The sequence below is a fragment of the Pinus tabuliformis genome, chromosome 4_2 (assembly GCF_031772625.1).
Source record: "Pinus tabuliformis cultivar Carrire ecotype Pingquan chromosome 4_2, CPIR1, whole genome shotgun sequence".
Classification (NCBI taxonomy): Eukaryota; Viridiplantae; Streptophyta; class Pinopsida; order Pinales; family Pinaceae; genus Pinus; species Pinus tabuliformis.
Window position 1 is genome coordinate 1146033943 of NC_142304.1, and position 72089 is coordinate 1146106031.

A 72089-nucleotide genomic window follows, 5' to 3' on the forward strand; every position below is an offset into this window, starting at 1 on the left:
CCCGGAGAAAATGGTACTTGATTGGTATGTGCTTGGTTTTTGAATGCATAACCGGATTCTTTGAGATGCTGATTGCACTTGTGTTGTCACATAAGATAGGAATAGGAGGTGTACAAGTGATTTGATAATCCTGCAAAGTCTGCATCATCCAAAGAAGTTGGGTGCAACAAGATGCAGCCGCAACATATTCCGCTTCAGCTGTAGACAAGGCAATTGAACTCTGTTTCTTGCTGAACCAAGATACCAGTCTAGAACCCATAAAGAAAGCACCACCACTTGTGCTTTTCCTGTCATCCACGCTTCCGGCCCAATCTGCATCTGTATAAGCATGAAGAGTGAGATCTGTATCTCTAGGATACCATAGGCCATAATTTTGAGTCCCTTGAAGATATTTGAAGATTCTCTTTACTGCTTGAAGATGAGTCTCCTTTGGATTTGCCTGAAACCTTCCAACTATTCCAACTGCATGCATGATGTCTGGTCGGGTACCTGTCAAATATAGTAGACTTCCAATCATAGATCTGTAGGTTGGTTGATGAACTGCTGCAGATTCGTCATTTGCACTGAGACTACATCCTGTAACCATGGGTGTACATACTGGTTTTGCATCTTCCATGCCATATTTCTTCAAAATCTGCTTGAGATACTTGGTTTGAGATAAAAGGATTCCTCCTTTCTTTTGTTGGATTTGCAAACCAAGAAAGTATGTCAGTTCTCCTAGCAAGGACATCTCAAATTCTTTCTGCATGACTGAGGCAAAGCTTTGACTCATAGCTTCTTCATTACTGCCAAAAATAATGTCATCTACATACACAACAAGTATTAGTAATTTGTCATTTTCAACTTTTATATAAAGATTGCTATCTGCTGAACCTTTTGAGAAACCTTGTTGATGAAGATATTTGTCCAACCGGTAGTACCAAGCCCTTGGAGCTTGTTTGAGACCATAGAGAGCCTTTTTTAATCGGCATACAAGATTTGGATCGTTTCCAAGAATGAAACCATCTGGCTGTTCAATGTACACTTCTTCATCCAAGTCTCCATTCAGAAAGGCTGATTTCACATCCATTTGAAATACTTTGAAGTTCTGACAACTTGAGAGAGCAAGAAACATTCGGATGGCCTCAAGTCTTGCAACAGGAGCAAAAGTTTCTTCAAAGTCTATTCCTTCTTGCTGTGCATACCCTTTACAAACAAGTCTGGCTTTGTTTCTAATTACTTCTCCATTTTCATTCAATTTATTTTTGAAAACCCATTTTGTTCCGATAACATTCTTATCCTTTGGTCTAGGAACCAGCTCCCAAGTATTGTTCTTTTCGATTTGCTCAAGTTCTTCATCCATTGCTTTCACCCAACATTCATCTTTGCATGCTTCTTTCACATTTTGTGGTTCAGTAGAGGAGAGTAATGCCAAATAACTTGAAGCTTCTGCAACTGTTCTTCTAGTTTGTATACCTGCTTCCTTTTGTCCCATGATCTGAGATTCTGGATGGTTCTTTTGAACATATCTGGATGGAGTCTTTTCTTCTATTCTTGTTCTTTCTTCTGCTTCTTCGTGAGGTCCGTCTTGAAATTGTTCCTGCGGTTCTTCTTCTTCATCATTCTGTCTTTGAGGGTAGCTTTCATCTTCTTCAATGTCTTCACGATGTATTTGCCTAGGAATGTATCCTTTCTCATCAACCACTACATCAATGCTTTCAACAATTCTACCAAGTCTTTTATTGTAGCATTTGTATGCTTTGCTATGTGGAGAGTAGCCAAGAAGAATTCCTTCATCTGCTCTAGGATCAAGTTTGCCAAGCTGCTCCTCAGTATTTTTGATATAGCATTTGCTCCCAAAGATTTTGAAGTGCTTTACTGAAGGAGTTTTACCACTCCAGAGCTCATGAGGAGTTTGAGTGCTGTTCACTCGGACATTTGTCTTGTTGAGAATAATAACTGTCGCATGTGCAGCTTCACCCCAGAAGGTTGCAGGAGTTCCTGATTCATCAAGCATAGCACGAGCCATTTGCTGGACTGTTCTGTTCATTCTTTCCACTACTCCATTTTGCTGAGGAGTTCTAGCTGTAGAAAATTCTCTCCTTATTCCATGTTCATCACAGAAATCGAAAAATTCATTTGAAGTAAATTCTCCACCTCTGTCGGATCTGAGGCACTTAATCTTGTGACCTGATTCATTTTCAGCCAAGGCTTTGAAGGATTTGAATTTTTCGAAAGCTTCATCTTTGTGCTTCATAAGTCCCAACCAAACAAACCTGGAGAAATCGTCAATAAATAATATCAAGTATTCCTCTCCTCTAGGTGTTCTTTTTCTGAATGGTCCACATACATCTGTATGTACTAGCTCCAGAGGCATACTGGCTGATCCTTCTTTCTCTGGAAAGTTAGTTCTAGTCTGTTTTCCAAACTGACATGATCTGCACATGGTGTTGTCAGGAATTTTGATATCTGGAAGATCGCGAACTGCCTGATATTTGCAAGCTTTCCTTATTTGTGAGAAACTTAGATGTCCCAATCTTCGATGCCATAACCAGTGCTCTTCATCCTTGCTTAAATAGCATTGTTGTTGTTCTTCATCAAAAATGTATAGATTATTTGAAGTTCTTTTTCCTTTGAGAACTGTTTTACCTGTATCAAGATCACGAACAAGACATCCATTTGATCTGAATATAACCTCGGTTCTTTGATCACACATCTGGCTTACACTTAGAAGGTTATGCTTTAGTCCATCAACAAACAAAACATTTCCAGCCTTAACATCTTCTTTTAAAGGAGCAATACCTTTTCCTTTTATAGTTGCAGGAGTATCATTTCCAAAAGAGACTTTCTTTCCCTTTTCTAAATTAGAATAAGATTCAAGTTTTTCTTTATCACCTGTCATGTGCTTTGAACATCCACTGTCAATGTACCATAGATTTTCTTGTCCTTCTGCATAGAATGCTATCCCACATCTTTCTGTTTGAGGTTCCTTTATTTTCCATGTTTTGGTGCCTGAGGTTTGTTCCCTTTTTTGTTCTTGTACCTTTCTTTCCGGAAACCTGCTTCTGCATTCAAAATCTTCATGTCCAAAATTATTGCAAATAGAGCATTCAACTTCATTTTCAAGAGCTGAAAAATTGTTATAGGTCCTTTTTGTATTCCCTGTCATGCTTCTTTGTTTTTGAGCTTCCCTAGTCATGATTGTTTTATACGCAACACATTGGGCTGCTTTGTGACCAAAGTTATGGCAAGAAAAGCATTGTCCATTGAAGAAGTTTCTGCGATTATTGAATCTACCAGCCGACTGATTGTAATTTCTATTTTCATCTATTCTTGAACCAAATTGAGAAGGTTTTACGTGTGGCTGGTTGTGACTTTTGTTCACCCTTAAGCTGGATTGCCCCTGATAGTTTGAAGTTTGTCCCTGCTTTACCTGATGATCTTCCTTGTGTTCTTGCTCATTTCTTCTTGCGGCATCAAGATAACTTTTTGAAGTGGAAGCTTGAGAAGTTTCTCCATTGTAGCCCAGACCTGTCTTATTTAGAGGAGATCGCTGCACACTGATAATCTCATTCAACGTTTCAGATCCTTTGACAAACTTGAGATTAATAGTTTTTGTTTTCTCAATTTCTTTTCTAAGACCAACAATTTCACCTTCTAATTTTTCAAGATGTTTTTCCTTTTCATCAATCTGAAATTGTAGAGTATCAATAATCATGTTCTTTTCTTCTATACATCTCTTGAGTCTAGTAATTTCATCATAAAGGTTATCCACATCTATAGCATCTTCATAATTATCATCTTCAAATGCCATTAACAATCTATATTTGTTACCTTGTTCATCTTCATCACTGTTTGATAAGCCATCGCTATCTTCATGGGTGTAGTAGCTTTTCTTATTTGTACCCTGTTTCTTGTTCCATCTAACTGGTTCCTTTCCTTTATCCTTATAAGAGCATTTTGCAGCATAATGACCTACTCTTCCACAAGCAAAACATTTGAAAGGTAGCTTACCTCTGAACCTTCCAGAACCCCTTTGAAGATTTCTGACAAAGTTTGATTCTTCTTCCTCTTCTTCTGGAACATGACATGCTTCATAGTGATCTTCTTTGCCTGATGCTTTAAAAGCAGCTTCCCTTCTGTCTGATGGACCTCCCTTTCTCATTTCATAAGCAGTTAGAATTCCATGCAGCTGAGACATAGTGAGAACACGGAGATTTTCCTTTTCTTCTACTGCAGATACTTTAGATTCAAACTTGGGAGATAAAGATCTTAGAATCTTTTGAACTACTATAGTCTCTTTTATTTCTTCACCCAAATTTTTCATACAATTAACAATCTCATCTACTCGAAGAAAATAATTAGCCACACTTTCATCATTATACATCTTGAGAGTCTCATATTGAATCCTGAGAGTTTGAAGTTTAGCTTCTTTTACCTGTTCATCTCCTTCATAGCTAGTGATCATTTTGTCCCATATCTCTTTTGCTGATTTGAAGTGCATGACCTTCATGAACTCTGTTTGAGATATACTTCCTAATAGAGTACTGACTGCCTTTGCATTTGTTTCATACTGCTTTTTCTCAGCTGGATCTGTAGGAGTAACTGAAGGAAAGGCATAGCCTGATTCTACAATGTTCCAAACTTCTGTACCAAGAGATTGAAGATATGCAGTAACTCTTACCTTCCAATAATTGAAGTTTGTTCCATCGAAGACGGGTGGCCTGATTGATGCTTCTCTCTCGTAGTTGCTCATGATGAACGATCTACCTTCAAGCGATCAAGCTGTTCTGAAGGACCTGCTCTGATACCAATTGTTGGAAATAATACTGAGGGGGGGGGGAATCAGTATTATCTAGCAATTTACCAAATCTTCCTTATTTGATCTTTTGAAATATTCTTGCATATCAGTACCATAAAACAATGAGCATGAATAAAGAAAATAGACAGTCACACCAAAGAACACAAGATGTAAGGTGGAAACCCAATGCGGGAGAAAAACCACCTGCTGCAATAATGTCTCTATCTTCTTTCAAGAAATTCTTTTTACAATGATTTTGTACTGGTGCAGTCCTTTACCAGCACGCAGGCTGCAACCTGCAAAGAGCTACAACTCTTTCTCGTTTTCCAGACTTCTCCTGGAAGGGAGCTACAACCCCCTACTTCTTTTCAAAATGATCAACAAGTATACAACATATACAGTCTACTACAGTTATCAGATCAGTAATTACAGAAACAACCCAGAACACCTTATGAACAGAAATATACAGTTAACAGATCATCTTGAGACAGGGACGCATATTTTCTTTCTGTGGCCTGCGACTGGACGCAGTATACCTTATGCTGTTCTGCGTGCAGACGCACTGTTCCTTTTGCTTGTCTGCGACCGACGCACACAACAACACTATCGCGCCGCGTCTTTCGCTTCAGAGACGCACCCAATACCACAGTCGCGCCGCGTCCTTCACTTCAGAGACGCACCTGATCCTTTACTGTACTGCGTCCCGGCGCACTTTCCTTTCACTGAATCTGCGTCCCTTTAGATATAGAAGATAAGAGGACTTCAGAACCAACCCAAACACTCAGATCCACAGATCTGATCATGCGCCATATAGATCGTAGTCCATTAGAAGATTTACCCTTAAAGATATGGACTAGATCACACCAAGAGATGATCAACCAAGATGATGCTTAATCCAAATGAACTCCTTTGCTTTATATAGGCAAGCTTCTCCCCAAAGCGTGGAACAATACCACGAGCCGACACCATAGAAACACGCAACCGTCGGCTAGATACCACACAAGAAGCCCCCACGAGCTTTTCTCTACCTTGAAAAGTGTGCACTGGGCGGACGCACCTTCTGAACGGCTGGCCGGCGTCCCTGGACGCGGGTTCTGTATGGAATACCTGCGGGGACGCGCTTGCTGAACAAAATTTCCTGCGTCCTTCTTGATTTACCACCTGAAAGCGTTTGCCATCAAGTACAACACCTGAATCATAATGCCAACACACAATTGATGGGAAATTGAGGCCAAATGGCCTTTTTCTTATCTTTTAATTCTTTGGTTAAGCCGCCTTCAGAGCAGGTTTGATAAGCAATTTCTCGAGCCAAAAGCTTATCTGGGACATACAAGGGTAGGACATGTGGAGGTACAGTGCTTCCATAAACTCGAATGTAAGTAAACCATTCTTCCCTAAACCATCTTGCGATGGAGATGATGTCTGTCTCGGCTTCGGGAGAGCACCTTGGGGGGTCCTTATCATATATCATTCTATATATGGGCAATATAAGCCCATGGTAAATCTGGTAAAAATGAGGGGCAAACTGGGAATCCCACAAGACTTTGTGATAGACGTGAATAGGCAACGGGTCTTGGGTAGTCCATTTCCATCCCATAATGGGGAAATTAGATACAAGGCAAACAAAATCCATAACATAGGCAGCCAAATAGAAAGGAGGATAGACCCTTTGAGAAAAGGATCTTTTGGACCTGTAACTAACCACAGCCGTATATAGAGTATCGGAAGGAATTTTAGCCCAATCTACTATATCGGCATTTGTGGTAGCGTCAATTAATGGCAGCCACTCAGATGAAAACATGTTGATATCGGGCATACCAAACAACCTACATAGCATGGCTGCAGCAAAACAATATGGAGAAGTAAGGGAACTAGTGTTGTACATACCGTTCTTATCCTTCTTTAACGACTCATCTCTTCTAGACCATTCTTTAGTGGTGTCTGATAGATCTGGGTTCTCCATTGCGAACTTCCTAAGAAATTGTGCATTATAGGTCGCTTGCGGTTCGGGCAGATGGTACATTAGCTTCAGATCTTGGGCGGCGAAAGATCCCACGAGCCCATGTCCCTGAATCTTGAATTGTCTGTTGTTTAATTCTACATCATCCAGAATCCACTTGACCATATCTGTGTATGGTAGAATCTTAGGCCTTGCCGCTATTCTGTGAAGGAATGAACATGCTAGGTCTTCTAGGGTTGCTTCAGAGGAGCGTGGTGCACCTGCAACGGCAGTCACCTTCATTATTCTCGGCTTCTCCTCTTCTAATAGCCTGTACATGCCTTCCCATGTGGAGATTCCTGCATCTCTGTTGCAGGCTGTATCTGTGTATAGGGGCGCCATCTCCTTGGTCTTCTCTCTTGCTTCGGAGCTCTGAGCTTTGTTCTTCTTTCCCATTTTTACTTTGTGTTTCTTTCTGAGTCGTCTTTGCACTTTGTTCCTGCAGATTACAAGTGAAATGGAATGTCCGATCAGAAAGGTGATGGGAGAGTTTTAAATGCAAGAGATAAATCAATCACGCCACCTTACGTGAAGCAAATACCCAACAAGGTACGCGTCTTTAATCCTCTTAATGACTGACAACCAATTCATTTACTAACATTAAAAGCGCATGATTTCAGGTCATGTTATGGTAAGTGGCTTTTCCTTTGAAAGGCGCGCTCGAAGGATTCGTACTAAGCTGATTTTATGATTTGCTGACGTACCCTCGCATGTCGCACGATCGTAGTATCGCAGATCGCAAAACTTAGTGCTTGCCAAACCTCGTCTGGCTTGGTTCTGCGATATGCGATCTAGCGATCGCAATATCGCCGATCGGTGAATTTCTTGGTTTTTCGCTATGGACATTAGTATGGTGCGATGCGATGTCATTATTAATCATGAGGGTGGCGCGTATTTTGATTTTAGAAGAGTAACGGAGATGTTTCCTATCTTTTTGCATACGTGACTTTTAAAAGACCTATTGTCTACCATAGAAAAATATCTAAGATGCCTTTTCTAAATTATGATTTGTAACTTCAAAAAGAAAGTCTAGCTTTTCCCAAAAATTTTATCTAAGGGTCCCCATTCATTTGGAGTCATGATTTGATACTAAATGAATAAAAAAGGGGGGGGTTGTTGCTGGCCACAACAATTGGCGATTCACTTGGGAGAACCAGTTATCTCTGCATTTCTATTGACGCTTTTTTTAAAAACTTCTGAAAAATTTTAAAAATTTTGAGCTTTATTATAAAAAGATAAGACAACTGAGACTTCAAACTGCCTATGATGTTTCGTTTCAAACTCTTTCCGCTTTAATTATTTGTACACCCAGTTCGTCTTTGCATCTAAATCAGCTGTTACTTGGTCTTTGTGAAACATAAAATAAAGTCTTCTCTGTTTATCAGTCCTTTAGTATGCTCCTTAGTCGCAGGTAGAACCTCTGCTGCCAGTAGGCGTCCATAGCCTCGACAGGGTTACCTTTTAACCAGCAATGATCCTTTATCCTGCTTGAGGTTACTCGCAACATTCCAGAGAAAAATCCTTTTTGACACACTTTTCCTTTTTTAATTCTCTAAAGAACAATGTCTTGGTTTGGTGGCCAAATTATGACACAGTCATTCACTTGATTTACACTTTTGCTGAACAAGCCGGCTCGTGATGAGACCTCTTGTCTTTTGATTGCAACAATCTTAAGTCGTTGCCCTGTTTTGATAGACAGTATTGGCAAAGTCAGCAAGTTATAATATCTGTGATCATGATAAGCCGGCTCGTGATGAGACCTCTTATTCTTTGAGATATAGTGTTTTTCTTGGGTTGTTTCTCTGAATGTTGTAATTCTCTTTTAGCAGGGAGGAAGTCATTGTTTTTCCTTAAGAAAGTTCTGGACGACAATGATAGGGCAATAAAGGTTGCTTTGACAGAGAATACTTATCTTAAAATTGATACCTTTCATTGTGCTGACTTAAAACAAATCCTATATTGAGATAGCTTTCTTTAAAATTTTGGAGTTTGAAACTATCATCATATATGGGTTGAAGTTCTAATGATAATAAAGACCAAATTTTTAAAAGATTCGTTGTTGATAGTAATAGAAGTTCCAAATTTTCAACAGAGACAAGGTATCTTCAGTAAATGTCAAATGTCATTGAACCAGAACAAACATTATTATGGCGGAAATTAAAAAGGAATGATAGGCAAATATTTTTTGAGGTTATGAAGGGAATATGTATAGCTTTGCCTATCAGTTATTAAAAACAAAAACCTAACTAAATTACTCCTACTCCTACTCCTACTCTAACCATATACAGGAAATAACTATGTGAAATGATATTTCCATTGGAACCATCTATTCATTTTTATCCCTAGCCGAATGAATCTTCCAAGAATTAATAAAAAGAATCGAATTTTTCTTGGATCGTAATTGTTGGCTAAGAAATAAAAACACAGAACCTCAATTGGAATTCTGGTTGATTTTCTTTTCTTATTCAAAGTTGTTTCCAACTCGGTACCTATTGGATCATAAAAATCAGAATGAATTTCAGTTGTGAATTGATGATGTCGCAATAGTAAGGATAACAAGTCAAATGGTGACAAGATTTTTTTATTTCAATGACTTGTAACCTTTTATCTGTTAATTTTGAGTTTTTTGTGATTTTGTTCGAAAAGAAAATTCTCATATGTAAGTCGCTAAAACATAATCTATCAAAAGTTTGAAGATTTGAAAAGAAATCCGATTTTGTACATAATGAGTTTGAGTGAGAAAGGAATGATTGGGAATTTATACAAATAGTGTTACAACACGACTGGGTTTTACTTGTAACATCTTGTTTTTCACAAAACTTGGCCAGGTTTTGTGAATAGGGAACTAGGTCATGATTACAAACAAGGATGGGGCTTTCCTCATGATACGAATCATAGATCGGGGTGTTACCTGGGATATTAAAATCATTTAAGTGATCTTCTACTTCGAGATGAGGGTGGACTGACATGATTTCTGATTTAAGATGTCCTTTATCCTCTGACCCTAGTTGAGTTATCTGAGAAAACTCAACAACATCATCATTGTCAAAGTAACTATCACAAAAGACTCTACAGATTTCCCCAGGTTCCTCCTTTTCATTGTACGTTTTCTGACAAGGGAGATCAGGCAATTCCTTTTTATCATTGATCGAAAGCTGTGTTAATGCGATCTCTTTAACTTGAAAACCTAATGATGAGTCATTTAAATAACCCTCTGTAGTTTTTGAGATATCTTGAATATTAAGAGGGGAAAGATTGTCATCACTAAAGACATCAGGATAAAGAGAAAAATGTAAATCTAGAACAATGCATTTGAAAACGTCATAAAAGAAACTTTGTTCATCAGATCCATCAAAAATGTCGAGCTTTAGATCATACCTTTTTGTGTTGATACCTTTTGAAAAAGAAACAGTTGATTGATCTAACCTTGGCATGTGCATTCGTTGACTTGAAATGATATTGTCAGAGTCATCTTCTGTTTCCAAGGTAATTTTCTTTTTAGCATCCTCATCTCTCTTTTCTGGTAGTAGAGCATGCATGACTCCCAGGCTTTGTAGATTTTCTTCATTATGGATGCTTTGTGTATTTGACTTGGAATGCTCATTCATATTAGAAGAAAAGCTAGCAAAGGTAGAATTAATTTCTGATTGGTCAGACACAGGAGGTAGGAAATACTCATTGTAATCTGAAGATTCTTCGTCTGTGAGCTCATTTTCAAGATCATACTGTAGGCATTTAAGATGAAATCGCATATTGAAATCCCTTACGGGTTCATCTTGTTCTCTAAGATAATCAATTTCATCATATATCTGGTCGTAATCATAACAATCAAATTCCAAGATAAAAATCTTAACGAAATGGTCCCAGCTGTGAATTGATGCAACTGGGAGGGTTCTACACCATTTTGTAGCTTCTGCAGTGAAGGTAAGAGTAAAAATCCTGCACAAAACGCCTTCATCAATCTTCTGAGTATCAGAAGTTGAAACTTTTTGCATGAACTGAAGGGCGTGATTGAATGCGGAAGAGTTTTTCTTACCATTGAACTTTACCTGAGACAATAGCCTTACCACGTCCGGTGGAATGTTGGAAGAGGTATGAACATAGATGCAACTCCAAATAGGAACTTCATGAGTAGTCATCCTGTTTCAAGATTTATAATTCGAAAAACATTCCAACAGGTATTATGCTCAGGCCCTCCTTCTAGCGCCAAATATGTTGAGGGCCCTGAAATCGGGTCAACAACAAGGGGGATACCCACCCGGTCGGGAACCTGGTTGGCGGCTCCGTGCCTGTTTGGTGTAGCGGGTCCGACTGGGGATAACGGGACCAGCTTCCCGTTCTAAGGGGGTGTGTGTGTGCGTAGGGTTTGATTATGCTGTTTCTTGAGAAATTTTGAGAGCTAATTTAAATCTAACGATAAGCTACTGAAATCTAATGAAAACAACATATGCCATCTATGCTAACCCGGGGTATATCTTTTCCATCATGCGATCTAAAAAGATTTCATATAATAACTGGTAATGAAGATTATTCAGCTACTATAAGAATATAAACCATTTAAGATAAACCATTCTGCATAAGAAGTTAAACAGGACAGTTGTGGACTGCATATCGCATGATAAATCATTCATATGTCAAGCATGAACAAATGACTCCATCGTACAAAAGTGCCAAATGGTAACCACACATTTATACATTAACATATAAATAACATCAGCTGTATATCACTTTAAGCAAATAAGTAGAAATTCATCAAGAGATAAAAGTACCATTTATGACTGATTTTTACTCACAAACTTCAAGCAATAATGATTTACTTCTAACACCTACTAAGAGTACAGAAATGCAACATCAGTAGCAGACATTAAGATGCAAATATAAATAAATCCGATCCTTCCATTCATCAAAACCTCCTCTGAGGTGCAGAAATGCATGTTCTGAGGACAAGTTTTTGACAAATTTCTGGACCCTCCTCCAATGCAATGAGAAGGGTTAAAATACTATGTCCTAATTCTAATAATAGTATTATTACAAAATTAAGGATTCGGTTTTCAAACAACCGTCCTTTTTCTAATATAACTAAAAAACAAAAAGAAACAACATTATAAATAAAACTACTTGTGGACTTGGTCTTTGAAGTTGCATGTTTCTAACATAGGCTTGAGAAGAGTCAGCTGGTTAATTTCCGTTCTGAGCTGGGCTGTGAAAACAACATCTATAAGAGCTGGCGCTACCTTCTCGGCTGCGTTCATGATACACTTTACCGTCATCCATTGGCTATGTGGTTTAACCAGGTACATCCAGTAACTTTCCCAATTCAGTCTAGCCAGTGCTTGGATAGCTTTCCCTTTTGCCTGTGCCTTTTGCCTCCATTCTGTCTCCAGTTGCAACTTGTTTGGTAGGTATCCCAGGGTGGCCTCTGAAATCAAATTGGCCCTGTGTAAATTTTCATTTACACAGTCGATAAGAATACTTGCCTGTGTCGCTGCTGTCTCTGCTTCTTGCTCTGCCTGCGTGATCTGCTCGTCCCATTTACTAAAGAGCATTTCTTTATGATTTTCATTAATTCTAGGTGCTCCTGCTCTTTTTCCCTCCTCATCGTCTTGCCAAGTCAGATACTCTGTCACTCTCTTGTCGTTCTGATCATATTCGCTTCGCAACTCCACCACCTGACTGGTGATTTTGTCGCTTAGCTCACAAAAGTGCCTCCACTGTGATATTTTACACCCCAATTCTTCTTGTTGCTGCAGTAGTTGCTCGTTCAAGCTGATGGACTCTGAAATAAACTCTGCAAGCTTAGGTTCATCTTTGTGCGTTTCTTGCTCCGTCTGCAGTTGTTTTTCTTTTTCTTCAAGACTCTTTTGGTAGCCTATTTGCATCTGTTGGAAGTCTTCTTGGAGCTTTTCGAGCTGTCTGGAAGCTTCATTGTTTGCGTTGGCTTGCTGTAACTGTTGTTGTAGCAGTTGTATGTGGTTTTCTTGTTCCTTTAAGAGCTACTGAACTTCAGAGGCCTTGTCAATAGTTGCAGCAGCATACCTCCTGCAATTTGAGACAGCTTCGTAAGATTTCCTGTTGGATTATTGTTTGGGTCTTTCCACAAGACGTCTAAATGTTTAGCGTCTTGAGACAGTGCGTTTGCGAGCTTTCTTTTCTTTCTTTGTCTTCTCACAACTGCTTTGTGCTGGGGACTGTAGAACACATCTAGTGGGGGAATTTCTTCTACGTTAAGTAGAAGTTCTGAGGATGGAGTGATGGAGAGGTCTTCTGCTTCTGTGGTAACGCTGATTATGGTTGGAGCAACTTCTTGCACCTCCTGTGTATCGTTCACAGGCGTCTTTGGGACTTGCCCTTCGAGGTTGATTAATTCATTGAAGGACTCCCACTCTTTATCTAGCTCTGTCGTGACAAGAGGAGCTTCGATAACCGGAGGGGGAACATCTCTTGGTGGCGAGGTGATAACTTGTTGCTGAAACATTACACTTGACCGAGTTGTATCTTTGACTGCTTCTTCGTTAATTCTTTTGTCATGCACAGACTCTTCAGGATGTTCGGAACCTTCTCGCGCGGCGTTGGACTTAGATCTGGAAGTGCTGGAGTTCTCGATGAGGCTGATGCTCGGAGTTGGCTCTCTAGTAGGTATTCGCAGCCTTTCTAGTGGAATGCTGGCCAGCCTTCTATCTCTATATGATGTGAATTTCTGGAGTTCACCTGGAGATAACCTTGACTGAGCTTCTCGCAAAATCTCTTTGAGTGAGCTCTTACCCTGAAAGAGATCGTCAAACAAATCTTTGTGTCCGAAGAACACTCTTATCTTGACGTTCGTAGTAAACTCTTGGGCAACTTTATTTGGGTCGAATGGCCTCATCGGGAACTTATATAATTGAAGGCACGTCACATTTTCCACCTCACCAAAAGCGTGTCCTACATCGAATAAAGAGAAGGCCCCACAATTGACGGGAAATTGAGGCCAAATGGCCTTTTTCTTATCTTTTAATTCTTTGGTTAAGCCGCCTTCAGAGCAAATTTGATAAGCGATTTCTCGAGCCAAAAGCTTATCTGGAACATACAAGGGTAGGACATGTGGAGGTACAGTGCTTCCATAAACTCAAATGTAAGTAAACCATTCTTCCCTAAACCATCTTGCGATGGAGATGATGTTTGTCTCGGCTTTGGGAGAGCACCTTGGGGGGTCCTTATCATATATCATTCTATATATGGGCAATATAAGCCCATGGTAAATCTGGTAAAAATGAGGGGCAAACTGGGAATCCCACAAGACTTTGTGATAGACGTGAATAGGCAACGGGTCTTGGGTAGTCCATTTCCATCCCATAATGGGGAAATTAGATACAAGGCAAACAAAATCCATAACATAGGCAGCCAAATAGAAAGGAGGATAGACCCTTTGAGAAAAGGATCTTTTGGACCTGTAACTAACCACAGCCGTATATAGAGTATCGGAAAGAATTTTAGCCCAATCTACTATATCGGCATTTGTGGCAGCGTCAATTAATGGCAACCACTCAGATGAAAACTTGTTGATATCGGGCATACCAAACAACCTACATAGCATGGCTGCAGCAAAACAATATGGAGAAGTAAGGGAACCAGTGCTGTACATACCGTTCTTATCCTTCTTTAACGGCTCATCTCTTCTAGACCATTCTTTAGTGGTGTCCGATAGATCTAGGTTCTCCATTGCAAACTTCCTAAGAAATTGTGCATTATAGGTCGCTTGCGGTTCGGGCAGATGGTACATTAGCTTCAGATCTTGGGCGGCGAAAGATCCCACGAGCCCATGTCCCTGAATCTTGAATTGTCTGTTGTTTAATTCTGCATCATCCAGAATCCACTTGACCATATCTGTGTATGGTAGAATCTTAGGCCTTGCCGCTATTCTGTGAAGGAATGAACATGCTAGGTCTTCTAGGGTTGCTTCAGAGGAGCGTGGTGCACCTGCAACGGCAGTCACCTTCATTATTCTCGGCTTCTCCTCTTCTAATAGCCTGTACATGCCTTCCCATGTGGAGATTCCTGCATCTTTGTTGCAGGCTGTATCTGTGTATAGGGGCGCCATCTCCTTGGTCTTCTCTCTCGCTTCGGAGCTCTGAGCTTTGTTCTTCTTTCCCATTTTTACTTTGTGTTTCTTTCTGAGTCGTCTTTGCACTTTGTTCCTGCAGATTACAAGTGAAATGGAATGTCCGATCAGAAAGGTGATGGGAGAGTTTTAAATGCAAGAGATAAATCAATCACGCCACCTTACGTGAAGCAAATACCCAACAAGGCACGTGTCTTTAATCCTCTTAATGACTGACAACCAATTCATTTACTAACATTAAAAGCGCATGATTTCAGGTCATGTTATGGTAAGTGGCTTTTCCTTTGAAAGGCGCGCCCGAAGGATTCGTACTAAGGTGATTTTATGATTTGTTGACATACCCTCGCATGTCGCACGATCGCAGTATCGCAGATCGCAAAACTTAGTGCTTGCCAAACCTCATCTGGCTTGGTTCTGCGATATGCGATCTAGCGATCGCAATATCGCCGCTCAGTGAAATTCTTGGTTTTTCGCTATGGACATTAGTATGGTGCGATGCGATGTCGTTATTAATCATGAGGGTGGCGCGTATTTTGATTTTAGAAGAGTAACGGAGATGTTTCCTATCTTTTTGCATACGTGACTTTTAAAAGACCTATTGTCTACCATAGAAAAATATCTAAGATGCCTTTTCTAAATTATGATTTGTAACTTCAAAAAGAAAGTCTAGCTTTTCCCAAAAATTTTATCTAAGGGTCCCCATTCATTTGGAGTCATGATTTGATACTAAATGAATAAAAAAGGGGGGGGTTGTTGCTGGCCACAACAGGATGTCAAAAAGATTGTATCAATGCCATATACAATTTCAAATGGAGACATACCTGTAGACTTCTTTTGGCTCACTCTGTCTGCCCACAAAGCATTAACTAATTTCTTATGCCAGCCTTTCTTGTTTGTTTCCAGTAGCGTCTTTATGATATTCACCAATGATTTATTAGATGATTCAGCTAGACCATTACCTTGTGGGTAATATGCTGTGGAGTGGCCCAAGGTAATCTTATATTTTCTGCAAAAAAGATCATCTTCTTGGATTTGAATGCAACTACATTATCTGTTATGAATTTACTAGGACAACCAAAACGAGATAAAATATTTGATTCCAAAAATTGAATGATTACCATGTCCATTCCATGCCTAGTCGGGATTGCTTCAATCCACTTGGTAAAATAATTCGTTGCTGTTATGATCCACTTGTGCTGAGCTGAGTATGTTGGATGAATCTCACCGATAAAATCAAGTCCCCACTGCTGAAATGGTGCACTGACTTCAATCTGTTTCAAAGGAAGAGGCAGCAACTTTCCTTTCCCTTGAAATACCTAACACTCATGACAACTCATGACTGTTTTGTAGACATCTAAAAATAAGGTGGGCAAGTAATATCTCGCTCTCAAGATTTTGTTTTCTGTTGTCTTCTAAAACAAGTAACCGCCACAGTCACCCTTTTGAAAGTCACTCATTACCTACTGGGCTTCATCTTCAATTAAACATTTCAGCAAAACACGACCAGGATCCTTCCAATAAAGGGCAATATTCAAAATGCAGAATTTAGCAGCTTTTAGTTTAAGAGTTTTGCCTTTATTCTTTGACATTTCCGGAGGCAGGGAAAGGTGCTAAAGTAGAAAAGCAATATCTGAATACCATGGTGAATGAATGAAAATTTCAGACACTTGAATAAGGGAGTTGTCCTCTTCATCTTCGAACATGGCAGCAATAAGATTGATATCTAATGCATGCAAATTTGATTCTGCTATCAACCTTGTCAGGCCCTATCCTTTGATCAGCTTTGTAGACTTGATCTCCAAATCATATTCTAACATTGCGACAATCCATTTTCCTCGTCTTCCTTCTGGATCGTTTTGTACCAGCACATCCTTAATTGCTATGTTGGGAACATATCCTAGGATATAAGAGTGCAGAATGTACACTCGGAAGTCCTTCAAGGCTTTAACAAGAGCAAGAGCCTGCTCCTCAATTATGTTGTACTTCAAAGCTGCATCCCTAATAGTTATACTGAAAAATGCAATGGGCTTTTCTAGCTGATCTCTCTTTTGCATTAAAACTGCTGCCATGGTATGCTTAGATGAAAATGAGAATAAAATGAAATATTGTGTATAATCGGGACTAATCAAAACCAGAGTTGTAGATAAGGTATACTTTACCAAATTAAATGATTTCATATCTTCCTCCATCCATTTCACCACACTATCCTTCTTCAACATATTAGTGATTTCTCTCAAATGCTCAGCAAGATTAGGTACAAATATTCGTAAGAAATTCATCTTACCATTGAGTGCTTGTATCTCCTTCTTGTTCCGAGGAAAATCTATGTGCTGAATTGCTTCTACTCTTGATGGATCAATGTGAATGCCTTCCTTCGAGATGATATGGCTGAGCAGCTTCTCTTCATCCATAGCAAAGAGACTTTTCTTCAGATTGAGCGATATTCCAAATTTTCTACATCTTTGAAACACAATCGGCAAATGGTGAAGGTGCTCATCATCTGAATTTGAAAACACCGTCAAATCATCTAAATATAGAACCAAAAATACATCCTTTTCATTGGCAAAAGTGATGTCTATTGCACGCTGAAATGTGGCTCTGGAATTTTTCAAACCAAACGACATTTTAGCATAATGGAATCTTTCCCAAGGGGTGGTGAATGCAGTCTTATCACAGTCATCTTCATGCACCAAAATCTGATTATATCCGAAATATCCATCAAGCAAAGACATACGCGATGCTCCAACCACTCTCTGGAGGATGTGATCCATCTTTGGTAGCGGGTAATTGTCCTTCAGTGACACTTTATTTAAATTTCTAAAATTAATGCACAATCTAATCTCTCTGGTCTTCCTTCTCACAGGCATAAGGTTTGAAATCCAATCAGAAAATCTAATTGGGACAATTATACTAGCCATGTACAATTGGTTTACCTCTTTTTCAATTGAAGGCAACAACTTGGGATTAATCCTTCTTAGCTTCTGACGGAATGGCTTCTGAATTGTTTTGATGGGAATTGTGTGCTAAATTATGTCTTTGTTATACAACTTTAAATCTGAATAATCCCAAGCAAACACATCAGCAAATTCAGAAAATAGTTTTACATATTTAGACTTTACCTCTGGAGATAATGTCTTTGACAGCTTCACAAATTTGGGCTTCTCGACTATTCCAAGATTCACGTCCTCAACACCCTTGTCTGTTGGCACCAAGCTTGGCTTCCTAGCCACATCATCTTGATCGAAGAGTTCTTCTAAAGGAATAAGACCTTTAGGAATGACATTTTCCTTCAGTTGCAATACTTCCATCTGATTCACTTCTATTTCTCGTTCATCATCATCACGATCACAATCTATGGAAGCATCCTTGTAGTTGCCTTCATTTTGCAAGAAATTATTAATCTCCTTATCATCCCAAAACACCTGCCAATACCTTAGATTGTCAGGAACCGCTAGCTGGTGCTTGACATGGATCTCAAACTTGTTATTATAATTCATCGAGATCTTCAAATTACTAGCAGAAGTAGCTAGTGAATCTGCAATTACATTTTGTGCACGAGGTACACATGTCAAGGTATAATCTGGAAACATCCTCAGGATATCCAAAACTGCATCATGGTAGGCCCTCATCCGTGGATGTTTGACTTGATATTCACCCTTGACTTGCTTGATTATCAATTCTGAATCCCCATAGACTGATATCCTTTTTGCTTTTAGCTTTTTGAGAATTTTCAAACCTGCAATCAGCACTTCATATTTGGCTTCATTGTTAGAAAAATCAAAGGCCAATTTATACGAGCAAATTCTAACATTACTAGGGACTTTATTAGGCTAGAAAACAGGGCTGTGGATCCAAATCCCAATGACGGCACCATCCTTACCCACAGCTCCATCAAAATCCATGCTCCATAGACCTGCTTCGTCCTCTAAGTGCTGAAATTTTGTTTCATCTTCTTTCTTACCTCGACTGATCTCTTCAATTTTCTATTGCTCATTACCTTTTTGCTGTTGCTGGAATGAGGACTGCTCAAAGGTACTTGCAAGGTTTTGTCTTTCCTGATCAAGGATTGCTCTGAAATTTTCTGAAATCTCTAGCACATCTTCTACTTCAACTAATTACTATCAATATCATTCAAGCAACTATCTGAATATAATACAAACTATTCTAAATCTGTGTGTACAACATTAACTGGATGATTGAGTGGTTTCTCCTTGCTTGTGATCATGTACTTCATTTTCTTCTCCCTATATAATTTTCTCAATTGACCGAACACGGGAATGGTAGCATAGGAGAAATCTAGTTGTAAAGTCCCTTTAAGCTTTGTACCCCACGATCTGGACAAAAGCATACCAAACCATGGCAGAATGTCCGCAACAACCACATCCATGAGAACATTCTTGGTCGGGATTTGATCTAGAGACACCACCAAGTCTTTGATAAGACCAATACATCGGACCCTACTGAAATCAAAAGAATAGAGGTCATAACATAATTTGCGAGTAATGTCAAGGCCCAATTTCTCCATAATAGCTTTTGGCATCAGATTATGGCAGGCTCCGGAATCAAACATGGCATTATGGAGGACATACTCGTGCAATCTAAGGCTTATATAAAATAGAGGCACTTCACTATCCTCAGACTGACCTACTAAGGCAGGGCCAAAGATGAGCTCCAGGTGATCATCTTCTACATTGACCATATCAGATAAAGGATCTATGTTCAAAATTTTGGACACTTGGTTTTTATAAATGTTGTTCTTCATCAATTTAGTCAAAGGAATCGAAACCTTTAATTTAGCAATCTCATTTTCTAAACTAAAAGTTGAAACTTTATCTACCTCTTTAACTGAAGAGTCCTTCTTTTCTACTTTTTCCTTTGCTGCACTTTGCTGATTGGTCTTCTCATTTACAGATGGTCCTTTGCTGGAAGTTGGGTCAGCAGGCTCCTTCCCTTTCTTCTGAGTAGTTGAGGAATCATTCTTGGGCCACACCTCTTTTCCTTTTTGAACCAGACTGACTCGTACATCTATGCTTCTTAATGAGTATTGTTTCTATTGCAATGTTAATGCATTCATATATCCCCTTTGATAATCATCTAATTCATCCTCTAAAACCCCTTAATTTGCTAGTATGAAATCTTCATCTGTTTGAACATTTGAAACCTCTAAATATTCTTCATCTTCTGTGAGAAAAATGGGCAAACCATCAGCAGTAAAGAAATGACTTGCCTCTACCACCCGATCATCATCATCTTCACTTTCCATTCTGTGTACATAATTTTGCTGCAAAGGAGTTTTGACTTGCTGCTGATCTTGCGCCTTTTTCTCCCTTTGTTTAATCCGGAACTGAGGTTGCTGCTGTCCTCTAAAGTTTGGATTTCTGATTGTGCTTTCAGGCTTGTCTACAATTTTCATCCGATCAAACATCTTCTCGATTTTCCGGAGTATATGATCTTCTTTAACATCTGAAGAAGATTCTTCTTTCTTTATAGTCACCTTCTTTTTAGTGTTCATCCTTGCTCTCTTGGCCAGCAAGTTTGCCTCTACACTTACTGCATTCTTCTGCATGTCCTCAAGTGTGGTAGGATCTCTTTCTCTCAACTGATATGCCATATCAGCATTGAAGCCATCAGGAAATTTAATCAATGCTAACCCCATTGGTGGCTTAATGTCAGCTAGAATAGCATTATAAACTGTATTGAACCTTACACAGTAATCTTGGACACTTTCACCTACATTCCTTTTTATATTTTCATACTCAGAAAGAATTTGGAGTGGATTTTTCTTTACCTCCCATCAGTCTAGGAATTGTCTATGTAGAACCGGCAAAGTATTGATGGATCCCGCTAGTAATGCTCTAAACCACTTTCGAACCTCACCTCCAAAACTTTGCACAAATAATCACATGGTCACATTTTCTTCATCTACCTCATGGAGATCATAGAAGTCATTCATCCTATCAACATGTTGCTGTGTTGTAATACCTTGAGTAGCATCAAACAATGGTATCTTACTTTGGTAATCAATAGGCATAGCATCCAAATTTTGAGGTAGAACGAGAGGTGCATATCTGGCAGCCATGGCTCATGGCAGATTTGAAACTAATGTTGAAGTAACTAAGGGATTTGTGACAACAGGAGGAGTTGATGTCACGGAAGTGACGAGTGTTTGAGGAGTAATGATAGGCTGTTTAGGGATTGAAGGTATGAATGGAGGTGTCGAATGATTCTCTGAAATATAAGGAAATGATAATGAGGGAAACGATGTTGAAGCCGAATCAGAGAGTTTAGAAATTCGATCAGTGGTGATAGATGACTAAGGAGAGTTTTGAAGATTGCGGTTACTTATCAATTTGGCCTTTTCGATTTCAAGCTCTTTAATGAATTATGGGTCTACAAGTATGTCAAGCAATTCATTGTCCGATGTGGTTCTAAACAAGAATAGACCAAATTGTTCGTCAAAAGGAAGATCTTCGAGGAACAACCACTTCATAGGGCACGAATGAGATCTGAAAACCAATCTAGGACTTGATAAACTCTCTTGTCTAATGATCCTGGGAATAAGATTAGGATTTTCAAAGACGGGAGGAGGATCCGGATCAGGATTGGACCTGGTGTATATTCTTGAAGCCAGTGTGTTCAGAAATTCTCAAGATTATGATATTGCTTTACAACTTTGAAATTTTCAGCATACTGAATTCTCAACCTATCATCCAAAAGTTCAGAACTTCTCAATTGTACTGGGGTGATTTATCTTTCTTCCCCATTATGGTCGCCACTATGTTAGAGCCTAGATTGACCTCAGGCTGATAGCAGGAAATCCTAGGATAACCACAAACCACACTTAACCTGGTAGCTAGCCCTACCAGGTCGGGAGAGGGCTCTCTCCTTGTCAATCTTAGTTGAGATGAGTGAATTGAATATGGATTTTAGGCTAGTTATAGTAGCTCTAGGGTTTTTGGTTGATTTTGAAAGTTGCGTTGCTGGATCAAATGGAGCAGACAGCTTTGGGTGGGGGAAATCGACTCAGAATTACAGGATGTTCTATGGGGCGAGGTAGGTAAGTGTTTGGCACTTGTATTTGAGTGTGATGGTAAGTCTAAGTCTGGTGAGGGGCTGAGGAGGGCATGAAAAAGGTCATGAGTCCTCTTGAAACAACAGAAAACATTAAAAACTAAATGTGTTCCCAAGGCAGAGCACTGATATCAATGGATTCCACCTATCTATCTTGATTCATTTAGTTAAGAAGAAATAAATAGATGCTGGCACATATAACACCTAAGAGAAACTAATAACAAAAGGAGAAATACTGCCAAGACATATTACCACAAGAATCCCTCAAAAATAGCTACAAAACCTGGTTTATTTCCTTGCCAAACTGCTGTAGTGATGTACAATGAAGCTCAAAGCATCCACAAGAGTCCAACCTTTACAAATGACTAAGAAAGTACATAATATAGGCACCAAAACCATCTGAGCTATCCATCCGGGGTCGAATCCAAGAGTTATGGAGTTGTTTCAACTACATCTAAACTAGGAACAAGAAAATAGGCAGTGGAATAGCTTGCCTCTAAAACCAAGGAAACTAATGCATTTAGTTTTAAACAACTTTCATTGATGTATCTACCCCCTCAAGTCATTTTTCATCAAATTTACATCACATTACATCATTTACCATCACAAATTTACCAAGGAGAAGAGAAAAATTCAACTAGTAGTCGAACTGGGAGAAATTTTGAGTTTTGAGCAAAATTGACAAAAATAGCCCTATGCGCAGCACCATCAACCCAATCTGCAATGCCGCTTCAAGCATGCCTTTGGAAGCCTTCCACTCCACAAAATCAGGCCCAAGATAGCTTGTTGGAAATATTTGTCTGTCTGGTGTTTGAAACATCTTGAATTTCCTGATTTGGAGGTCATTCACCCCTTCAAAAATGAATTCTCCCAAGGCTGCTTCCTGTGGGTGAAAAAGTGGTAGAGAGGGCATTTTTTGAGTGTTTTTTGCCCTTTAGGTGGCCTATTTTTGCTCCAAATGAGATGAAACTTTCATGGATTAATGCCTCTTAATGCTAAATCCAAATCTATAAACCATTTCTCCCAAGGATGCAATAATCAAATGCGCAATGCCAATGGCACTGCACATCCACCAGAATTTCTTGTTTTGCAAAATTCAAAAAATTGAAATTGACAAAATTTCTTCAAAACTTGCATAGTTTTGGCTCAAAGGTTCTTCATTTGTTACTTTGTTGGGCTAGTTTAACATCAGCCAAGATATTAAGCTTATCCTCCCTCTTTTTGCTTTTTAAGGCCCTCCTTAATCTTGCCTTAAGTTGCTTAATCCTCATGTTGCATATCCTATTCCAGATCAAATACTGGTAAGCCATATGCCTAAGAATCTTTTTGTCTCTATTTGCTTTCTCCAGAAGCCCCTCAAGGTGAATATTGACCATCTCAAGCCATTTCTCTCGGTCCTTCTCAATCTCTTGCTCAATGGAGTTCATCTTGACCTTTGCCTTCCTTGCCTTTTGTTGGTTCTCTTTAATCATTTGCAACTCCATGAGGCCTTGTTTGTCGGTCAGCTATTTGTTTTCTTGCTCAAGATGTTTGATGACCCATTTAGCCCTCTCTAAATTAACCATCAAAGCTTGTATCTCATCCTCTTGCTCCTTGATGATCATGTCTTTGACAGTTCTTGGATCCTAAGCATCCAAGTCAATGACAACTACTCCTTGTGTCTCCTCATGGCCAACAAGATCAAAATATCTCTCTTTTCCATCACTCTCATGCATCTTTGCCTTACCTTTGCCCTTGTTGTCCTGCCCAACTTGTACTTGTTTATTTTATGATGAAGGCAAAGCCCCTTCCACTCCTTGTGGAGATAGCATTTACCTATGGTCTGTAGATGAAGGCTAGACCCTTTCCACTCATTGTGGAGATAGTACTCACTTGGCAGCTGCAAAGAGCATCCTAGTGCCTCTCTCGTAGGTCACAAACATAGGTACCCCCACAGTTTTAGTTTCTTGAACCTTTTGTTGTCCTGAAGGCTCGCCTTCCTCTTGGGGGACTGATAAAAATATTTGACCCTTGAACATATCATGAGAAATGAAGGTTTCCCATGGCATTCCCAACTTATTGAGCTGATTTAAAACAATAATTTTAATAACAGAGAAATGGTAAAGACTATTGAGTTGCTGTGGATATGGTTTCCTCTTTGCAATAACTATCATTTTCTCTATGTTTTTGCATATAAAATAAGGAATACTCATCACTTTCACCCTAGTGAAATGCATCAACAATCTGATATGGTAGGCATATAGTCTGGAGAACCTACCCTCATAAGTAAAATACTTAATGATGAGCTTCATGAGTGGAGCATATCGATCCTCCACAAATCTAAAGGAAACACTCTACTGATTCTGCCATGGTATTTAGCCTTGATGTAAGGCTCATAATACTCCCCGTTAATATGTTGACTCTTGTTCCATTTCTCCCCTACATCTGGAATTCATGTGGCCTTTGCAATGATGGTGGATGATAGATTAAATGTCACCCCGGCAAGACGTACCACATTGTTGTCCAAGTTTGTCACAAACAGTCTTGCTAATTCATGATGGAAATTAACCCTCTCTTCCATTTCACAAAAATCAAAACATGACTAATGTTTAAAGCATGAGATGGCGAGTGGACAAGCAAGTAGTTCCCTCATACTAATGGACTCCTCCCTGATCATCTTTCCCCCTTTGTGAGGTTTTCTTTGCTGCAAGATCCTTTCCCTACAGTTGTCACATAGGGTGTCCTCCTCAAAATCATATTCATTGTCCCTCTCCATGTTTAAGGTTGTCTCTCTTGTGATAATTGATGAGTGGTGGGTTAATGAGTGATGGAAAGATGAGTATGAAGAGATTTACAAAAAAAGACAAAACAGTGAGGGTGTGAGGTAAGGGAATGAGTAGGGTTTGTAATGTGAAGGTTAGGGTTTTATAAAGGTTTAGGGTTTTTTATGTAAGGGATTTAGGGTTTTAGGAGAATGGGGGAAGGGAATAGGACTTAGGGAAGATGGGATTAGAAGATAGGTTTAAAAGGACAATGATAAACCATTGTGGTCTGAAATGTATGTGGTAATTTAGAGACAAATTAGGGTTTAGTTTTAGAGAGGTATAAACTACCAAAATTCATGCAAACCATAGCTTCAACTGAAAAGAGGCTCTACTTACTTAATAGGAAGTGACATGAGGCAATTGCAGTGATTGAATATGATTTTAGGGGTTTTGGCAGCTCCACAGCCAATGCGCAGCGCCACCCAACAGATGCGCAGTGCTAGCCCAATGCGCAACGCCACCTAACAAGTGTACAGCGCCAACCCAATGCACAGTGGCAGTTCAAATTCTAAACGGAAAAACTCCTCTGATGCATAGCGCCACCCGATTTCTCACAAATTGGTAAATTTTTCTCTTTTGCTCAATGATTGCTCCAAATCATGTTTTTTCCTTATCCCTTCAAGTTTACTAAGTGAAATGACATAAACCATGAATGACCTTATATGCCTTTTCGCCTTTCATTTTTTATCATTTAAAAACCCATTTCATAAAGTTTGCATGACTTTTTCAAATGCTCTGTTTTTGTAGTTGAAATTTGACCCTTTTTCCCTGGAAATCTGATGAACTGATGTCTTGAATGTTTTGGCTTTTGCAGTGGTAGGAGTTGGCAAGGTAACCAAGAGCAGCGGATGAGTACTTATTACATATAGAAACCATAAAATTACATCAAATTTTGTTGGAAATAATACTGGGGGGGGGGGTGAATCAGTATTATCACATAAATAAAACTTTTTCATTTCCATATTCAGATTCATATATGCTACTTCCACAACTTCTTATGATTCAGTTAGTTGATCCTTAATGAGTGCATTAGAACATTATCAACCATATTAACAGTAAACAGGTGCAGTAAAATACAATAGATCATCACACATAAGCCACACACATGAACACCATGATATAAGGTGGAAACCCAATGTGGGAGAAAACCACCTGCTGCAAGTCATCTCAATCTTCTTCTTAATAAGAAAATCCTTTTACAATATTTCTGTACTGGTGTAGTCTTATACCAGTACGCAGGCTTCTACCTGCAGAGAGCTAGAACTCCCATAGATCTTGTACTAGCCGATCCATTTACTAGTACGCAGGCTGCTACCTACTACAATGCTCTTATACTAGCTAAGATACTAGTACGTAGGTGCCAGCCTACAATCTTCTTTCCTGCGGGTACCACGTTTCATACATTTTCAGACTGGATACACCTGAAGCACAATACATAATCTGAAAGGCCACGTTTCATTAATTTTCAGACTGGACCCATTAATATCATTGAAGCACATAATCAATCAATCTTTTGAATCACCAGATCAATACACTTTACAAGGATAGTTTGTATGTCAGCAATCAGATCTAGTCCATCAGATCATATAAGGATAAGCGATTATGAACATAACCAAATCAATCAATTCTTAGAATGCTACAAGTGTCTGCAGCTGCTCAAACTTCTTCTTGGAAAATCAAGTATAGAATTACCCAAGCATCAGATCAATATACATGACAGTTATCACCCGATCTAGTCAACTAAGGCTGATATCAAGACCCAAAAAAAGGATTTACTTACTGCTGCGCACAGAGAGGCTAAACATTATTACTACACAGGAAACACTTAATATTGCGCACCTAGAACCCTTTAGTAAACAACAGAGGCGGCTAGAGCATAGTTACGAAATGAATGCAGCGTTGTTAAATGAATGCAGCTTTGTTAAAGGAAACTTCTGTCTTATGCGTGTCTGCGGCTGCACAGTTTCCTTCTTGGAGAATATCTGCACTTACTGCTATGGGTTGCCCATTTCAAGCCTGTGATCCTTCGCTCTGATCTCTAATCTGCGCGCTTTCTCCTCGATTTAGATTCTGCAATTGCTCCACTCAAGAAATCCGATCTATATCTCCTTAAGATCTTCAATCCTTTTTCGATGCCTTGCCAAAGGATCTCTTTTCTTCTTATATAGTCACGCTTTTGATAAAACCATGAGTCGAAACCAGAGGATCTAAAATCCTGGGGCTCGCTTGCTTCGACCGATCTCTTAAGGAATGATTTAAGTGATAAAAATAGCGGGAAAACGATAAACAAGTCCAAACAACAAAAGGCAGACTTTAAACTTAATGCATCCATAACAATAATATATCGGGTCCGCTCCTTATCGCTGTATAACATCGTCTATTTGCCGATGGCCGATCCGATGGATCAGATGCGACATGCCCCATTAACCAGCCTATATATATATCGGGTCTGCTCCTCATCACTAACAATGCATGCCCGTATCATGGATTATTCCCAACTTCCGATCCGATGGATCGGATGCGACATGCCCATTAACCATGTTTTATATATATAGTGGGTCCGCTCCTTTTATCGCTATCGGCGATTAGATGTGGGAAGCCTTTATAAAATGGGTGATTACCGTGGATGCGATGTTAATATATGCTGCCTTTAATGCTTCCATCGGGTCTGCCACCTCTTATCGCAATCGGAGGATTGCGGTGGGCAACCCTTTATGCATTGCGATATACTATGGATGGGATATTATTATAAACCAAAAGCGATATGCCATCAGGTCCAATGCAGTCGGAGGTTTCAACGGTGTTACATACCCGAACCACTGAAGCGCATATATGCCGAAATACCTGTATTAACACATATAACTATGTTTATCCGCCGAAAGGGGGAAATGCATACATGCTATTGTTTATTATGTAATACATATATATATTGGTTTTAAGTGCTCAAACATCTCCCGATAGTATTAATGAATGCATATCTGGGATTTGATCGCCCGAACAACTCCCGATAGAGTTAAAGCATGCATATATGGCCTGATGACTCCCGATAATGATTAAGCATGCATCCAAGGGTTATATAAGCCTGATTCTTCCCGATAAGCTCTTTATATATGAGAATGTGCCTCTATTGCTCTGATAAGCTCCCAATGGCTCAATGGCTCCCGATAACTGCTTCTGTTCTCCCGATGGCTCTGTCTGCGCTCCCGATAATTCTGTCTGTTGCTCCCGATGGCTCCCGATGGCTCCCGATAAGCTCCCGATATGCTCTTCTGGCTTGGTAGTGTCTTCCAAAGACCTCCTTGCATATGAGAGTGCCTTTCTTACTCCGATAGGCTCCCGATAGTTGTGTATGCTCCTCTTATTTGGCATATATATGTGACATATACATATATATGGCTACTCTTGTCTCCTCTTGGCTCCTCTTGGATCCTCTTGCTCCATCTGCGCCTCTTTGCTTATGGCTTGGATTTCCTGATGAATCTGCTCTACATCCCATGTATTCTAAGGTAATGCCAACAATGCATTATTAGGAGTTAATCTGCTCCCCCTAAACCTGTGTCAGATGGTCTCTGTCAGACCCATATCAGACTCTTCTCATCCAGAGTCTAGCCCACTGATTTTATTCAAACCAACATATACGCGACTGTATCAGGAACTAGCGTATATACGCGGATACTCCTTGTGAAACTCACGTACAACCAATTTCAAATCAGCAACCTGTAAACGTCCTGTAAAGTATAAGTCATCAACCTATAACAAGGTATGTCTGCATCAATTCATCCCTTTGAACAGAATTCTGCATATGTCATACAGAGTCATTCCCATTATATCATTTGTGAAGCCACCATAGACATTTTATCAACATCAAGATCTACATGATCCTTGCATCATGATCTTTATGCATATGACGACAGCAGCATATGAGAGACTCATCATCAAGTAATGAAATTCTGTATTCAAGCTTTGTACTTCTCCTTATCCTGATGAAGATCATCATGGAAGCACCATATATGCATCATCAAGGAATCAACCATAAATATGATCTGAACATATACTATGTAACCCCAAGATTCATACGAGATGGAAAACTCATAGCAAGATATATATATATAAGCATCATCATCATCAAGTTAGGATCAAAACACCTCTAAACATCTTACAAGAATCAAAACTATTTCCACACATCCTCAGCAGACTGTAATTATTAATCCAATAGAGCAAATAATGGACTGAATCATATCAGATCCTTTTTCTAAGCCTGTCCCCACTGCTTTTCCTCAGACTGACATATACGCGACTTTGCAGTGTCTAATTCGCGTATATACGTGACTTCCCTTTAAGAAACTTACGTATGAGATTCAGTACACTGAAGTTTTACACTTTCAGCTCCCCCTGAGTCTGTTATGTCTATGCTATGATGTGTCTTAGTACATTGTGATGTGCCACATCTTTCTGACTGTACTTCCTTCTTCTTCCATATCTTCAAGTGTGATGATGTTTCTCCTTTTGGTGTGATGCCCGTCCTTTGTTCCTGCATTCCTTTGCTATATGTCCAAGCTTGTTACATGCATAACATCTTACATGTTTCATATTCCTCCTGTAGCAATCAGCAGCTTTGTGACCAAACATATTGCAGGAACAACAATATCCATTAAAGTACCTAGAATGTGATGATCTTTCTGTGTGATGATCTTGAACAATTATTCTTCTACATCTAGCTGCAACATGTCCAAGATTATGACATTCATAACATTCAATATTATTCATCTGAGTAAATGGCCGACTATTACTTCCATAATTATGAGTAAAATATTTTCTTTGAAGAATCTCTTTCCTTGATTGTTGATGGGGTTGACCTCTCATCTCTCTTATCTCCTTGTTGATCATTTTAGATGTCTCTTTAGAGTTCCTTGCCTCACCTTGTGAACTAGATTCACCTTCAACAGATTCATGAAAACCAAGACCAGTCTTGATAGCAGGAGACCTTTGACAACTAAGAATATCATCCAAGGCTTTAGTACTATCTGGAGTCGTAACAGTTTATCCTTTTCTTCTAATTTACCTTTCAAGATATTTACCTCAACTTGAAGTTGTTCTTCCTTTTCTAGACATTGCTTCTTCATGTCTTCTTCAGCTTTCCTTCCTTCTTCCAACTGATGCCTTAGTTTGAGAATCGCATTTTCTTGTTCTTCATTCAGATCCTGTTGCATTTGACGAATTCTAAAGGCACATTCCAGCTGAGATTTTAAGCTGATAACTTTGTTTACCTGTTTTTCAATAGCTTGGAGTAGATCTTTATTCTGCGTCTTTGATTCTTCAAGATATTCCTTTAGTGAGCGGATTGTGGCTTCAAGACTTTCATAGTAACTGGATCTATCTCTGAGTTTCTTGATGGTTGTGCTTCTTTCATTGACTTCATCTCTTAGAGATGTTACTTCATCCTGCAATTTTTGATATTTGTCCTTGAATAACTTCCTTACCTTGTTTCCTTCCTCTAGTTGGGCTTTTAGTTTGGTAGCTTCTTCTTTGAAGTCACATTCCCTTTTGTTCAATAGATCTTGTTGATCTCTGATTTTATCTGAAAGCCTTTTAAATTCTGCCTCTATTTGATATATTTCTTGTTCACCCATAAGAGCAAATTTAGTTGTTTCGCTATCACTTTCATCTTTTCCAAATGGATAGATAGTTGGAGCATCAGAGGATAGCAAATTCATACCTGATAGTTCATCTTCATTCTGAAATGATTCTGAATCTGATTCTGAATCTGAAGAGCTTCTTACACCTAATCGCCAATCGATTCTCCCACTATCATAGTTCTTCTGAGATGTCTTCTTCTTCTTAGGTGCTTTCTTCTTAAGCTTCTTTCCCATAGTTCCATGGATCTCCTTCAAGCGATCAAGCTTCTACCAAAGGACCTGCTCTGACACCAATTGTTGCAAATAATACTGAGAGGGGGGGTGAATCAGTATTATCACATCAATAAAACATTTTCATTTCCACATTCAGATTCATATATGCTACTTCCACAAATTCTTATGATTCAGTTAGTTGATCCTTAATGAGTCCATTAGAACATTATCAACCATATTAATAGTAAACAGGTGCAGTAAAATACAACAGATCATCACACATGAACACCATGATATAAGGTGGAAACCCTATGTGGGAGAAAACCACCTGTTGTAAGTCATCTCAATCTTCTTCTTAATAAGAAAATCCTTTTACAATATTTCTGTACTGGTGTAGTCTTATACCAGTACGCAGGCTTCTACCTGCAGAGAGCTAGAACTCCCATAGATCTTGTACTAGCCGATCCATTTACTAGTACGTAGGCTGCTACCTGCTACAATTCTCTTGTACTAGCTAAGATACTAGTACGTAGGCGCCAACCTACAATATTCTTTCCTCCGGGTACCACGTTTCATACATTTTCAGACTGGATACACCTGAAGCACAATACATAATCTGAAAGGCCACGTTTCATTAATTTTCAGACTGGACCCATTAATATCATTGAAGCACATAATCAATCAATCTTTTGAATCACCCAATCACCAGATCAATACACTTTACAAGGATAGTATGTATGTCAGCAATCAGATCTAGTCCATCAGATCATATAAGGATAAGCCATTATGAACATAACCAAATCAATCACTTCTTAGAATGTTGCAAGTGTCCGCAGTTGCTCAAACTTCTTCTTGGAAAATCAAGTATAGAATTACCCAAGCATCAGATCAATATACATGACAGTTATCACCCGATCTAGTCAACTGAGGCTGATATCAAGACCCAAACAGAGGATTTACTTACTGCTGCGCACACGGAGGCTAAACATTATTACTACACAGGAAACACTTAATATTGCGCACCCAAAACCCTTTAGTAAACAACAGAGGTGGCTAGAGCATAGTTACGAAATGAATGCAGCATTGTTAAATGAATGCAGCTTTGTTAAAGGAAACTTCTGCCTTATACGTGTCTGCGGCTGCACAGCTTCCTTCTTGGAGAATATCTGCACTTACTGCTACAGGTTGCCAATTTCAAGCCTACGATCCTTCGCTCTGATCTCTAATCTGCGCGCTTTCTCCTCGATTTAGATTCTGCAATTGCTCCACTCAAGAAATCCGATCTATACCTCCTTAAGATCTTCAATCCTTTTTCGATGCCTTGCCAAAGGATCTCTTTTCTTCTTATATAGTCACGCTTTTGATAAAACCATGAGTCAAAACCAGAGGATCCGAAATCCTGGGGCTCACTTGCTTTGACCAATCTCTTAAGGAATGATTTAAGTGATAAAAATAGTGGGAAAACGATAAACAAGTCCAAACAACAAAAGGCAGACTTTAAACTTAATGCATCCATAACAATAATATATCGGGTCTACTCCTTATCACTATATAACATCGTCTATTTGCCGATGGCCGATCCGATGGATCGGATGCAACATGCCCCATTAACCAGTCTATATATATATCGGGTCCGCTCCTCATCGCTAACAATGCATGCCCGTATCATGGCTTATTCCCAACTTCTGATCCAATGGATCGGATGCGACATGCCCATTAACCATGTTTTATATATATATCGGGTCCGCTCCTTTTATCGCTATCAGCGATTAGATGTGAGAAGCCTTTATAAAATGGGCGATTACCGCAGATGCGATGTTAATATATGCTACCTTTAATGCTTCCATCGGGTCCGCCACCTCTTATCGCAATCGGAGGATTGGGGTGGGCAACCCTTTATGCATTGCAATATACTGCAGATGCGATATTATTATAAACCAAAAGCGATATGCCGTCGGGTCCAATGCAGTCGAAGGTTTCAACGGTGTTACATACCCGAACCATTGATGCGCATATATGCCGAAATACATGTATTAACACATATAACTGTGTTTATCTGCCGAAAGGGGGAAATGCATACATGCTATTGTTTATTATGTAATACATACATACATATATATATCTATATATATATATATATATATATATATATATATATATATATATGTGTGTGTGTGTGTGTGTGTGTGTGTGTGTGTGTGTGTGTGTGTGTGTGTGTGTGTGTGTGTGTTTTTAAGCGCCCAAACACCTCCCGATAGTATTAATGAATGCATATATGGGATTTGATCGCGCGAACAACTCCCGATAGAGTTAAAGCATGCATATATGGCCTGATGACTCCCGATAATGATTAAGCATGCATCCAAGGGTTATATAAGCCCGATTCTTCCCGATAAGCTTTTTATATATGAGAATGTGCCTCTATTGCTCCGATAAGCTCCCAATGGCTCAATGGCTGACAATAACTTCTTCTGTTCTCCCGATGGCTCTGTCTGCGCTCCCAATAGTTCTGTCTGTTGCTCCCGATGGCTCCCGATAAGCTCCCGATATGCTCTTCTGGCTTGGTAGTGTCTTCCAAAGACCTCCTTGCATATGAGAGTGCCTTTCTTACTCCGATAGGCTCCCGATAGCTGTGTATGCTCCTCTTCTTTGGCATATATATATGTGACATATACATATATATAGCTCCTCTTGTCTCCTCTTGGCTCCTCTTGGCTCCTCTTGCTCCATCTGCGCCTCTTTTCTTATGGCTTGGATTCCCTGATGAATCTGCTCTACATCCCATGTATTATGGCCCATATGATATCTCTTATGTAGTTCTTCTATGGGTGGGTTGCCATCAAGTACAACACATGCATCATAATGCCAACAAATTTTACAAGAATGAAAATACCTATTTAATGAAATAAAATGAAAATGAGCTTGGGCTTGAACCATTGACTGAATTACACATGAAAATAGGTCAGCAGATATATGTCATGAGGGGCAAAAACTGGAATGAATCCTACCATAAGTTGATCCATGACCTAATGGAGTGCAACTCATCAAAATGGGACACCTAATATGAAATGAAAAAGAGAAATTTGATCACTGATGGCAGTGTGAAAGCACTAACACTAATAGAAACCAAATAGAGCAATAGGCGGAGGATGGATAAGGTGGACATTTTATTGGAAGTGGAAAATGCCCTTAGCTGAGAGGTTGGTAGCTATCTTTTTCCTGTTTTGATATTTCACTATCAGAGTGGATTTTTTATCAAGCATCTATCAGCATATAAGCATAGGAAAGTGCAAGGAGATCGCTGATATTTTTGTTTTCAGCGCTTTTTTTAGAAATCGTTGATATTTTCATTATCGACATATTTTGCATAAAAACATTGACATTGTCATTGTCAACGTATTTAATAAGAACAACTTGAAGGAAAATACTGACATGCAACTATCAGTGAAAAACATTAGTTTCGACGGTTAAATCTTGAAAATAACGTTATCAACGAATGGCAGCAGGAATGATCGAGAAGATGGGAACAAAACAGAAGCTCGTTGTTGAAGGATGACAAGGCCTAATCTAGAGTGAAGGAAGCACAACCATGATAAATTTTCTCAGCCCCATTTTCAGCATAATTGTTAGCAAGTTGTTTCGATTTTGAAAAGCTTGATATGTTTGAATATATTTTCATGTGCATATACGTAAGAGATTCATACTTCTATTATTGGATTACTGTAATTATTTTTGAGCTACAGGCATGTTTTAGTTATTTTATTATCTATATAAGAAAATATAGTAGAAGAAGTAAAGGCTGGATTTTATTTGAGATATACCATCACTTGTGTATTATTGAGCATATTTTAATGAAAACAGTCTTCATGAGATGTTTACAAAAATTCTCGTGTTATGATTCCCTATCAGTGTTTTCTTCATTTATATTTCCTAACGTCTAAAATATTGTGTCTGAAATTTAGATTCATATGTTTATACATCTTTTTCTTTATTCTCAATCATTTAATAAATGTTTTTCACTTAACCATTACACTATTTTCCTTCATTTCTTCCAAACTACTTAAATTGTCAAAGGAATTATCACTACCCTACTTTTGTGTTTTTCTCATTGAAACTGTAATTATATAAATCTTGATTGGATCAGATTCCATGCCCAATGGTAGTATCCTCACATAACCCAACCAAATTAAATAACTCTTAGATAAATATGGTCATAAAACTCAATTTCAAGCCTTATACTAGTGTCTTTGGGTAGCCGAGTTTAGGGAGAGATCCCTCTTTAGGTTGAAGGGCTAGCTTTCAACCTCAAAGAGGGTATGGTTAACTTAGATATTTTGGAACAAAAGGCATATTTTAACCAAATGATTTTATTGTTGAATATTAGATCTTTGAAGGAAAACAAAGATTTGCATATCATCTTGGCTGCAATGGGTTTTCTCTGGTGACACCACACTATAATCTAAAGTGTTCTTATTGATGAAGTTATGGTTCATAGAGGTCTCCATACTCGGAGGAACCCTGATCTGAATCCACCCCATATATTGTCAAGTCCAGAAAAATTGTTTAGGAAGAAAACACCAAAGGAATTAGGTACGATTTACTTAGAAAGGCCTTATTATCTACCTATAAAGGTTGAAGATCTTGAAGATTTTCTTTTAGATATTAAATTTGAAAGTAATTTACTCAAATCTAAGTCTGAAAGTAGTCTTTTAGACACTATCCTTGATCTAACAAATTTAAAAACCTTTACCCCTCGTTCTGTCATCCCAAAAATAGAAATATTACCATAAGATTTCGAGATTTGGTCTCATTTTCAGAAATAAGAAAATAAAGTCCAAGAACTCCAAGTAGTTGCAGCTATGTCTTCAACCTCTCCTCATTTTATTCCATATTTATTTGCTTCAACCACTCCTAAATATTTTTTGGGTGTCCATAATCCTGCTATCACACCAATGTTAATTCCTTTGACATCTGTTGTCCAAACTCCTATTGTCAGTGTAATTTCATCTCCCAACCCTATGGCTACTAGATATGCACCTTTAAACCTTCAAGGTCTGATACATGACCTCCCCTTGAATTATGGACAATGCTTGATTCAGTTTGATGGAACTGGACTTTACACAGCTAAACAACATGTAGACAAACTTAATGACTTTATTGATTAACAAGAGGTTGACCATGAGGATGTAAAATTGAGACTTTTTGCACAATGTATATCAAGAGAGGTAAAGATATGGTTTATATCCTTACCTGCAGCAAGTATCAATACTTTCCAACAGTTTGAACAGATATTTCTCACCAGGTGGGAGGTGAAGAAAAATCCCCTACAGATTTTAGCTGAATATGAAGGTTTAAAAGGAATCCAGGGGAGTCAGTTCAAGAATTCACAACCAGATTTAACAGAGTTTACAATTCAATTCCAGTTGAGATAAAACCTCCTCTTGGATTAGCCTTGTTGCATTATCCTGATGATTTTGATGTTGAAATGGCTTATCAACTCCGGGAGAGAAATCCTGTCACTTTAGAAGAAATGCAGAGTAATGCAATTGGAGTAGAAGCCAATTGTTGGGCAAGAAGGAAAAAATGAAAACTCATAATAGAGTGGTGTTAAAATAAGAATCATCTTCTTCACCCGATCTGAAATTTGATGTGATGTTGAAAACAATGGAAAAGTTGGTTGATAAGCTAACTCCTTCCAGGGATAAAAATCAACCTCGGGTGAGAAATTTGAACTTTAGGAGACCTCAAGGTGCTCAGAAATTCCCAAGAGAGAAGAAGGGTGTTGCATATTAGCAAACTATTGTTTAGCCTCCATTTCCACATGGGTTTGTTGATAAGGAGGTAATTGAGGAAGAAGATCATTAGATTGGATGTTTTGATGATAAAGAAACACAAGTGTTTCTAACAAGGAGGAGCATGATATTTCTACTAGGTGCTCAGGAGAAAAGGATAACATTCACATTTGTGATTAAGTAGTTTATCAATAGTGTTATAACAATGTAGTAGAATATTTTCAGAGGCAATACAATCTCATAGGTCGGAATGTTCCTATTAAGACTTTGTCACAAAAGACAATAGTTGAGCAGCACGTTCATTCAAGGAAGGAAATACTAAAGAGACCAGAGGAGCCTAAGAAGGACAATCCAAGAAAAGCAGAAGAAGCTAAGAAGGAGATTAAAGAATTGGAAAAAACACAGTCAGTTTTCAATCTGGAAAGTGAAATTAGTAAGTTGAAAGTATCCATTCCTTTTGCTGAACTTTTAAGAAATTAATAGTATAGAAAAATAATCTTTACAATGGTTAAGAGTTTAGAGAGTGATCACATTAACATAAACTCACTGGATTCCCTAAATTTGGATGACGATGCTCTTGAATTTATTCTTGATCTACATGTCACTAGTATAAATGATGATGTTCCCCCATTCTATGTAAGTCTGAACATACACGATATGATTCTTCATAATGCTATGTTAGACTCTAGAGCTTCGCATAACCTGATGCCTAAGTCATTCATGGACCATCTAGTACTTCGTATTAGCAGACCTTACAAGCACACACTCTCATTTGATTCTAGAAAAGTAAAATTTGTAGGGATGATAAAAGATCTTGTTGTAACTTTGTCACAAATACTTGCCAAAAGTGTAATGATGGACATACTGGTAGTAGATATTCTAGCTAGATTTTGAATGTTATTGTCTCAGTCTTGGGCAACAAAATTAGGAGGAACATTGCAAATGGACATGTCTTATACATCAATCCCATTGTTTGGTGATTTAAAAAGGTTATATAGGGAATTCCAAATGGCCCATATGGTAAGCATTAGAAATCAACCAAATAATCATCCCATTTATGCAGTAGATACAGAGGTAGGATCACAAATTTTCTTTAATGATTTTTGTATTGATGGAGAAGTATCATAACAGGTTGAGGTCTATGTTCAGAAAAAAGAAAAAAAGAAAAAAGGTTCAAATATTTACATATGAAGTTTGGAATTTGTATTTTGATGGCTCCACTTGTAAGTAGGGTTCTGGGGAAGGAATTTGGATTTTTTTTCCAAATTGTACCATTTAGTTACATTCATACAATTTGTATTTTGATTGTACAAACAACGTGGCATAATATGAAGCTCTGATTATTGGGATGAATTTGTTAAGAGAACAGAAAGTGAAGAAAAATCACATTTTTGGAGATTCGAAGCTAATTGTGAACCAAGTCAAAGGCACTTATCAAACTAGACACCCAAGGAGGAGAGCATACAAGAATGAGGTATGGGAGTTGTTTTCAAATTTTTCTCTGAGCTTGAAATCTCTCTCATCCCTAGAGAAGAAAATTGAATTACATACTCTTTAGCAACAACTGCTAGTGCATTTCGAATTCCTATTTATCCTAATGAAATATATGAGATCAATGTGATACATATGCCTTCTATCTGAAAAAATACTAGGCATTGGTGGGTTTTTGAATATGATCGAAAATTTAGAATATTTCTTGGGAGAACTGATGAATTTATTATCCCTCCAATTGACAAAGATGAAGATGAGGGCACATAGAAAGATATTTTACCAAAAATATTCTTGAATATTGTTACTGGACAGGATATAATTCAGTTAAGTAAGAATATAATCCCTAGAGGTTTAGTTCCTTTAGAAAGATTATTTGATTCAAATGACATTGCAGTTAAGCCTAGAATCCTACCAAGTGATGGGGAGATGGAAGATTATAATTTCGGAACTGAAGATAATCCAGAGATGGTCAAATTTTCTAACACGTTGAAACGAGAGAAGAAGCTAAAGCATGTAGAATCATTAAAGGAGTTTGTAGATGTATTTTCTTTGGGATATGAAGACTTAAAGTTCTCCGACAAAATTGTCATCCATCATATTATACCACTCAAGGAAAATGAGAATCCCTTTAAGCAGAAGTTAAGAAGGATCAATCCATAGTTGTTGCCTCTGATTGAAAAAAAGGTGAAGAGACTATTGGTTGTAAAAATCATCATCCCACTAATATTTTCAAATTGCATAGAAAAATTGGTACTAGTTAGGAAAAAGAGCCAGGAAATTCACTTGTGTATGGATTTCAGAAATTTTAATAAAGTCCCAATGAAGGATAATTATCCTTTATAAAAAATGGACCACATTTTATAAAAATTGGTTTGCTCGGAAAGGATTTTTATGTCGGATGGGTTTTTTGGATATAATCAGATACTGGTTAATCCAAAAGATTAGGACAAGTCTGCCTTAACCACCCAATGGGGCAAATTTATTTATTCAAAAATGCCATTTAGACTCATGAACGTCAAAGCCACCTTTTAGAGAGTGATGGACATCACTTTTGTTGATGAAATAGAGAAGTTTGTTGTAATTTATCTAGATGATATTACTATCTTTTCAAAATTTGAATATGCTCATTTAAAACATTTGAGGACAACCTTCACTAAGTGCAGGAAGTTCGAAGTTTCTTTAAATCCGAAAAAATCCCATTTCACTATGAAGGAGGGGAAGTTGTTGGGTCACATAGTATAAAAGGAGGGAATTAAGATAGATCCCAACCAAGTGACATCAATACAAAATATTGAACAACCAAGAAACAAGAAAGAAGTGCAGTCATTTCTAGGTAAGGTAAATTTTCTGCGAAGATTTATCCCAAATTTTGTAGAGATTTTGAAGGTGATGTCAAACATGCTTAAGAAAGGAAATGAGATTAAATGGACTAAACAATAAAATACATCCTTTAGTGATATCAAAAATTCTTTAGGTCAAGCTCCTTACTCACTAGTCCAGATTTCTCTAAAGATTTTGTAATTTTTTCATTTGCTTTTGAGCACACCATCTTTGGTGTTTTACTTCAAAAGAATGGGGAAGGTCAAGAACAACCCATTTCATTTTTTAGTAGGGAATTGAGAGATGTTGAACTGAAATACAACATAATTGATAAACATTCATATGCGTTGATTAAATCACTCAAAGATTTCAGGGTATTTATACTGTATTCTCACATGATTGCCTATGTACCAGTCACTGCAATAAAAATCATTCTGATCCAACCTGCTAGTGATGGTAGGAGGGGGAAGAGGATTTATAATATGTTAGAATTTGATTTGGAAATCGATCCTACCAAATTCATCAAAGGATGGGGTTTAACTATACTGATGACTAAAACAAATCTTGATATCTTTATTTGAATTCAATTACAGAATTATCATATTTTCCAGAGGATGAGTCAATGGTTAAAGTGGATGATCATTTTAGAGATTGCTCATGGTATACTGATTTCATTTACATATTGCGAAATCTACAAGTGCCATCGGGGACAAATAAAGCTCAAGCTCGATTTTTAAGGCTCAAATCTGTTAAATATTGTCTTCTAGATGGTTATTTATTTTGGAAAGACCCGTAAGGAATCTTATTGAATTGCCTATTAGAAGATGAAGCCAAAGAAATGATCAAATAATTTCATGAAGGAGCCTATGGAGGAAATCATTACTGGAAGGCTACTGTTGATAATATCTTGAGAGTAGTATTCTACTGGCCTACGTTTTTTTTATGATTTCAAAAAGGAAGTTGCAGTCTACCACAAATGTCAATTGTTTGAAGGCAAATCCAAATTAATGTCTCTACCTTTGAAGGCCATTTCTATAGAAGCACCATTTCAACAATGGGGCCTTGACTTCATAGGAAAAATTCATATGGAATCCTCAGCACAACACAAATGGATCTTAACAAGAACAAATTACTTTACCAAATGGATTGAGGCACTTCCAAGCAGGAAATCTATTGATCTCATTGTTATTCAATTTTTAGAAAAAAATATTTCTAGGTTTGGTAGTCCAAAAAAAAATATTATCAGTAATTCCACCATATTAAACTTAGTCATTCCACAACCTATTACCCTCAAGGTAATGGACTAGCTGAGTCCTCAAACAAAAGTCTTATCAGAATTATCAAAAATTTGTTAGAAGACAACAAGAAGGCTTGGCATACAAAACTTAAGTTTTCTTTGTGGGAAGACAAGATCAATACTAAAAGGTCAATAGGTACTACCCCTTTTCAGTTAGTATATGATGTTGATGCAACATTCTCGGTTTCAATTGGAATCCCTGTTATGAGATATTTATAGGAATTAGGAGAAGAATCAAATCATCTGCAAAGGAGGATAAATTAGTTAATAGAGGTACAAGAGGAAAGAGAGATGGTGTATGAAAAGTATCAAGAAGTTCATAATCAAATCAAGAAAGTTTTTGATAAAAAGACAAAAGAAGATGATTTTAAGTGCCTAGACCTAGTCTTGAAGTGGGATGCTCGCATTGAGGACAAAGGTAAGCATGGGAAGTTTGACAACATCTGGAAAGGTACATATAGAATCACACCTTTCTATGGTAAGAACAATTTCATTTTAGAAGATCTGGAAGGAGTGTTGCTTCTAGGAGGTCTAGTTAATGGACGTTTTCTTAAACATTACATTTCTTGAACAAAGAATGTTTCAAATTTCAATGAAAATATCCATATTTTTTAAAGTACTTGAAGGTGTGCATGAGCATTCTAAAGAAATTGAAGCTCGAGGAGAAGGACCTAAGGTTTTGATAATGTTTATCAAAGAATAAAAATTGTTTCATAATAGTTATGTTTTTTCAAAAAATCCCAACAGACTTTGTTAAAGCATGTTTTTGAAAGATGAGTTTCTTTATTTAGAGTAAGTTGAAGTATTGCTTTAAGAAAGGTTTTCTGTAATAAATAGGCTTCTGGAATTTCGGGTTCTTGCTGCCATCAATGATCAACAACATCCTCGTGAAGGCAGTTGTTATCACATTTAGTTAGGTTTGAAATTTTTTCAATGCTAACAATTACAATGTTAGCGAAATTTTTTGTAATAAATAGGAGAAATGTTGTTAATGGGACTATAAATGTTTTTTATGTTCAAAAAATTATTAGAGGAATACACTAACAATGGGAGTGTCAGCATTATCAAGTATTGGTTGATAACTAGAGTATCAACACCAAAAATAAATTTGATTTTTGATTTTTGAAATGCGGTGAAACATTCCACGTCAGCAACAAATAATCATTACCTGGTCATGCCATGATAAATATGAAGGTGAAAGGTACGTGTCGAAAAAAAGGTTTTCTATCGTCAAAGAGGTAAGATCTAGTTTTGTAATTATCGAAGTTTTAAAACATTATTTCACCTGTAAATCAAGTATTCTACTTGAAACATCATTGTTTTTTCCCTTATAAGTAATTTCACCATTTCATTTTGTAAGTTTTGTTAACTTCTATTGCTTGAAAGTTGTTCAGAAACTCTTCGGCAAAATCACATAACCAATCTTTTGTCGACGTGTTTCGAACCAACCAGTGTGGTTCATCGTCAGGACAAGTTGAAGAACCAATCCGGCTTAGCTTGATTAAATAGAGCGTGCAGAGACTCCAACGGCTATATTGCCAACGGCTAATTTTGACCTAATGACCAAAGTCAAACCACTAAAATTCTTGATAAATTTAATTCTTACTATTCTTAGAAAACAGCTAAATCAGGTAAATAATATATTAAAAGAAACAAATAATATATAATTTATTTTTATTAAAAATTAGCTAAAATTTAAAAGAATTCATATAATATTTATATAATCCATATTTATTATTTAAATATAATGGTCAATAAATTAATAAATAATTCATCTTTATTAAATAATCTATATTTATTATTATTCCAACATTATTTAAAAATAAACAAATAGTTTTAAATTACTATTATTCTTAGAATATAGTTTCATTAGCTAATTGTATATTTTTATTCAATAATTATTTCAATCTAATGGTCCATTGGTAACATATATTATTTTATTTTTATTTATTATTTAATTATAATGGCCCATTCGAAATTAAACAATAAGTTATATATAATAAATTATATTTATTAAATAGCTTATATTTACCTACTAATTTATAATTCCAATATTATTAAAGCAAATAAATAGCATTCTTGTTAAATCTTTATTATTCTTAGAAATTAGTTACATTAGGTAAATATATTAATTTATGTTTATTAATAAATGTATATCTATAAAAATAACTAACACAAACTAACTCAATACTATTGGTATATCATATACTTATTAATAATAATTTCTTACTTACCATTTAAACCTAATGGTCCATTGGTAAAATTAGATCACCTCTTATAACTACATCGATAATTTTTATTCATAAATTAATCAATATTTATTCAATAATTTGTTATTAACTATGTCATTAATACTTATAAGGTTTAAAAAGGGGATACTTGAAAGTTGTCATTAATACTTGAAAGTTGTTCAGTTTAAACTACTCAACGTAGATACATAATTAAATCTCGGTCTATCATCTATGTAATCTCCAAGTTGTAAAGATAATGGGGAAAAGTGGGAAGATTAACAGAAATGAACCGAAAGGTCCCGACTTCTAGAGTTTTACCCTAAAATTTAGCAACATTTTTGATAGGCTAGGTGGGAGGAATTCTTCCGAAGATGCACTGATTTCCATGACAAGGTTTCTCGTGCATTTTCTCAAGGTTTCGATGGTTAGCGTGTGGAGGTTGGAGGGACTTCATTCTAGGTGACAAAGGAGATGTTTGTAGAGGTCACAAATCTACCTACAGATGGAGAAAAGGTCTTTAAAATCCATGACTTGGATGGGATTGATATCCCATTCTTCCTAAAGGTTGATTTCAAGGAAAGAAATTTGAAGGAAAGGGTGAAAATATCCTGGATGGAAGATCAATGACGTGGGTTACTATGCATTACCTAGTCATATTTCACTTGTGAAGGGCGTTTTAATTGGGTAAATTTATACCATTTCCATTTCTTAGCTCATATAGTAGGACAAGTAAGAATGAATACATGTTATTTCTTGTTAGAAAGTCTCAAGCACATAGTTGATCGGGTTCAGGCCTGAACGGACCCATCTCCATATTTCATCTACCACAAATCTTTAATTAAGTTATTTATTGAAAATCAATTAAAATGCTGGTAGAACATGGATCCATTTCTTGTTTTGGGGATGGTTTCAACGCCATCCCCATAAATCTAAAAGAGGAAGGAAGAAGGGAACCAAACAAGCCAAAAACCCTTAGGAATGAACCTCCTATCATGGCACCCCCATTGTGCAAAATAGAGGCCGAAAAAAGGAAGAAAAACCCTCATCTTCTTTCCATAAAATAACCAAGTTTTATTCTAGAATAAGTGATAGGATTAGGAAAATACAGTCTGTTGAATACCCCCTATTATGAGTTCCCCGTATGCTGAAAATATACCTACTGAAGCTTCCCCTGTAGAAAGGAAACCACTAGAGAGAAAAAAAGAAGGAAAGGTGCTTGACCATAAACCCCATGATGAAGAAGTTCCAGCTGAAGAAGAATTCTCCCTGATTGAAATGTTCAAAGGTGGGAAAATACCTCACACCAGGTCCTTAAAAAAGTAAGGTTGAAGATAAAGTTGAAGAAAAAGCCGGACTTTGCCAAGGAGGTTATAGATGTGGACAATGTTCCACTAAAGGACTAAATAATAAATAAAGGGAAAGATATAAGTTTAAATAGGTCCAAGAATACAAAGGAAACCAAGGAAAAAGTCCCCATGGAAACCAGATAGAGAAAGAGGCAGAGATTTGATAAGGTGGACATTTTACTGGAAGTAGCCAGTGCCCTCACCTGAGAGGTTGGTAGCTATCTTTTTCAGTCTTGATCTTTCACTATCAGACTGATTGTTTTATCAATCATCTATGAGCATATAAGCACAAGAAAGCGCAAGATATCGTTGATATTTTCGTTATCAGTGCATTTCATAGAAATCGTTTATATTTTCATTATCAGCGTATTTTTCAGAAAAAACTTTGACATTATCATTGTTAGCGTATTTTAGAACAACAAGAAGCAAAACACTGACAATCAGCAAAAAAAATCAGTTTCAACAGTTAAAGGTTGACAATGGAATTATCAACGAATTGCAGCAAGAATGACCGAGATGACAGGAACAAGACAAAAGCCTGTTTTTGAAGGATGACAAGGCTTGATCTAGAGTGAGGGAAGCACAACCATAATACATTTTCTCAACCTCATTTTCAACATAATTTGTACCAGTTTGTTTTGATTTTGAAAAACTTTATATGTCTATTATTGGTTTACTGTAACTATTTTTTAGCTACAAACATGTTTCAGTTATTGTATTATCTATATAAGAAAAGACAATAGAAGAAGTAAGGATTGGATTTTATTTGAGATATATCATCCCTTGTGTATTATTCACTAGATTTTAATGAAAACAATCTTCATGAGCAATTTACAAAAATTCTCATGTTATGATTCCCTATCAGTCTTTTCTTCGTTTTATATTTCCTCATGTCTGAAATATTGAGTGCATGAAATTGGGATTCATATGTTTATGCACCTTTTTCTTTAGTCTCGGGTATTTAATAAATGTTGTTCACTTAACCATTGCACTAGTTTCATTCATTTTCTTCTAAATTCCTTAAAGTGTCAAAGGAATTATCACTACCTTTCTTTTGTGTTTAACACATTGAAACCATAAATATATAAAGCCTGATTGGGTCAAATTCCATGCCCAATGGTAGTATTCTCACACAACCTAACCAAATCTAATCATTCTTAGATAAATATGGTCATAGGACTCAATTGAAAACCTTCTACTACTGTGACCTTGATTAGTTTAGTTTAGGGAGAGATCCCTCTCCAAGCTGAAGGGTCATCTTTCAACCTCAAAGAGATTCAGGGTTACCTTAGAGTTTTTCCCACAGCCAAGATCTTCTCTAAGAGATAAAATTTTGGTGCAGTTGTCATGGAACGGAAGGCTTATTTTCCCCAAATGATTTTATTGTTGAATATTATATATCTGAGGGAAAAAAGAGATTTGTATATTAGTTTGGCTGCAAGGTGTTTTATTTGGCGACTCCACACTATAATATGAAGTGTTCTTATTGATGAATTTATGGCTCATAGAGGCATCCATACGTGGATGAACCCTGATCCAAATCCACCCTAGATTTTGTTGAGCCCAGAAAAATTGCTCAGGAGGAGAACTCCAAAGGAATCAGGCACGATTTAATTAGAAAGGTCATATTCTCCACCTATAAAGGTTGAAGCTCTTGAGGTTTTGTTGTTAAACATTAAATTTGAAATTAATTTACTTGGATCTAAGTCCGAAAGTAGTCTTTCATACACTGTCCTTGATCCAACAAATTTAAAAACCTTTACCCCTGGTTCTGTCATCCCAAAATTTGAACTATTACCACAAGGTTTTCAGATTTGGTCTTATTTTCATAAATTATAATAGAAAGTCTAGGAACTCTAGGTAGTTGTGGCTAAGTCTGCAACCTTTCCTTATGTTATTCCATCTTTATTTTCTTCAACCACTGCACTGTCTTTTATGGTTGTCCATAATCCTGCTATCAAAACAATCTTAGTGCCTTTAACATTTATTGTCCAAACTCCTAATGTGAGTGTAATTTCATCTCTCAGCCATATGGCTACTAGATATGCACCTTTAAAACTTCAAGGTCGAATACATGACCTTATCTTGAATTATGGGAAATTCTTGATCCAGTTTGATGGCACTATACTTTACACAACTCAACAACATGTAGACAAACTTAATGACTTTATTGATTTAGAGGAGGTTGACTATGAGTATGTAAAATTGAGAATTTTTGCACAAAGGCTATGAGGAGAGGTAAAGAGATGGTTTAGATCCTTATCTGCAACAAGTATCAATACTTTCCATCAGTTTGAACAAATATTTATAACCAGGTGGGAGGAGATGGTATAGATTTTAGTTGAATATGAAAGTTTAAGAAGGGGATTTAGTTCAAGAATTCACAACCAGATTTAACAGATTTTACAATTCAATTCCAGCTGAGATAAAACCTCCTCCTAGATTAGCCTTGTTGCATTATCCTGACAGTTATTATGTCGAAATGGTTTATCAACTTTGGGAGAGAAATCTTGTCACTTTAGAAGCAATGTAGAGTAATGCAATTGGAGTAGAAGCCAATTTGTTGGCCAAGAAGGAAAAAATGAAAATTGAGAAGAGAGTGGTGTTCAAAGAAGAATCATCTTCTTCACCCGATCTGAAATTTGATGTGATGTTGAAAACAATGGAAAATTTGGTTGATAAGCTAACTCCTTCCAGGGCTAAAAATCAACCTCAAGTGAGAAATCTGAACTTCAAGAGACCTCAAGGTGCTCAAAATCGTCCAAGAGACAAGAAGGGTGTTGAATATCAACAAGCTATTATTCAACCTCCTTTTCCAGAGGGATTTGTTGATGAGGAGGTCACTGAGGAAGAAGATCATCAGATTGGATGTTTTGATGATAAAGAAACACAAGTGTTTTCTACCAAGGAGGAGCATGATATTTCTGTTAGGTGCTCAGGAGAAAAGGATAACATTCACATTTTTGATTCAGTAGTTTATCAACAAGGTTATAACAATGTAGTAGAATATTTTCAAAGGCAGTACAATCTTAAAGGTAGGAATGTTACTATTAAGACCCCGTCACAAAAAACAACAATTGAGCATCAAGTTGATTCAAGGAAGAAAATACTAAAGAGACCAGAGGAGCCTAGGAAGGACAGTCTGAGTAAAGTAGAAGAAACTAAGAAGGAGATTAAAGGATTGGAAAGAAATTAAAAACCTTTACCATTGGTTTTGTCATCCCAAAATTAGAACTATTACCACCGGATTTTGAGATTTGGTCTCATTTTCAGAAATTAGAACAGAAGTTCTAGGAACTCTAAGTAGTTGTGGCTAAGTCTTAAAACTTTCCTTATTTTATTCCATATTTATTTGCTTCAACCAATCCTTAACTGAGGTTGCTGCTGTCCTCTGAAGTTTGGATTTCTAATTGTGTTTTCAGACTTGTCTACAATTTTCATCCGATCAAACATCTTCTCGATTTTCCAAAGTATATGATCTGCTTTAACATCTGAAGAAGATGCTTCTTCCTTTATGGTCACCTTATTTTTAGTGTTCATCCTTGCTCTCTTGGCCAGCAGGTTTTCCTCTACACTTACTGCATTCTTTTGCATGTCCTCAAGTGTGGTAGGATCTCTTTCTCTCAACTGATATGCCATATCAGCATTGAAGCCATCAGGAAAGTTGATCAATGCTAACCCCATTGGTGGCTTAATGTTAGCTAGAATAGCATTATAAACTGTATTGAACCTTACACAGTAATCTTGGACACTTTCACCTACATTCCTTTTTATATTTTCATACTCACAAAGAATTTGGAGTGGATTTTTCTTTACCTCCCATCAGTCTAGGAGTTGTCTATGTAGAATTGGCAAAGTGTTGATGGATCCCGCTAGTAATGCTCTAAACTACTTTCGAGCCTCACCTCCAAAACTTTGCACAAATAATCACATGGTCACATTTTCTTCATCTACCTCATGGAGTCATAGAAGTCGTTCATCCTATCAAGATGTTGTTGCGCTGTAATACCTTGAGTAGCATCAAACAATGGCATCTTACTTTGGTAATCAATAGGCATAACATCCAAATTTTGAGGTAGAACGAGAGGTGCATATCTGGCAGCCATGGCACGTGTCAGATTTGAAACTAATGTTGAGGTAACTAACGGATTTGTGACAACAGGAGGATTTGATGTCACGGAAGTGACGGGTGTTTGAGGAGTAATGACAGGATGTTTAGGGATTTAAGGTATGAATGGAGGTGTCGAATGATTCTCTGAAATATAAGGAAATGATAATTAGGGAAACGATGTTGAAGCCAAATCAGAGAGTTTAGGAATTCGATCAGTGGTGATAGATGACTGAGGAGAGTTTTGAAGATTGCGGTTACTTATCAATTTTGCCTTTTCGATTTCAAGCTCTTTAATGAATTTTGGGTCTACAACTATGTCAAGCAATTCATTGTCCGATGTGGTTCTAAACAAGGATAGACCAAATTGTTCGTCAAAAGGAAGATCTTCGAGGAACAACCACTTCACAGGGTATGAATGAGATCTGAAAACCGGTCTAGGACTTGATAAACTCTCTTGTCTAATGATCCTGGGAATAAGATTAGGATTTTCAAAGATGGCAGGAGGATCGGGATCGAGATTGGACCTGGTGTATATTCTTGAAGCCAGTGTGTTCAGAAATTCTCAAGATTATGCTATTGCTTTACAACTTTGCAATTTTCAGCCTACTGAATTCTAAACCTATCATTCAAAAGTTTAGAACTTCTCAATTGTATTGGGGTGATTTATCTTTCTTCCCCATTATGGTCGCCACTACGTTAGAGCCTAGATTGACCTCGGGCTGATGGGAGGAAATCCTAAGATAACCACAAACCACACTTAACCTGGTAGCTAGCCCTACCAGGGCGGGAGAGGGCTCTCTCCTTGTCAATCTCAGTTGAGATGATTGAATTGAATATGGATTTTAGGCTAGTTATAGTAGCTCTAGGGTTTTTGGTTGATTTTGAAAGTTGCGTTGCTGGATCAAATGGAGCAGGCAGCTTTGGTTCAGGGAAATCGACTCAGAATTGCAGGATGTTCTATGGGGTGAGGTAGGTAAGTGTTTGGCACTTGGATTTGAGTGTGATGGTAAGTATAAGTCTAGTGAGGGGCTGAGGAGGGCATGAAAAAGGTCATGAGTCCTCTTGAAACAACAGAAAACATTAAAAAGTAAATGTGTTCCCAAGGCAGAGCACTGATATCAATGGATTCCACCTATCTATCTTGATTCATTTAGTTAACAAGAAAGAAATAGATGCTGGCACATATAAAACCTAAGAGAAACTAATAAAAAAGGATAAATACTGCCAAAACATATTACCACAAGAATCCCACAAAAATAGCTGCAAAACCTAGTTTATTTCCTTGCCATACTGCTGTAGTGATGTACAATGAAGCTCAAAGCATCCACAAGAGTCCAACCTTTGCAAATGACTAAGAAAGTACATAATATAGGCACCAAAACCATATGAGCTATCCATCCAGGGTTGAATTCAAGAGTTATGGAGTTGTTTCAACTACATCTAAACTAGGAACAGGAAAATAGGCAGTGGAACAGCTTGCCTCTAAAACCAAGGAAACTGATGCATTCAATTTTAAACCACTTTCATTGATGTCTCTACCCCCTCAAGTCATTTTTCATAAAATTTACATCACATTACATCATTTACCTTCCCAAATTTACCAAGGAGAAGAGAAAAAGTCAACTGGTAGTCGAACTGGGAGAAATTTTGAGTTTTGAGCAAAATTGACAAAAATAGCCCTATGCACAGCACCATCAATCCAATGCGCAATGCCACTTCAATCATGCATTTGGAAGCCTTCCACTCCACCAAATCATGCCCAAGATAGCTTGCTGGAAATCTTTGTCTGTCTAGTTTTCGAAACATCTTGAATTTCCTGATTTGGAGGTCATTTACCCCTTCAAAAATAAATTCTAGCAAGACTACTTCCTGTGGGTGCAAAAAGTGGCAGAGAGGGCATCTTTTGAGTGTGTTTTGCCCTTTAGGTGACCTATTTTTGCTCCAAATGAGATGAAACTTTCATGGATTAATGCCTCTTGATACTAAATCCAAATCTATAAACCATTTCTCCCAAGGATGCAATAATAAAATGCGCAGCGCCAGTGGCACTGTACATCCACCAGAATTTCTTGTTTTGCAAAATTCAAAAAATTGAAAATGACAAAATTTCTTCAAAACTTGCCCAGTTTTGGCTCAATGGTGCTTCATTTGTTACTTTGTTGGTCTAGTTTAACATCAGCCAATATATTAAGCTTATCCTCCCTCTTTTTGCTTTTTAAGGGCCTCCTTAATCTTGCATTAAGTTGCTTAATCCTCATGTTGCATATCCTATTAGGGATCAAATAATGGTAAGCCATACGCCTAAGAATCTTTTTGTCTCTATTTGCTTTCTCCAAAAGCCCCTCAAGGTGAATATTGACCCTCTCAAGCCATGTCTCTCGGTCCTTCTCAATCTCTTGTTCAATGGAGGTCATCTTGACCTTTGTCTTCTTTGCCTTTTGCTAGTTCTCTTTGATCATTTGCAACTCCATGAGGCCTTGTTTGTCGGTCACCTATTTTTTTTCTTGCTCAAGATATTTGATGACCCATTTAGCCCTCTCTAAATTAACCATCAAAGCTTGTATCTCATCCTCTTTCTCCTTGATGATCATGTCTTTGACAGTTCTTGGATCCTAAGCATCCAAGTCAATGACAACTACTCCTTGTGTCTACTCATGGCCAACAAGATCAAAAGCTCTCTCTTGTCCATCACTCTCATGCATCTTTGCCTTAGCTTTGCACTTGTTGTCCTGCCCAACTTGTACTTGTTTAGTTTAAGATGAAGGCAAAGCCCCTTCCACTCCTTGTGGAGATAGCATTTCCCTATGGTCTGTAGATGAAGGCCAGACCCATTCCACTCATTGTGGAGATAGTAATCACTTGGCAGCTACAAAGAGCATCCTGGTGCCTCTCTCGTAGGTCACAAACATAGGTACCCCCATAGTTTCAGTTTCTTGAACCTTTTGTTGTCCTGAAGGCTCGCCTTCCTCTTGGGGGAGTGATAAAAGGATTTGAGGACCCTTGAACATATCATGAGAAATGAAGGTTTCCCATGTCATTCCCAACTTATTGAGCTGATGTAAAACAATAATTTTAATAATAGAGAAATGGTAAAGATTGTTGAGTTGTTGTGGATATGGTTTCCTCTTTGCAATAACTGTCCTTTTCTCTATGTTTTTGCATATAAAGTAAGGAATACTCATCATTTTCACCCTAGTGAAAGGCATCAACAATTTGATATGGTAGGCATATAGTCTGCAGAACCTACCCTCACAAGTAGAATACTTAATGATGAGCTTCATGAGTGGAGCATACCAATCCTCCACAAATCTGAAAGGAAACACTCTACTGATTCTGCCATGGTATTTAGCCTTGATGTATGGCTCATAATACTCCCCGTTAATATGTTGCCTCTTGTTCCATTTCTCCACTACATTTGGAATTCCTGTGGCCTCTGCAATGATGGTGGATGATAAATTAAATGTAACCCCGGCAAGACGAACCACATTGTTGTCCAAGTTTGTCACAAACAGTCTTGCTAATTCATGATGGAAGTTAACCCTCTCTACCATTTCACAAAAATCAAAACATGACTGATGTTTAAAGCATGAGATGGTGAGTGGACAAGCAAGTAGTTCCCTCATACTAATGGACTCCTCCCTGATTATCTTTCCCCCTTTGTGAGGTTTTCTCTACTACAAGATCCTTTCTCTATAGTTGTCACATAGGGTGTCCTCCTCAAAATCATATTCACTGTCCCTCTCCATGTTTAAGGTTGTCTCTTGTGATAATTGATGAGTGGTGGGTTAATGAGTGATGGAAAGATGAGTATGAAGAGATTTACAAAAAAAGACAAAACATTGAGGGTGTGAGGTAAGGGAATGAGTAGGGTTTGTAACGTGAATATTAGGGTTTTTTATGTAAGGGATTTAGGGTTTTAGGAGAATGGGGGAAGGGAATAGGACTTAGGGAAGATGGGATTAGAAGATAGGTTTAAAAGGACACTGATAAACCGTTGTGGTCTGAAATGTATGTGGTAATTTAGAGACAAATTAGGGTTTAGTTTTAGAGAGGTATAAACTACTAAAATTCATGCAAATCATAGCTTCAACTGAAAATAGGCTCTACTTACTTGATAGGAAGTGATATGAGGCAATTGCAGTGATTGAAGATGATTTTAGGGGTTTTGGCAGCTCCAAAGCCAATGTGTAGCGCCACCCAACAGATGCACAGTGCTAGCTCAATGCGTAGCGCCACCCAACAGATGCACAACTCCAACCCAATGCACAGTGCCAGTTCAAATTCTAAAGGGAAAAACTCCTCTGATGCACAGCGCCACCTGATTTCTCACAAATTGGTAAATTTTTCTCTCTTTTGCTCAATGATTGCTCCAAATCATGTTTTTTCCTTATCCCTTCAAGTTTTCTAAGTGAAATGACATAAACCATGAAAGAACCTTATATGCCTTTTCACCTTTCATTTTTATCATTTCAAAACCCACTTTATAAAGTTTGCATGACTTTTTCAAATGCTCTGTTTTTGTAGTTGAAATTTGACCCTTTTTCCCTGGAAATCTGATGAGCTGATGTCTTGAATGTTTTGGCTTTTGTAGTGGTAGGAGTTGGCAAGGTAACCAGGAGCAGCTGATGAGTACTTATTACATATAGAAACCATAAAATTACATCAAATTTTACAAGAATGAAAACACCTATTTAATGAAATAAAATGAAAATGAACTTGGGCTTGAACCATTGACTGAATTACACATGAAAATAGGTCAGCAGATATATGTCATGAGGGGAAAAAACTGGAATGGATCCTACCATCAGTTGATCCATGACCTAATGGAGTGCAACTCATCAAAATGGGACACCTAATATGAAATGAAAAAGAGAAATTTGATCACTGATGGCAGTGTGAAAGCACTAACACTAATAGAAACCAAATAGAGCAAGAGACGGAGGATGGATAAGGTGGACATTTTATTGGAAGTGGACAATGCCCTTAGCTGAGAGGTTGGTAGCTATATTTTTTCTGTTTTGATCTTTCACTATCAGAGTGGATTTTTATCAAGCATCTGTCAGCATATAAGCACAGGAAAGTGCAAGGAGATCACTAATATATTTTTTCAGCGCTTTTTTCAGAAATCGTTGATATTTTCATTATCGACATATTCTGCAGAAAAGCATTGACATTGTCATTGTCAACGTATTTAATAAGAACAACTTGAAAGAAAATACTGACATGCAACTATCAGTGAAAAACATTAGTTTCGATGGTTAAAGCTCGAAAATAACGTTATCAACGAATTGCAGCAGGAATGATCAAGAAGACGGGAACAAAACAGAAGCTCGTTTTTTAAGGATGACAAGGCCTAATCTAGAGTGAAGGAAGCACAACCATGATACATTTTCTCAGCCCCATTTTCAGCATAATTTTTAGCAAGTTGTTTTGATTTTGAAAAACTTGATATGTTTAAATATATTTTCAGATGCATGTACCTAAGAGATTTATACTTCTATTATTGGATTACTGTAATTATTTTTGAGCTACAGACATGTTTCAATTATTGTATTATCTATATAAGAAAATATAGTAGAAGAAGTAAAGGTTGGATTTTATTTGAGATATATCATCCCTTGTGTATTATTGAGCATATTTTAATGAAAACAGTCTTCATGAGAAGTTTACAAAAATTCTCGTGTTATGATTCCCTATTAGTGTTTTCTTCATTTTATATTTCCTAATGTCTAAAATATTGAGTGTCTGAAATTTAGATTCATGTGTTTATACATCTTTTTCTTTATTCTTGGTCATTTAATAAATGTTTTTCACTTAACCATTACGCTATTTTCCTTCATTTTCTTCCGAACTGCTTAAAGTGTCAAAGGAATTATCACTACCCTACTTTTCTGTTTTGCTCATTGAAACTGTAATTATATAAATCCTGATTGGATCAGAGTCCATGCCCAATGGTAGTATCCTCACATAACCCAACCAAATTAAATCACTCTTAGATAAATATGGTCATAAAACTCAATTTCAAACCTTATACTAGTGCCTATGAGTAGTCGACTTTAGGGAGAGATCCCTCTCTAGGTTGAAGGGCTAGCTTTCAACCTCAAAGAGGATCATGGTTAACTTAGATATTTTGGAACAAAAGGCATATTTTAACAAAATGATTTTATTGTTGAATATTAGATCTTTGAAGGAAAACAAAGATTTTCATATCATCTTGGCTGCAATGGGTTTTCTCTGGTGACTCCACACTATAATCTGAAGTGTTCTTATTGATGAAGTTATGGCTCATAGAGGTGTCCATACTTGGAGGAACCCTGATCTGAATCCACCCCATATATTGTCAAGTCCAGAAAAAATTTTAGGAAGAAAACATCAAAGGAACTAGGTACGATTTACTTAGAAAGGTCTTATTATCTACCTATAAAGGTTGAAGATCTTGAAGATCTTCTTTTAGATATTAAATTTGAAAGTAATTTACTCAAATCTAAGTCTGAAAGTAGTCTTTTAGACACTATCCTTGATCTAACAAATTTAAAAACCTTTACCCCTGGTTCTATCATCCCAAAAATAGAACTATTACCATAAGATTTCGAGATTTGGTCTCATTTTCAGAAATTAGAAAATAAAGTCCAAGAACTCCAGGTAGTTGCGGCTATGTCTTCAACCGCTCCTCATTTTATTCCATCTTTATTTGCTTCAACCACTCCTAAATCTTTTGTGGGTGTCCATAATCCTGCTATCACAACAGTGTTAATTCCTTTGACATCTGTTGTCCAAAATCCTACTGTCAATGTAATTTCATCTCCCAATGCTATGGCTACTAGATATGCACCTTTAAACCTTCAAGGTCTGATACATGAATTTCCCTTGAATTATGGACAATGCTTGATTCAGTTTGATGGAACTGGACTTTACACAGCTAAATATCATGTCTAAGACAAACTTAGTGACTTTATTGATTAAGAAGAGGTTGACCATGAGGATGTAAAATTGAGACTTTTTGCACAAAGTATACCAAGAGAGGTAAAGATATGGTTTATATCCTTAGCTACAGAAAGTATCAATACTTTCCGACATATTGAAGAGATATTTCTCACCAGGTGGGCAGTGAAGAAAAATCCCCTACATATTTTAGCTGAATATAAAGGTTTAAAAGGAATCGATGGGAGTCAATTCAAGAATTCACATCTATATTTAAAAGAATTTACAATTCAATTCCAGTGGAGATAAAACCACCTCCTAGATTAGCCTTGTTGCATTATCCTGATGATTTTTATGTTGAAATGGCTTATCAACTCCGGGAGAGAAATCCTGTCACTTTAGAAGAAATGCAGAGTAATGCAATTGGAATAGAAGCCAATTGCTAGCCAAGAAGGAAAAAATGAAAACTCATAATAGAGTGGTGTTAAAATAAGAATCATCTTCTTCACCCGATCTGGAATTTGATGTGATGTTGAAAACAATGGAAAAGTTGGTTGATAAGTTAGCTCCTTCAAGGGCTAAAAATCATCCTCGAATGAGAAATTTGAACTTTAGGAGACCTCAAGGTGCTTAGAATTTCCCAAGAGAGAAGAAGGGTGTTGCATATTAGCAAACTATTGTTTAGCCTCCATTTCCACACCAGTTTGTTGATGAGGAGGTAATTGAGGAAGAAGATCATTAGATATGTTGTTTTGATGATAAAGAAACACAACTGTTTCTAACAAGGAGGAGCATCATATTTCTACTAGGTGCTCAGGAGAAAAGGATAACATTCACATTTGTGATTATGTAGTTTATCAATAGGGTTATAACGATGTAGTAGAATATTTTCAGAGGCAGTACAATCTCATAGGTTGGAATGTTCCTATTAAGACTTTGTCACAAAAGACAATAGTTGAGCAGCACGTTCATTCAAGGAAGTAAATACTAAAGAGACCAGAGGAGCCTAAGAAGGACAATACAAGAAAAGCAGAGGAAGCTAAGAAGGAGATTAAAGAATTGGAAAAAAAACACAGTCAGTATTCAATCTGGAAAGTGAAATTAGGAAGTTGAAAGTATCCATTCCTTTTGCTGAACTTTTAAGAAACTAATAGTATAGAAAAAAAACCTTTACAATGTTTAAGAGTTTAGAGAGTGATCAGATTAATATAAACTCACTGGATTCCCTAAATTTAGATGAAAATGCTCCTGAATTTATTTTTGATCTACATGTCACTAGTATAATGATGATGTTCCCCCATTCTATGTAAGTCTGAACATACGCGATATGGTTCTTCATAATGCTATGTTAGACTCTGGAGCTTCGCATAACCTGATGCCTAAGCCATTCATGGACCATCTAGTACTTCATATTAGCAGACCTTACAAGGACACACTCTCATTCTAGAAAATTAAAATTTGTAGGGATGATAAAAGATCTTGTTGTAACTTTGTCACAAATACCTGCCAAAAGTGTAATGATGGACATACTGGTAGTAGATATTCTAGCTAGATTTTGAATGTTATTGTCTTAGTCTTGGGCAACAAAATTAGGAGGAACATTGCAAATGGACATGTCTTACACATCAATCCCTTTGTTTGGTGATTTAGAAAGGTTATATAGGGAATTCCAAATGGCCCATATGGTAAGCATTAGAAATCAACTAGATAATCATCCCATGTAAGCAGTAGATAAAGAGGTAGGATCACAAATTCTCTTTAATGGTTTATGTATTGATGGAGAAGTATCATAACAGGTTAAGTTCTATGTTCAGAAAAAAAAAAAAAAAAAAAAGGTTCAAATATTTTCATATGAAGTTTGGAATTTGTATTTTGATGGCTCCACTTGTGAGAAGGGTTCTGGGGAAGGAATTTGGATTGTTCTGCCAGATTGTACCATTTAGTTACATTCATACAAATTGTATTTTGATTGTACAAACAACGTGGCATAATATGAAGCTCTGATTATTGGGTTGAATTTGTTAAGAGAGCAGAAAGTGAAGAAAATCACATTTTTGGAGATTCGAAGCTAATTGTGAACCAAGTCAAAGGCACTTATCAAACTAGACACCCAAGGATGAGAGCCTACCAGAATGAGGTATGGGATTTGTTTTCAAATTTTTCTCTGAGCATGAAATCTCTCTCATCCCTAGAGAAGAAAATGGAATTGCAGACTCTTTAGCAACAACTGCTAGTGCATTTAGAATTCCTATTTATCCTAATGAAAAATATGAGATCAATGTGAGACATATGCCTTCTATCTCAAAAAATAATAGGCATTGGTGGGTTTTTGAATATGATCGAAAAATTAGAATATTTCTTAGGAGAACTGATGAATTTATTATCCCTCCAATTGACAAAGATGAAGATGAGGGCACATAGAAAGATATTTTACCAAAAATCTTCTTGAATATTGTTGCTGGATAGGATATAATTCAGTTAAGTAATAATATAATCCCTAGAGGTTTAGTTCCTTTAGAGAGATTATTTGATTCAAATGATGTGGCAGTTAAGCCTAGAATCCTTCCAAGTGATGGGGAGATGGAAGATTACAATTTGGGAACTGAAGATAATCCAAAGATGGTCAAAGTTTCTAACACTTTGAAACCAGAGCAGAAGCTAAAGTATGCAGAATTGTTAAAGGAGTTTGCAGATGTATTTTCTTGGAGATATGAAGACTTAAAGGTCTATGACAAAATTGTCATCCAACATACTATACCACTCAAGGAAAATGAGAATCCCTTTAAATAGAAGTTAAGAAGGATCAATCCAAAGTTGTTGCCTCTGATTGAAAAAAAGGTGAAGAGACTATTGGTTGTAAAATTCATCATCCCACTAATATTTTCAAATTGCATAGAAAAATTGGTACTAGTTAGGAAAAAGCGCTAGGAAATTCACTTGTGTATGGATTTCAGAAATTTTAATAAAGTCCCAATGAAAGATAATTATCCTTTATAAAAATGGACCACATTTTATAAAAATTGGTTTGCTCGGAAAGGATTTTTATGTTAGATGGGTTTTTTGGATATAATCAGATGCTGGTTAATCCAAAAGATTAGGACAAGTCTGCCTTAACCACCCATGGGGCAAATTTATGTATTCAAAAATTCCATTTAGACTCATGAATGTCAAAGCCACCTTCTAGAGAGTGATGGATATCACTTTTGTTGATGAAAGAGATAAGTTTGTTGTAATTTATCTAGATGATATTACTATCTTTTCAAATTTTGAATCTGCTCATTTAAAACATTTGAGGACTGCCTTCACTAAGTGCAAGAAGTTTAAAGTTTATTTAAATCTGAGAAAATCCCATTTCTCTATGAAGGAGGGGAAGATGTTGGGTCACATAGAATAAAATAAGGGAATTAAGATATATCCCAACCAAGTGACCTCAATACAAAATATTTAACAACAAGAAACAAGAAAGAAGTGCAATCATTTCTTGGTAAGGTAAATTTTATGCGAAGATTTATCCCAAATTTTGTGGCGATTTTGAAGGTGATGTCAAACATTCTTAAGAAAAGAAATGAGATTAAATAGACAAAACAAGAAAATGCATCCTTTAGTGATATCAAAAATTCTTTAGGTCAAGCTCCTTTACTCACTAGTCTAGATTTCTCTAAAGATTTTGTAATTTTTTCATTTGCTTTTGAGCACACCATCTCTGGTGTTTTACTTCAAAAGAATGGGGAAGGTCAAGAACAACCCATTTCATTTTTTAGTAGGGAATTGAGAGATGTTGAACTGAAATACAACATAATGGACAAACATGCATATGCGTTGATTAAATCACTCAAAGATTTCAGGGTCTTTATACTGCATTCTCACGTGATTGCCTATGTACCAAACACTGCAATAAAAAGTATTTTGATCCAACCTGATAGTGATGGCAGGAGGGGGAAGTGGATTTCTAAGATGTTAGAATTTGATTTGGAAATCAAGCCTACCAAATTAATCAAAGGACAGGGTTTAGCTAGACTAATGACTGAAACAAATCTTGATACTTTTGATGTGAATTCAATTATGGAATTATCATATTTTCCAGAGGATGAGTCAATGGTTAAAGTGGATGATCGTTTCAGAAATTGTTCATGGTATACTGATGTCATTTACATATTGCAAAATCTACAAGTGCCATCGGGGACAAATAAAGCTCAAGCTCGATTTTTAAGGCTCAAATCTGTTAAATATTGTCTTCTAGATGGTTATTTATTTTGGAAAGACCCGTAAGGAATCTTATTGAATTGCTTATTAGAAGATGAAGCCAAAGAAATGATCAAATAATTTCATGAAGGAGCCTATGGAGGAAATCATTACTGGAAGGCTACTATTGATAATATCTTTAGAATAGGATTCTACTGGCCTACGTTTTTTTTTTCTGATGTCAAAAAGGAAGTTGCAGTCTACCACAAATGTCAATTGTTTGAAGGCAAATCCAAATTGATGTCTCTACCTTTGAAGGTTGTTTCTATAGAAGCACCATTTCAACAATGGATCCTTGACTTCATAGGAAAAATTCATATGGAATCCTCGGCACAACAAAAATGGATCTTAACAAGAACAAATTACATTACTAAATGAATTGAGGAACTTCCAAGAAGGCAAGCTATTGATCTCATTGTTACTCAATTTTTTGAAAAAAATATTTCCAGGTTTGGTAGTCCAAAACCTGTCAGTAATTCCACCATATTAAACTTAGTCATTCCACAGCCTATTACCCTCAAGGTAATGGACTAGCTAAGTCCTCAAACAAAAGTCTTATCAAAATTATCAAAAATTTGTTAGAATACAACAAAAAGGCTTGGCATAAAAAGCTCAAGTTTTCTTTGTGGGAAGACAAGATCAATACTAAAAGGTCAATATGTACTACCCGTTCTCAATTAGTATACGATGTTGATGCTACATTCTCGGTTTCAATTGGTATCCCTATTATGATATATTTACAGGAATTAGGAGAAGAATCAAATCATCTTCAAAGGAGCATAAATTAGTTAACAGATTCATAAGAGGAAATAGAGGTGGTGTATGAAAAGTATCAAGAAGTTCATAATCAAATCAAGAAAGTTTTTGATAAAAGAAAAAAAGAAGATGATTTTAACTTCCTAGACCTCGTCCTGAAGTGGGATGCTTGCTTTGAGGACAAAGGTAATCATGGGAAGTTTGACAAAATATGGAAAGGTACATGTAGAATCACACCTTTCTAAGGTAAGAACAATTTCATTTTAGAAGATCTGAAAGGAGTGTTGCTTCTAGGAGGTCCAGTCAATGGACGTTTCCTGAAACATTACATTTCTTGAACAAAGAATGTTTCAAATTTCATTGTAAATATCCATATTTTTTAAAGTACTTGTAGGTGTGGATGGGCATTCTAAAGAAATTGAAGCTTGAGGAGAAGGACCTAAGGTTTTGATAATGTTTATCAGAGAATAAAAATTGTTTCATAATAGTTATGTTTTTTCAAAAAATCCCAACACACTTTGTTAAAGCATGTTTTTGAAAGATGGGTTTCTTTATTTAGAGTAAGTTGAAGTATTGCTTTAAGAAAGGTTTTCTGTGATAAATAGGCTTCTGGTATGTCGGGTTCTTGCTGCCATCAATGATCAACAACATTCTCATGAAGGCAGTTGTTATCACATTTAGTTAGGTTTGAAATTTTTTAAATGCTAACAATTACAATGTCAGCGAAATTTTTTGTAATAAATAGGAGAAATGTTGTTAATGGGACTATAAATGTTTTTTATGTTCAAAAAATTATTAGAGGAATACACTAACAATGGGAGTGTCAGCATTATCAGGTATTGGTTGATAACTAGAGTATCAACGCCAAAAATAAAATTTGAATTTTGATTTTTGAAATGCTGTGAAACATTCCACGTCAGCAAAAAATAATCATTACCTGGTCATGCCATGATAAATCTGAAGGTGAAAGGTACGTGTTGAAAAGAAGGTTTTCTATCGTCAAATAGGTATCATCTAGTTTTGTAATTATCAAAGTTTTAAAACATTATTTCACATATAAATCAAGTATTCTACCTGAAACATCATTGTTTTTTCCCGCATAAGTAATTTCACCATTTCATTTTGTAAGTTTTGTTAACTTCTATTGCTTGAAAGTTGTTCAGTTTAAACTACTCGGCGTAGATACATGATTAAATCTCAGTCTCTCATTTATGTAATCTCCAAGTTGTAAAGATAATGGGGAAAAGTGGGAAGATTAACAGAAATGAACTGAAAGGTCTCGACTTCTGGAGTTCTACCCTAAAATTTATTAACGTTTTTGATAGGCTAGGTGGGAGGAATTCTTCCGAAGATGCAATGATTTCCATGACAAGGTTTCTCGCATGTTTTCTCAAGGTTTTGAGGGTTAGCGTGTGGAGGTTGGAGGGACTTCATTCTAGGTGACAAAGGAGATGTTTGTAGAGGTAACAAATCTACCTACAGATGGAGAAAAGGTCTTTAAAATCCATGACTTGGATGGGATTGATATCCCATTCTTCCTAAAGGCTGAGTTCAAGGAAAGAAATTTGAAGGAAAGGGTGAAAATATCCTGGATGGAAGATAAATGACGTGGGTTACTATGCATACCTAGTCATATTTCACTTGTGAAGGGTGTTTTAATTGGGTAAATTTATACCATTTCCATTTCTTAGCTCATCTAGTAGGACAAGAAAGAATGAATACATGTTATTTCTTGTTAGAAAGTCTCAAGCACATAGTTGCTCGGGTTCAGGCCTAAATGGACCCATCTCCATATTTCATCTATCACAAATCTTTAATTAAGTTATTTATTGAAAATAAATTAGCAAATGCTGGTAGAACGTGAATCCATTTCCTATTTTGGGGATGGTTTCAACGCCAGCCCCCTAAATCTAAAAGAGGAAGGAAGAAGGCAACCAAACAAGACAAAAACCCTTAGGAATGAACCTCTTATCATGGCAACCCCATTGTGAAAAATAGAGGCCGAAAAAAGGAAGAAAAACCCTCGTCTTCTTTCCATAAAATAACAAAGTTTTATTCTAGAATAAGTGATGGGATTAGGAAAATACAGTGTGTTGAATACCCCCTATTATGAGTTCCCCATATGCTGAAAATATACCTACTGAAGCTTCCCCTGTAGAAAGGAAACCACTAGAGAAAAAAAGAAGGAAAGGTGCTTGACCATAAACCCCATGATGAAGAAGTTCCAGCTGAAGAAGAATTCTCCCTGATTGAAATGTTCAAAGGTGGGAAAATACCTCACACAAGGTCCCTCAAAAAATTAAGGTTGAAGATAAAGTTGAAGAAAAACCCAGACTTTGCCAAGGAGGTTATAGATGTGGAAAATGTTCCACAAAAGGACTAAATAATAAATAAAGGGAAAGATATAAGTTTAAATAGGTCCAAGAAAACAAAGGAAACCAAGGAAAAAGTCCCCATGGAAACCAGACAGAGAAAGAGGCAGAGGATTGATAAGGTGGACATTTTACAGGAAGCAACCAGTGCCCTCACCTGAGAGGTTGGTAGCTATCTTTCTCAATTTTGATATTTCACTATCAGACTAATTTTTTTATCAATCGTCTATGAGCATATAAGCACAGGAAAGTGCAAGAGATCGTTGATATTTTCGTTATCAGTGCATTTCGCAGAAATCATTTATATTTTCATTATCAACGTATTTTTCAGAAAAACTTTGACATTATCATTGTTAGCGTATTTTAGAACAACAAGAAGCAAAACGCTGACAGTCAGCAAAAAAAATCAGTTTCAGCAGTTAAAGGTTGACAATGGCATTATCAACGAATTGCAACAAGAATGACCGAGAAGACAGGAACAAAACAAAAGCCTGTTTTTGAAGGATGACAAGGCTTGATCTACAGTGAGGGAAGCACAACCATAATACATTTTCTCAACCTCATTTTCAACATAATTTGTAGCAGTCTGTTTTGATTTTGAAAAACTTTATATATTTAAAGATATGCATGTTCCTAAGAGATTTATATGTCTATTATTGGTTTACTGTACTTATTTTTTAGCTACAAACATGTTTCAGTTATTGTATTATCTATATAAGAAAAGACAATAGAAGAAGTAAGGATTGGATTTTATTTGAGATATATCATCCCTTGTGTATTATTGAGTAGATTTTAATGAAAACAATCTTCATGAGCAATTTACAGAAATTCTCATGTTATGATTCCTTGTCTATCTTTTCTTCGTTTTATATTTCCTCATGTCTGAAATACTGAGTGTTTGAAATTGGGATTCATATGTTTATGCTCCTTTTTCTTTATTCTCATGTATTTAATAAATGTTGTTCACATAACTATTGCACTAGTTTCCTTCATTTTCTTCTAAATTCCTTAAAGTGTCAAAGGAATTATCACTACCTTTTTTTTGTGTTTAACACATTGAAACCATAAATATATAAAGCCTGATTGGGTCAAATTCCATGCCCAATGGTAGTATTCTCACACAACCAAGCCAAATCTAATCATTCTTAGATAAATATGGCCATAGGACTCAATTGAAAACCTTCTACTACTGTGACTTTGATTAGTTGAGTTTAGGGAGAGATCCCTCTCCAAGCTGAAGGGCCATCTTTCAACCTCAAAGAGGTTTAGGGTTACCTTAGAGTTTTTCCCACAGCCAAGGTTTTCTCTAAGAGATAAAATTTTGGTGCAGTTGTCGGGGAACGAAAGGCATATTTTCCCCAAATGATTTTATTGTTGAAGATTAGATATCTGAGGGAAAAAAGAGATTTGTATATTAGTTTGGCTGCAAGGCGTTTTCTTTGGTGACTCCACACTATAATATGAAGTGTTCTTATTAATGAATTTATGGCTCATAGAGGCATCCATACTTGGATGAACCCTGATCCAAATCCACCCTAGATTTTGTCGAGGCCAGAAAAATTGGTCAGGAGGTGAACTCCAAAGGAATCAAGTACGATTTAATTAGAAAGGTCATATTCTCCATCTATAAAGGTTGAAGCTCTTGAGGATTTGTTGTTAAATATTAAATTTGAAATTAATTTACTTGGATCTAAGTCCGAAAGTAGTCTTTCAGACATTGTCCTTGATCCAACAAATTTAAAAACCTTTACCCCTCGTTCTGTCATCCCAAAATTAGAACTATTACCACAAGGTTTTGAGATTTGGTCTTATTTTCATAAATTATATTAGAAAGTCTAGGAACTCTAGGTAATTGTGGCTAAGTATTCAACCTTTCCTTATGTTATTCCATATTTATTTTCTTCGACCACTGCACTGTCTTTTGTGGTTGTCCATAATCCTGCTATCAAAACAATCTTAGTGCCTTTGACATTTATTGTCCAAACTCCTAATGTGAGTGTAATTTCATCTCTCAGCCATATGGCTACTAGATATGCACCTTTAAAACTTCAAGGCCGAATACATGACCTTATCTTGAATTATGAGAAATTCTTGATCCAGTTTGATGGCACTATACTTTACACAACTCAACAACATGTAGACAAGCTTAATGACTTTATTGATTTAGAGGAGGTTGACTATGAGTATGTAAAATTGAGAATTTTTGCACAAAGGCTATGAGGAGAGGTAAAGAGATGGTTTAGATCCTTACCTGCAACAAGTATCAATACTTTCCATTAGTTTGATGAAATATTTATAACCAGGTGGGAGGAGATGGTATATGTTTTAGTTGAATATGAATGTTTAAGAAGGGGATTCAGTTCAAGAATTCACAACGAGATTTAACAGATTTTACAATTCAATTCTAGCTGAGATAAAACCTACTCCTAGATTAGCCTTATTGCATTATCCTGACATTTTTTATGTCGAAGTGGCTTATCAACTTTGGGAGAGAAATCCTGTCACTTTAGAAACAATGTAGAGTAATGCAAATGGAGTAGAAGCCAATTTGTTGGCCAAGAAGGAAAAAATGAAAATTGATAAGAGAGTGGTGTTCAAAGAAGAATCATCTTCTTCACTCGATCTGAACTTTGATGTGATGCTGAAAACAATGGAAAATTTGGTTGATAAGTTAGCTTCTTCCAGGGCCAAAAATCAGCCTCAAGTGAGAAATTTGAACTTCAAGAGACCTCAAGGTGCTCAAAATCACCCAAGAGACAAGGAGCGTGTTGAATATCAACAAACTATTATTCAACCTCATTTTCGAGAGGGGTTTGTTGATGAAGAGGTCACTAAGGAAAAATGTCATCAGATTGGATGTTTTGATGATAAATAAACACAAGTGTTTTCTTCCAAGGAGGAGCATGATATTTCTGTTAGGTGCTCAGGAGAAAAGGATAACATTCACATTTTTGATTCAGTAGTTTATCGACAAGGTTATAACATTGTGGAAGAATATTTTCATAGGAGTACAATCTTAAACGTAGGAATGTTACTATTAAGACCCCATCATAAAAAACAACAATTGAGCAGCAAGTAGATTCAAGGAAGAAAATACTAAAGAGACCAGAGGAGCCTAGGAAGGACAGTCTGAGTAAAGTAGAAGAAACTAAGAAGGAGATTAAAGGATTGGAAAAAAATTAAAAACCTTTACCCTTGGTTCTGTCATCCCTAAATTAGAACTATTACCACCGGATTTTGAGATTTGGTCTCATTTTCAAAAATTAGAATAGAAGTTCTAGGAACTCTAAGTAGTTGTGGCTAAGTCTTCAAACTTTCCTTATTTTATTCCATACTTTTTTGCTTCAACCACTCCTCGATCTTTTGTGGATGTTCATAATCTTGTTATCACAGAAGTCCTAGTTCCTTTGACATTTGTTGTCCAAACTCCTACTGTCATTGTAATTTCATCTCCCAGCCCTATGGTTGCTAGATATGCACCTTTAAAACTTCAAGGTCCGATACAAAACCTTCCCTTAAATTATCTAAAACACTTGATCCAGTTTTACGACCCTTGACTTTACACAGCTCAACAACATGTAGACAATCTTAATGACTTTATTGATTTAGAGGAGGTTGACCATGAGGACATAAAATTGAGACTTTTTGCACAAAGTCTATCAGGAAAGGTAAAGAGATGGTTTAGATCCTTACTTGCAGCAAGTATCAATACTTTCTAGCAGTTTGAACAGATATTTCTCACCAGGTGGGAGGTGAAGAAAAATCCCCTACAGATTTTAGCTTAATATGAATATTTTGTAAGGAATCGAGGGGATCCAGTTCAAGAATTCACATCTAGATTTAAGAGAGTTTACAATTCAATTCCATCTGAAATAAAACCTCCTCTTAGGTTATCCTTGTTTCATTATCCTAACAGTTTTGATGCCAAAATGGCTTATCAACTATGGGAGAGAAATCTTGTCACTTTAGAAGCAATTCAGAGTAATGAAATTGGAGTACAAGCCAGTTTGTTGGCCAAGAAAGAAAAAATGAAAACTGAGAAGAGAGTGGTGTTCAAAGAAGAATCATCTTCTTCACTCAATTTGAAATTTGATGTGATGTTGAAAACGATGGAAAATCTGGTCGACAAGTTAGCTTCTTCTAGGGATGAAAATCAACCTCTGGTGACTTTAGCAGACCTTAAGGTGCTTAGAATCACCCAAGAGAGAAGAAGGGTGTTGAAGATCAGCAAACTTTTGTTCAACCTCCTTTTCTAGAGGTGCATGTTGATGAGGAGGTCACTGGGGAAGAAGATCATCAGATTGGATGTTCTTATGATAAAGATAGATGTGCTTTCTACCAAGGAGGAGCATGATATTTCTATCGGGTGCTCAGGAGAAAAGGATAACATTCACATTTATGATTCAGTAGTTTACCAATAGGGTTATAACAATGTAGTAGAAAATTTTGAGAGACATTACAATCTCAGAGGCCAGAATGTTCCTATTAAGACTCTATCACAAAAAAGAACAGTTAAGCAGCAAGTTGATTCAAGGAAGGAAATATTGAAGAGACCAAAGGAGCCTAAGAAGGATAGTTTGAGAAAAGCGGAAGAAGCTAAGAAGGAGATTAAAGAATTGGAAAAAACACAATCAACTTTCAATCTAGAAAGTGAAATTAGTAAGTTGAAAGTATCTATTCCTTTTGTTGAGCTTTTAAGAAATGAACAATAGAAAAAAGAAAAAAAAAAACTTTACAATGATCAAGAGTTCAGAGAGTGATCAGGTTAATATAAACTCACAGGATTCCCTAAATTTAGATGATGATGCTCCTGAATTTGTTTTTGGTCCACATGTCACTAGTATAAATGATGATGTTCCCCCATTCTATGTAAGTCTGAACATACACGATATGATTCTTCATAATTCTATGTTAGACTCTGGAGCTTCGCATAACTTGATGCCTAAGTTAGTCATGGACCATATAGGACTTCATATTACCAGACCTTACAAGGACTTGTTCTCATTTGATTCCAGAAAAGTAAAATGTTTAGGGCTGATAAAAGATCTAGTTGTAACTCTGGCACAAATACCTACCAAAAGTGTAATGATGGACATAGTGGTAGCAGATATTAAAACTAGATTTTGAATGTTATTGTCTCGGTCTTGTGTAGTAAGATTAGGAATAAAATTGCAAATGGACATGTCTTACACATCAATCCCATTGTTTGGTGAGTTAAAAAGGTTATATAGGGAAGTCCAAATGGCCTATATGGTAAGCAGTAGAACTCAGCCAGATAATCATCCCATTTATGTAGTAGATACAGAGGTAGGATCACAAATTTTCTTTAATGATTTTTGTATTAATGGAGAACTATCTTAATAGGTTTACGTCGATGTTCAGAAGAAATAGATTCAAACATTTTCAAATGAAGTCTGGAATTTGTATTTTGATGGCTCCACTTGTGAGAAGGGTTCTGGGGTAGGAATTTGGATTATTCCACTAGATTGTACCAGTCAATTACATTCATACAAATTGTATTTTGATTGTACAAACAACGTGGAAAAATATGAAGCTCTAATTATTGGGTTGAATCTATTAAGAAAGCAGAAAGCGAAGAAAAATCATATTTTTTTGAGATTCATAGTTAATTGCGAACAAATTCAAAGGCACTTACCAAACCAGAAACCCAAGGAGGAGAGCCTACTAGAATGAGGTATGGGATTTTTTTCTCATCCCTAGAGAAGAAAATGGAATTATAGGCTTTGTAGCAACAACTGCTAGTGCATTTAGAATTCCTATTTATCCTAATGAAAAATATGAGATCAATGTGAGACATAAGCCTTCTATCCCAGACAATACTAGGCACTAGTAGGTTTTTGAAGATGATCAGAAAATTAGAATATTTCTTGAAAGAACTAATGAATTTCTTAGCACTCCAATTGATAAAGATGAAGATGAGACCACAAAGAAAGATATTGAAACAACAGTCTTCTTGAATATTGTTTTTGGATAGGATATAATTCAGTTAAGTAATAATATAATCCCTAGAGGTTTAGTTCATTTAGAGAGATTATTTGATTCAAATAATGTTGTAGTTAAGCCTAGAATCCTGGCAAGTTATGGGGAGATGGAAGATTACAATTTGGGAACTAAATATAATCTAAAGATGGTCAAAGTTTCTAACACTTTGAAACCAGAGCAGAAGCTAAAGCGTGTAGAATCATTAAAGGAGTTTTCATATGTATTTTATTAGAGATATGAAGACTTAAAGTTCTATGACAAAATTGTCATCCAACATATTATACCACTCAAGGAAAATGAGAAGCCCTTTAAACAAAAGTTAAGAAGGATCAATCCAAAGTTGTTGTCGCTGATTGAAAAAGAGGTGAAGAGACTGTTGGATGCAAAAATCATCATCCCACTGAGATTTTCAAATTGGATAGAAAACTTGGTACTAGTCAGGAAAAAGAGCAGGGAAATTCGCCTATGTGTGGATTTCAAAAATTTGAATAAAGTCTCATTGAAGGATAATTATCCTTTATAAAAAATGGACCACATTTTGCAAAAAGTGGTTAGCTCAGAAAGGATTTCCATGCTGGATGGGTTTTTTGGATATAATCAGATCCTAGTTAATCCAAAAGATCAGGACAAGACTACTTTCACCATGCCATGGGGCACATTTATGTATTCAAAAATGCCATTCGGACTCATGAATGTTGGAGCCACCTTCTAGAGAGCGATGGATATCACTTTCGTTAATGAAAGAGATAAGTTTGTTGTAATTTATCTAGATGATATAACTGTCTTTTCAAAATCTGAATCTTCTCATTTAAAACATTTGAGGATAGTCTTCACTAAGTGCTAGAAGTTCGATGTTTCTTTAAATATGAAAAAAAAAATCTAATTTCGCTATGAAGGAGGGGAAGATGTTGGGTCACATAGTATCAAAGGAGGGCATTCAGATATATCCCAGCTGAGTGAACATAGCCAACTTAGAGGGACGTCAAGGAGATTGATACTCAATCTAGCCTTTCCCAATCAGAGAAAATAGAATATGAAATTACAATAAGAACTCAGAAGTACACAATTATTGTCATGAACAAAAACTAGAAGCCTTTGATTATATCCAAGTTGAAAGTATTACAACAATATTACAAAAAATTTATCCATGTATCAACCATTTCTTATTCAAAAGTAAGGTATATATAGAGTGCTTTACAAAATATCATATCTCTTAAAAGATTTACATTCAAAGTTTTTTTTTAAGGAACGATTATATTTCTATTAAACAATCTGGATTATGGACAAAACCATTACATTCATAAGTAACAATAATTCCACATCCCTCCACAATTCCTCTGACCAGAGACAGTGAAATTTTAGAGTCTTCTTCTCCAAACTTTCTACATCATTTTCCTTATACATTCGCAAAAATCCCCCATTAATTTTTACATATTTGCATAACATAAAAAAATTGTTTCTATATGCTAACTAATTAGTTTATTCTTACTCATATTGTCTGATTCCTTCAATATCAGTTGCTTCTGCTTTCCCTTAGTGGTCTAAGTCCTCGGTTTCATGCTTCTTAACCTCTTGTTGGATCTCCAATTGTATTATGATTTCCAGAGGGTGGACTCCTTGCTTTTAACGCGCTAGTTCATTGTCACCTTCCTCCCCAATACCAAACACTTTCTTCAAAACTGACACAACCACAATATCCACCTTCTCTTCTGAATTCTCCACCTTTTAGTCAAGATTCACTATCTTTGACATGATGACCTCCATTTTTGCCTGAACATTCTCCATGAAGTATTTCCTCAAGCCTTCTAGCTGACCCAAAATGAGGGTAAAGTAAGACCATGCTTCAAATATAATTTTCCCTCCAATCCACGAAATCATTTTGTCCACTTCATGCCTAAACGCATCAAGGGAATTCTCAAAAGAGTCTCTGACACCATTTCTAAAAGGAGAAGGCATTTCTTCGGCATAATGAGGATGTGTGGAAATCGACAATGCATATGCCCTCCATAACCATATTCTTATAGCCAAAATCAACTCCAGAATGACAGCGCAAGAGGTCCCTTTATTTTTAATGCTCTTCAATAGTGCACTCCTTGTAACCAAATTAATTTTCATTGCTTCTTTCTCCGAGATGAATTCCCACATAATTGACCTTAGGAAATCCTCCTCGAGCTTAGAGAATGCAATTCCTTCACTGCATCTTGCCTTAAATCTTTGCTTACGAACTCCCAATTGTCCTTAATTTTGTCTTCATTCCTCTTAATTGTCCATCATGAAATTGATGGATCCAGATTATCACCAGGACTCCCACTATAGAATAGATGTGCCAAGGAGTAAATTAGGTAATTAATCATCCTCTCAGATGGTTCACCCTTCTCCATATTCTTTCAACCTTTTGCACTTATAAATTTTCATGGGATGTGACATTTGAAAGATGCATTCCCGTCCTCCCTAAGTTCACCTTTATCTAGGATGACGGTCTGATTAGCTTGTTCATCCGCCGACATATTATTTTCCCTTTTAATATGATAAAATTATATGTTTTCAAACTTTTCCAATAATAAATATATTATTTGCATAGTCAGGTGATATTTATTACCAAAAACATGGAATGGTCTTTTGCAAGGGGGGGTATACGCAATTCGAATGTCGTTGGCACATTGCAAAAGTTGTTTTGGAAAAACAACTTCCCCCCCCCCCTGCGTTAAATGTTGAGCAAGTTGGGGGGAGAGGGGGGGTATATGCAATAGTTTCAATAGTAGTAGTTGTTATAACATCAAATTTATAGCAGTTTCAACATTTTCAAGAATAATGGGTGTTACACCATCAACTCCTACAACATTTTCAAGATATTTAGCATTGATATGTTGTTATGGCATCTATTGTTACAACATATGCTGTTACAACAACCATTTTTGTAGCATCTATTTTTCAATCCACTCTTAACTATGTTTGTGCTTCTTAATTTGTTTTCTTGATCCCCTAAGTGTTGTAGTGTTTGGTGGCATAAACTCCTCTTTGGCTGCCCACTTTCAAGATCTGAAAAGAAAAATGAAATGTCTTGTTGTTACAACATTCGTTGATACAATATCTTCTTCTCAATCCATTGTTACCTAGGTTTATGGTTCTCAATTTTTTTTCTTGATCCCCCAAGTGTTGGTGTAGTGTTGGGTGGTAAAACACCTCTTTGGACGCCCACATTCAAGCTTGGACAAGCAAGATGAAAATTTATTGAGATGAAGTATTTTGTGTCTATTATAAGTGAATGAATGAATGAATGAATTTTATATGTTAATGAATAATTGATATATGTTTCTTTATGTACACGACCTTGTTTCATATTATGTAAACATATTGTTTATGATAAAATTTATTGAGATGAAATATTTTGTGGATTTGCAAATGGATGAATATTTGATATCTATTTTTTTATGTCTCGTAATGTCTTTCTTTCAACTATTTCCTATAAAGTAGATATTTTGGGTACTAGGGAATTGACATTGAAGTGAGGGTGGAGATGGGCCATGAGAGCTTCCACCTTCACTTGGTTGACCTTATTCAATAGAGAATAAATTAGGATTTGGATAACCTTGGAGCAAAAAACCC

At 36.7% G+C, this 72089-nt stretch overlaps 1 protein-coding gene across 1 annotated transcript; it reads right to left on the reverse strand.

Moving 5' to 3' along the window:
- Window positions 1-16337: 16337 nt before the first annotated feature.
- LOC149173726 (uncharacterized) lies at window positions 16338-18779 on the reverse strand. Its single transcript, XM_089426808.1, has 4 exons — window positions 18758-18779; window positions 18310-18613; window positions 16740-16887; window positions 16338-16487 (listed from the first exon to the last, which is right to left on the reverse strand). Exons 1-4 carry the CDS (start codon window positions 18777-18779, stop codon window positions 16338-16340), a joined length of 624 nt encoding a protein of 207 aa, XP_089282934.1.
- Window positions 18780-72089: the final 53310 nt, after the last annotated feature.

Excerpts from the sequence above, each read along its gene's own strand:
- LOC149173726 (XM_089426808.1), bottom strand. The coding sequence starts at position 18,779 with ATGGATTTTGATGGAGCTGTGG. Across the intron at positions 16,888-18,309 it reads GCGGTTCCTGACAATCTAAG|TATAACTATTAGGGATGCAG; the intron begins GTATTGGCAGGT and ends TGCATTTTTCAG. Across the intron at positions 16,488-16,739 it reads TAGCAATTAAGGATGTGCTG|CACCTTTCCCTGCCTCCGGA; the intron begins GTACAAAACGAT and ends TTTCTACTTTAG.